The sequence below is a fragment of the Herpailurus yagouaroundi genome, unplaced genomic scaffold (genome assembly GCF_014898765.1).
Source record: "Herpailurus yagouaroundi ecotype Mexico unplaced genomic scaffold, PumYag 247, whole genome shotgun sequence".
In the NCBI taxonomy this organism is placed as follows: domain Eukaryota; kingdom Metazoa; phylum Chordata; class Mammalia; order Carnivora; family Felidae; genus Herpailurus; species Herpailurus yagouaroundi.
In genome coordinates, this window is record NW_024412464.1 from 1 (window position 1) to 58,635 (window position 58,635).

Below are 58,635 nucleotides of genomic sequence, written 5' to 3' on the forward strand. Positions count from 1 at the left end.
AGAGGACACATTCTGCACAAAGCCAGAACCCCTGAAAATAGTTGGGGGCGGTAGGTGAGAAGAGAGGTCAAATTCAGAATTCCAGGGCAACAAGATGGGGAATATGGGTCTGGGGCCCATCTCCTCATGTGGAGGATGGGCTCTACATCAGAAAAGCTTCTCCACCTCCCACCCTGGGGGGTTATTTGTACCAGCTCAGGTTATCACCATCTTTCTGCCCCATAATTCCAGGTAGTGGATTCCAGTCTAAGAATATCAAGCCAAAAGATTTTGGTGTTATAGCAGAAGCACTTGCAAGGATTGTTATAGCAGAGATGAAGTAACATTAAACCCCAAAGCAAGAACGTACTGCCCTTCAGAAATGAGAAAGCACAAAGGTGCAAATAGGGCGAGTGTGGAAAAATCCATGAAACGCGTTAACACAGGTGGGCGGGAAAGTGTGAGGGGTCATGGCCAAATAATCAACATGTGCTCCCCCACAGATACATACCCAGACTCTGCCCTCTCCCCTTCCCATGTCAGCTTTCCCTTGAGTCGCTAAATCAAACTAAGGTCATACCCTTTCCTTTACCTTCCTTCTCCCTTCTGAAGGGTGAGAGCCCTGGGAAAGGCAGGTGAACAATATCACGGTAGGGGGCGCCATGCTCTCCGGTACCCATGCAGCCAGCAACACCCTGGCTGCCTCGGATGTAGTAGAGCTTCTTTCCACTGTCACCCGCTTCCTTCTCCAAGCAGCCAAAGTTCTCCGAGCAGGTATCAACATGTATGCAAGCCTGCCTGTCAACTCGAATAATCAGTCCTAGTAACTCATTCAAAACCCGTTTACTAAGTATCTTCTCTGTAGATGACTGAGCCAAGTATGGAGATACAACGATAGATAAGACAGATGGTTCGTGTGTTCGTGGAGCACGTGATCTACTGAGGGAGATGGGTGATTAAAGAAGCAAGTTAATGGTGGGATGAAGGCCCATCTAAGGGAAACACAGCTGCTCTGGGACTCAAACAGGAGCACCCAACCGAATCAGAAGAAAGGATGATGGAGGAGGTCTGAGAAGGCTCACTAGGGGAAGTGATGTGTCCAAAGCAGAGGCACTCAAATATTGGGGCATCTCACAACTGCCAGGAGCACTATTCAAGAACACAGAGACTGGGGACACCTGGGTGGCTCAGTCGGTTAAGCGTCTGACTTTGGCTTAGGTCATGATCTCACAGTTCATGGGTTCGAGCCCTGCTTTGGGCTCAGAGACTGGAGCCTGCTTCGGATTCTGTGTCTCCCTCTCCCTCTGCCCCTCCCATCTTTCTCTCGACTCGTGCTCCATCTTTCTCTCAAAAAATGAATAAACATTTAAAAATGTAATAAAAAAATCAAATAAAAAGAACATAGTGGCTCATGGAAGCAGCATGGGGCTCAGGACTCTCGATTTTTTAACAAGGGGAACATAGAAAAGTTTGAGACCCACTTTCGTAAAGCAGGGGCCAGCAAGCTATTGTCTGGGAGCCAAATGTGGCTTGCCACCTGTCTTTCTAAATATACTTAGGCTTGTGCATTAAATATAGACTATGGCTGCCTTCCTGTTACAATGGCAGAGTAGTCATGGCAGAGACCACAAGGCCCACAAAGCCTAAAATATTTATTTTGAGAGAGATTGAAAGCATGAGTGGGTGAGGGGCAGAGAGAGAGAGAGAGAGAGAGAGAGAGAGAATCCCAAGCAGGCTCCACACTGTCAGTGCGGAGCACAATGTGGGGCTCAAACCGATGAACCGTGAGATCATGACCTGAGCTGAAATCAAGAGTCAGACACCTAACCAACTGAGCCACCCAGGTGCCGCCAAAGCCTAAAATATTTAACCCCTGGCCCTGAACAGAAAGTGTTTGCTGGACCCTGGTCTGAAGGAGGATTTGAAGGAATTTCTACAGCTGTAGGAATCAACTGACAAGCAACCAACTGACTTAGTCTCTGCCTTCAGACATTGTTCCTTCACTCATAGAAGCTCCTGTCTACCCCCGCCTTGGCACAGCCCTTGTCCCTCAGCAGTATCACTATCAATTTACATGTCCCTCTCCCCCTGGCCTGTGAGTGCCACATCTGCTTTATCTATTGTTATATTCCCAGCACCTAGTCTACTGCCTGATATACAATAAGTACTCGAAAATATTGTCTAGTGATTCATAGCTTCGTCTGTTGTGTAAGAGAAAGGAAGGAGACGGGGGTGGTAAGGGGAAGCGAGCTAATCTACTACGCTGGATGGCGACAAACCTGTGGTTGGTCTGTGTATGACGGATGAGCTCCTCCTGCTTCCAGAAGGCTGTGAGAGCAAGCACTATCTTTTCAGTGCTCAGAACACCTTGGGTTGGTGCCTCAAACCCAGTACTGTGTCTCATGGTGACCCTGGTAAGGTCAACACCTCAAAGCATCAGGCCTTCCTCTGAAGCAGCGAACAGGTTGCCCTTGGCAACCACCTGACCTTAAGTAGAGCAGATGCTGAAGTCCCAGACTTTAAATTCCTCACTTCTTAATACTGTCACCTCAAAAAAATGCCAGGATGTATTTTGTCCCTTGGTGGGATCCATATCTACCTTCTTCCTTTCCTTACCCACCTTCTTTTTCTGTCTCCTCAATTAGCAAGTCACTTTCTCACTAAGATTGGTATTTAAATATCTCCCACACCCAGATGACAGGCCCTAACTTACCACTTGTAAGGTAGTCTTAACTTGGCTGTTCTGTGTAAGAGGCGTAATGGGTGGAAATCGCTGCCTAACGTGGCTCTCCCTCTCCCTATAGGTGCAGCGTCAGGGGCCCTGGTGGTTCACGCACCTGGCTCCTCTACCACATAGAGAATGGACTTTCCACTGGAGTCTTCATAGTACTGGAATCTGACAACACAGTCATCTTCATTCTTGTACGTGCAGTTCACTGCATCCTTGCCAGTATCCTCTGAGGAAGGGGAAAATATGGGAGAGTGAAAAACAAGGCAATTCCTGGAAGACAGGGCCATCCCCAAACCCCAGTCATGGGACTTCTGAGAAAGTATGCAACAGGAAACCCTATGCCTGACATTAGGCAAGATGCCTAGATTTGAGATGGCTGTTGTGCCTGGCAATTGCCTCTAGATGACCCTCGCTGCTGAATTTTGTCCCTCCTGGACCCTTTTTGGTTCGTATTCCTTCCCTTGGAAGGGACATGACAGAACACATGATACAGTGTGATTCAAAGCCTGGCTCTACCACCTATCAGCTGCGTAATATTGGGGAAGTTACTTGACCTCACTGGCTCTTTCTTCATCTATGAAAGGAAAAGGATAGCCCACCTCACAACACTGGTAGAGAACTAAATGACGTCAAGTGAACAGTACCTAGTACAGAAGGGTGTTCCCTTCCCTCTCTTTCCTTTCCCTCCTGGCTCAACTATTCTCAATAGTTTGTTGGCAAAGCCCTTACATTTCTTCCGTTTCTGCCTCTGATCCAGTGTTCCTCTCCAGAGCCAGCCTCTCTTCTCTGACTCCCATCACTTTTTTGTAGGCTTCACCCCTTCTAATTCTGAAGCCTGTTATTCTGACAGGGAAACTATAGGTGCCCCTCTATCATTTGCACCACGTCCTATAGTGATGCAACCAGACAGGTAAAACTGACACACGATGACGTTAAGCAAATGCACCAAGGTCAACACAAGTACGTGATGGAACAGAACTAAAACAGGAGTCTCAGAGCACACCAGACTTGAACTCAATAAGCCTCCCGAAAACCAGTGGTATAAGAGTACAGTGGAAAGAGTAAGGATTTCCAGATTCAGTTCTAAGCTTAACTTGTTCGGGCAAGTTATGTAGCTTTCCTGAGATTCAGTTTCCTCATCTGCAAAATGAAGATAACAACAGTACCACAGTTCTACTCTACTAGGTGGCTGAGAAAAAGACAAGATCATGTGTATGAAAAGAGACTTGCCTAACTTTTATAAGTTACACAATTCCATACAAACAAGCATTTATCTTTATGATTATCATGGCACGGGGGTAGGGGGTAAGAGAAATACGTTCAACTAACCTGAGATTCCCCTCTGGTCTAGGTAATAAAAACATCTCACATCTCTCTCAGCAGTCTCGCCCACCTGAGCTAATCACAGCATACCGATTCTCCTCAGGAGGAAAAGCCGTCTCTTCAAACTCAATCCCCAAATCACGCCCCGCACCTCCCCCCCCCCCCCACCAGCCCCACTTCTGATATTAGCCAAAGGATCCAGAGAGCTGACCCTTTTCTGTAACACCCCCAGCCAGAAGCCGACTGACTGGCTGTGTCTCACTGTGGCTCTCACTGAAAACATGTTTCCTGCCTTCGTGAGAGACAGCTATCTCAGGAGAGATTGCCATCTCCCGAGACCAACCAATGCCTAGCTGACCCAGATAACCACATCAGATGTGCTGACAGCGACAAAGATTATCCCCTTTTCGGTCAAGGTGAAATTCAAACTAGAATGACTGCAGGCAAGAGTTTTGCTCACCATTATATTTTTATCTGCCTTATTCTAGGAAGGGCTCCAGAGAGCCGAAAAAGGCTACAGCATTGTGATTTTAGCGAAAATCCGTAAGGGTGAAGGTTTCCCTCCAAACCAGCAGAGCAGTATGCCTGGGCATTGCTTAACACTCTCAGTTAAGTAAACTCAGTAAATGGTTACTAGCCTCCTAAACTGACGTCACCTAGCCTAGGTTTCTTCATCCGTAAAATGGGATGCATTGTCTTCCTTTCCCTGGGGAGGTCAAGTTAGGGTTGATTTCTACATACTTTAAAAGTTGTCTGTAGGGTCTTGCTGAGTCTGTGGGTTCCAGGAAGCAGCAGAATGGGGAGGGACTGTGGAACAAATTAGCAGAGGGCACAAGAGGACTCAGGGAAGCTGGCCTTTATTAAGTGCCTCGTGTGCAGCAGGTCTGTACAACATGCCTTTGAGGCAGGGATTACTCTTCCATTTTACTGATGAGACATAGACACGTTCTGGGATCAACTGAAAACTTCAGCAGCCGCATATGTGCGCGATTCTAAGACATGCTGAACTTACTGAGCTCCTTCACAGACTGAATCTCATCACGACAGTAACGGCTGCAGGTATTTTCTTTACGTAGGTCTCCCCGGTCAAATTTCTTACACTCCACACACTCCCTAAAAGAGAGACGACACAGAGATTAAGACAAGGGAGGAGAGGGACGCCTGGGTGGCTCAGTCAGTTAAGCATCCGACTTCGGCTCAGGCCATGATCTCGCCGTCTTCGAGTTCGAGCCCCGCGAGTTCGAGCCCCGCGTCAGGCTCTGCGCTGACAGCTCGGAGTCTGTTTGAGATTCTATGTGTCCCTCTCTCTGCCCCTCCCCCAGTTGCACTCTGTCTCCCTCTCTCTCTCAAAAATAAATAAACAAAAAAGACGAGAGAGGAGCAAACCTACATGTGTGTCAGTCCAGCTCTGACCTCCACACACCAGAAAGCTGCCCCACCTCGGAAAACAAACACCGAAACAAAAACCCCTGTAAGGCAATTCTGGGGGACCCAGAGGGTCGGGTCTGGAGTTCAGGGGTGGGAGTTCCTCCTCACCCAGAGGCAGGGCCTGGCAGGCAGAAGGCCCCAGTCCCCTCATTAAACTTCTTCATGTCCCATCCGAGAGTGTGACAGGAGGTGAGGCATGTGCCACTTCCAGGAGCCTTAAAGGCAGAACCGGTCATGTAATCTGGGGACCCAGCACAAAAGAAGATGTCAGGTCCCTTGTTCAAAAATCCCTAAGCATTACAAGACAGTGCCGGCAGAGCGGTAAACCAAGCATGGGGCCCTTCTAAGCACAGGGCTCTGTACAAATGCACAGGTCGCATGCCTATGAGCCCAGCCCTGCTTAAAGTGGCAAGAGAAATGGCAGGAGCTTCCCCTGACCCCAGATGAGTGGAGTTTGTACTAGCGAACATCTCCTGTTTCACAGAATCCTTCATAACTCCAGCCCAACTCTCCCACAGGATCGGAACATGAGAACGTTCACCAGAAGTTCCCTGGTTTAGCCTTCCTCCCAACTCAGGGATTCAGGATGCCATCCCAGGAGAGGGGTTTCTCCAACTGGAGTCCAGCGGGTGCTACTTTGGCCCCTGCATGGTTGGCTCTACCTCCATCTTTGCCCAAACTTTTCCGTGGGAAGAGGAAAGCTAGCCTCTTAGCTGCAGCGGACGCCTCCTCCTGAAGCTTTGGTGAATAAGAACCTGGAGGGTTGGGGATTCTAGCCTGGGGGGCCCCCTCCCTCCTTCTAGCACCCGACTGGCTCCAACTCACTTCTCTGCCCACTCACTTCTTAAAGGTGCAGGCGTCAGGGCAGGTGGGGCACTTCTCACAGGTGTCCCCGTAGGAGCCGGGCTGGATGCACACGCAGCTGCCGCACTCACACTTGCCCCGGCCGCTGCACAGCAGCCCGTTGCTGGACATGCAGGTGTCGGTGCGCGTGGTGCAGTTGCAGTAGAAGCCGGTCCAGTCGGAGTCACACAGACAGTCCCCACAGCTGCACTGGCCGTGACCTGAAAGCACACAGCCCGAGGGGGCGGGCAGCAGGTGAGGGGCCCCAACCCGCGGCTCAGCCTGCTCTCCAGCTTTACCCTCATCCACCCTCCTCCCACGGCCACTCATTAACACCCCACGGAAGCGTCACCACCTTCTATCCTTCTAGCCTCATGCTGCTAGCTCTCTGCCTTGACGCCCTTTCGTCCTGTGATCGCTACCAAACTCCCACTTACCTTTCAAAGCTCAACTCAAAAGTTCCTTCCTCCCCATAACTTTTTCTGACCTCCCCAGAGCAAATTAACTGTCTACTACGTGTTCTCTCAGCACTTACATATACCTCTATCTTAACCCTCATGACCAGCCCATTTGCTTGCCTATCTGTTTCTCTTTCTAGATTTTGAGCTCCACAGTGAGAGAGGACATATCAATTTGTCCATCGGTAGGGATTAGCGTAACGCCTGAAATACAGTAGGCATGCAATTAATGTTTCTTTATCCATTTATGCAACAAATATTTATTGAGCTCACGCTGGGCACTGGAGATTTGGCAGTGAATGAGACAGGAAAGGTCCCTATTACCATGGAGCTTATGTCCTGGTTAAGTTCCTGGGTAGGGTGCCTGGTGGCTCAGTTGGTTAAGCATCTGACTCTTGATTTCAGCTCAGGTCATGATCTCACGGTTTGGTTAGTGAGGTCAAGCCCTGCGTCAGGCTCTGGGCTGACAGCCTGGAGCCTGCTTGGGATTCTCTCTCTCCCTCTCTCTCTCTCTCTCTCTCTCTCTCACAAAATAAGTAAATAAACATTAAAAAAGGAAAAAAAATCCTGGGAACCACATACACATTCACCAGCATGTGCCCTGTGTTGTATTATCACAGTACTGCAGAGAGCCATCAGCCCTAATAGGAAAGACCTACTCACTTTACTGCATGAATGTAGGAATGGGAAAGAGAGATTGGGGTGGGGGGTAGGTTGGTTAAATGCAGGTGTTAACTCTCAGTGCTACATCCCCCTAATCACTTAACAAGGCTTGAAAACTTGGCTCTCCCAAACTCAGAAGAAAAGGTGACTCATCCTCAAGGATGCCAAATCGGGAAGAAGTGGATGAATAATAAAAATCTGACTGTTAATCAGAGGAAAGGCAGGGAGCCAAGGGGAAGTAACCTCAACGGGTCTGAAAATCATGTCACTGTGTGAGCGGATGGGCCCCAAGATGGTGGAGAGCGAGGTGCATAGGCTCAAACAGACACTAGCTGGCATCTTCTGCTCCCCAGGGACCCCAGTGGGTCTGACTAGCGGCCCTTGGTCAATGAGTCTCTCTGCCAGTGATCCTAGCACCATCCTCTAGTAATACACTTGAATTGTACTTGAATTATACTTGAATACACTGGTATTCAAGACTCAGACACACCTTCGCTGCCTTGGAAAGAGATGTCTGCTTCTTTCTGGATGGTAAACATAAGGTCAGCTGCCCCAGCTCCAAATATCTGGAGAGTAGAGCCCGCTCCACCCGGAGGCAAAGGGAATGGTCTTGTGTAACCTTTGTCCACCAGTCATTGGCCAAGGTCTGAGGGCAAGACGGCTCCTGTCAGCTGAAGATAATTCCAAGCAAGGGGCAGCTGTGAGCCATTATCAGCAGCCCTAACAGCAGCTGGAGGGGCCCCACAGTGTCTACTACAAGCAGCTTTCAGTGGTGGCTCCCGAACAGGGCAAGGCAGACGCCACAGAGGTCTGGCTGCACCCGGAGGCCTCCGCCTCCTCAGAAACCCTTGTCCCATAGTGTTTCCTTTGTGAGGCCAAACAAAGTAACCTTTGAGAAGATGGTCTGCCAGGCCAGCCACGGAGCGAGGCTGGAAGTAGAGTGGCGGGCCGGAGCCGGCAGGCCGAGCCCCAGCCCTGGCAGGGTCAGCCCTCAGAAGGAAGCTACAGTGTAGTAATGTCACAGGACTGGCATCCCTCCAGCAAAAGGGTGGCTGAGCCTGGGTTCACAGCAAAGTCAGAGGAGGAGGGTGAGAAATGAAGAGAGAGTGTAAGAAAGAGGAGGGAAATAGAAAAGAAGGCAGCAGGGGAGGGGTGGAGATGAGGGAGGGGGAGGGGTAAGGGAGGAGCAAGTATTTTAGGTCAGAGGGAATGACCTCTCCCTATAGAGCGTGACCCCCAGGCAGATGCTCAGCCCCACTCCTCTCTGCCTTATGAGCCAACCCTTTATCTGACATCCTACTTCCTCCATGAAGCCACCCAGGCCTCCTCTGTCCACACTGAGTCTCTCTCCAGGAGACTCCTATAACATTCCCCAGGGACAACTCACTTCTTTTCTTTTTTTAATTTTTTTTTTAAATGTTTTATTTATTTTTGAGAGACAGAGAGACAGAGTGAGAGTGGGTGGAGAGGCAGAGAGAGGGGAAGACACAGAATCGGAAGCAGGCTCCAGGCTCTGAGCTGTCAACACAGAGCTCAATGCGGGGCTCAAACTCACAAACCACGAGATCATGACCTGAGCCGAAGTTGGACGCTTAACCAACTGAGCCACCAGGGCGCCCCAAGGACACCTCACTTCTAAGATCTGGCACGTTCTGCCTCATGTTGTGAATTATCCTCAGGTAAGTTAATTAAGGGCAAAACTGTCTTATTCATGCCTCCCTATCCCACAACACTACAGCACAGAACCTGGCTCAGGGGTGTCTGATCAATCTATGCTCATGGATGTGGTAGGCGGAAGAGTCCCTCGGGGAGAAGGATGCACTCCCTGATGTTTCCGACCAAGGTGCTGATAACAGATGACCACAAAAGACCATGCCTCCAGCGGGGAGGGGGAAGGCCAGAGGCTGAGGAAATGGCTAAGTCATAGCATGCCCCCCACGTGAGCCACTGCTTGCAGCAAAGAACAGACCAGGCCAGCAGCCCAGGGAAGAGACAATGGTGAACTGGTCTACAAACTGAGTGGTCAGGAATCACGCATGCCCCCTGTTCACCCGTGTGGACTGAGTGCCTGGCACAGAACAGGTGCTCAATAAGTGTGTGTCCCTGAGCATCCGTCACTGGGGAGTGTGACGGCGGCACCACAGGATCCAGACCTGCAGCCAGTAGGCACACAACACCCGGGCTGGCAGTGGGGGGAGGGAGGCCTCTGAGCGGCTACCTGGGGTTCCCTCGTGAACTGGGTGGAGCGCATTGCTGACGAGCTGTGCTTGCACCAGTGAGAGACAGGAAGCAGGCTGCTGAACCCGACGGCTTTGTTTCGCAGCATCGGTGGGGCCAGCAGCTGAAGGAAACACACTCTGCCCGCGGTCCCTCCCACCCAGCCTCATACCAGACCAGGAACCATGAGGCTTGGAGGAGAAGTGGCCCTCCCTCTGTCCCTGGTGCCCCCAAGGGACTATCTGTAGGCCTCACGTAGGACAACCCTCTTCCCCTCAGCCCCAGCCTACTCCCTGTGGTCTCCCACATCAAACTTACCATTCCTTTTGGTACTCTGAATATGATGTAAGTACTATTCACTAGTAGAATGAGCTGAAATTCCTCCCTCACCCTCTAATTCAAACTGCTGTGGGGGGTCCATGCCTGATCTCTTTCTCCCCTAATCTCCCTGCTACCATTTTTTTCCAATCTCTGTCAAATTTTGCTGACATGAATAAAGGAAACAATGTTGTAGATAATAAAAAGAAGTCTTTGGGGCGCCTGGGTGGCGCAGTCGGTTAAGCATCCGACTTCAGCCAGGTCACGATCTCGCGGTCCGGGAGGTCGAGCCCCGCGTCGGGCTCTGGGCTGATGGCTCAGAGCCTGGAGCCTGTTTCCAATTCTGTGTCTCCCTCTCTCTCTGCCCCTCGCCCGTTCATGCTGTCTCTCTCTGTCCCAAAAATAAAAATAAACGTTGAAAAAAAAAAATTTTTTTTTAAATAAATAAAAAGAAGTCTTTTTTATGTGACTTGGGCATGCTTTAGAATGACATAGATTTATGGGGCACCTGGGTGGCTCAGTCAGTTAAGCCTCCGACTTCAGCTCAGGTCATGATCTTATGGTTTGTGAGTTCGAGCCCCATGTCGGGCTCTGTGCTGACAGCTTAGAACCTGGAGCCCACTTCGGATTCTGTGTCTCCCTCTCTCTCTCTGTGCCCCTCCCTCACTCATGCTCTGTCTCTCTCTCTCTCTCTCTCTCAAGAATAAATAAACATTAAAAAAAATTTTTTTAAGTTTTTTTAGAATCAAATTGTTTTTTTAACATTTCTTATTGAGAGATAGAGACAGAGCATGGGCACAGGAGGAGCAGAGAGAGGGAGACACAGAATCTGAAGCAGGCTCCAGGCTCTGAGCAGTCAGCACAGAGCCCGACGCGGGGCTGAAACTCACAAACCGCAAGATCATGACCCGAGCTGAAGTAGGATGCTTAACCAACTGAGCCACCCAGGTGCCCCCTTTTTAATTTTTTTTAAAAGAATGACATAGATTTACCTTTCTAATCAAGCTTTCTTTTATATATATATATATATATATATATATATATTTTAAAGTTTATTTATTTGAGAGAGAGAGCGAGCTCAAGCAGGAGAGGGGCAGAGAGAAAGGGAGAGAGAATCCCAAGCAAGCTCCACAGTGTCACCGAGAAGCCCATCATGGGGCTTAAACTCACAAACCTTGAGATTGTGACCTGAGCCGAAATCAAGAGTCAGTTAACCATCTGAACCACACTGGCAGCCCTTTCTAATCAAGCTTTCTTAAAGACAGATGTTAAAGTGAACATCTGGTTGGATTAGTTCGGCTCCTTTAAGCCCCATTGCAAAGGAAGCCAATCTGCGCCATAGATTTGATCACCAAAGAAGCCAATTATAATCTGTGTTAATTCACCACACAATACACCCATAAACCAATCCTAAACAACTGGCAAATGTCTTTGATCCCTCTGTCACAAGAGGAATCAAGCCTCAGAGACCATAATCCAGCAAAAACCTATCCCCAGTGCCCCAGGAACTACTCAGGCTGCCTAGTTGCCTCTGCGAGTATTGTCAGCACATACAGACGACATTCACATTAGTTCCACTTGGTCTAGCTGGGGAAGTAGCCTAGGAGCAGTCTTTAGGGCAAGGAAAGACCAAGTTGAGATTTTCAGTGGGCCTCAAGACTTTACTGAATTTTGTAATGAGAAGGACAAAAAGTATCCTGCAGGTAGAAGGAGCCAAAATCGTAACCCCCAGTTTGCAGGCTGGGCCTCTCAATGGCAATCCTTTCCCGTGTCTGTGCTGTCCAGCATGCCAGCCACGAGCCACGTGGAGCTCCTGAGCAACAGAGGAAATGAATTTTTCATTTTTCATTTTTCACTTATTTTTTAAATTTTTTTAAGTTCATTTATTTTGAGAGAGAGGGAAAAAAAAAAAAACTCCAATGGGGGAGGGGCAGAGAGAGAGAGAATCCCAAGCAGGCTCTATGCAGTCAACACCCTGGCAGTGCAGTCAGAGCTTTAACCTACTGAGCCACCCAAGCGCCCCTCATTTTTCATTTAACTTAAATTTATTTAAGTTATAATTCAATGTGACTAATTTACAAATAAATAGCCACACGGGGCTACTATATCTGACAGCACAGATCTAGAATCCAAAACGTTATAGTGCCAATAGCGATAACAAAATAGTGCCAGCATGTAAAAAGAGCTTATGATTTTCCACTCATTGTTCCGAGTGTATTGGCTGTTAAACGTGCTCCATTGCCTTGCTTTTTTACTATTTTCCAAGTCTTGTCATGAAAAGACAAATTCATGTAAAATAATTACTACCAACTTTACTACGTATTCTGATACCATGCAGTTTCCAAATCTGTAACTACTAAAAATCTAATTACCAGCAGCCAGAGATTTTTTTTTTTTAACCTAAAAAGGGAGTTGTTCCGCATCCTTGAAATGATCAAGAGCCAGTGATTTAAAGTATTAGCAGAATGGCAGGTGGAAGAAAAGAAAATAAAGGTCTTCACCTTCAAGCTCCCCCGCTCATTCCCATGCTCCAGGAGAGCAGAGGCTCACTTCCGCTGTGTACCCCAGGAGCAAGGACGTGGGGAGCAGAGTGGAATTACAGAGAACCTCCTTCCTGTCTTCTGCCGTTGGAGTGGAAGGACCATCCACTCGGCTCTGCCTGCTGGGCCTTCCTGTGCCCACCTAAGCCCCGGCCTAAGTTTCCAGAGGCTGTGGATGTGCGAGCGAGCGTGCACGGGTACAGGGGCGGGAGGGTGTGCAGTTTCACTCACCTGAGCACATCTCCCCCTTATAGCGGACGCAGGAGAAGTCATCACACTCGCAGTACTTGCCCGTGATCTTGCCAAAGTCACTGCTGTGGCAGACGCACTGGCCACACAGGCACTCGCCCCGCTGGCTGCAGGCGGGCTGGCCCTCCCGGGGGCTGCACTCTTCCTGCTGCGAGGGGCGGTAGTCCTCTTCGGAGCACTCGCACTGGGACCCCAGCCACCCGGGCCCGCAGCGGCACACCCCACACTCAAAGGTCCCGTTGCCATTGTTGCAGCGGTGGCTGTGAGGCTCAGCATGGGCCTGGCACGCACAGTCACAGTCGAAGGTGACCTGAACGGTGAGGCTGTCTTTGAAGCCTACAGGCTTGATGGTGAAGGACTTCTCCCTCTCCTGCGGGCAGCCTCGCACCTTGGCCTCAATGCTGAAGCTCACCTGGGTGGAAAGGAAGACCGCATTCAAACACAGGCGCACCCTGTTATCACTCCAGCCCTGGAGGGAAAGAAGCCCTGCCCTGCCCCGCCCTGCCCTGCCTGGGGAATATCCAAACTGGGTGTCTCATCCCCCAGCAACCTGGAGTTCCTCAGCCTCCAAATGACCAAGGTCTGCAAAGCAAAAAGAAAAGCCTGTTGTCCAGTTATATCTGGTTGGGTGCACAGACATAATTTACAGTCAGGAGAGAGGTTGTTTTTTTTTTTTTTAATATATATTTATTTTTTGGGAGACTGCAAGTGGGGGAAGGGCAAAGAGAAGGACAGAGGATCTGAAGCAGGCTCTGCGCTGACAGACTGACAGCAGTGAGCCTGAGGTGGGGCTCGAACTCATGAACTACAAGATTATGACCTGAGCTGAAGTTGGATGCTCAACCAACCGAGCCACCCAGGTGCCCCTGGATGTGTGTGTGTGTGTGTGTGTGTGTGTGTGTGTGTGTGTGTGTGCGCTTTAATTCCACCTGTGAAATAAGCCAGCTCAAGCAGAACAGAACCTGTGATCTTATAAAAATTCTTCTCTGGCCAACGAAGCGAGCTGGACTGATTATACACAAGGTCAGTCAGCCAGACACACAAAGCACTATATGGCACCACACGATGCCACACAGTGACCAAAGGCTCAGGATCTACTGTTTAATTTCCATATAGTACATCATCACTTGTGCAGTCAAACACCTTTCCGGCCAATATTTCTTAGACAGGATATGTGCACATGTTCTAGAATATAGATAGGTGTACGGACAGATGGATGGACCTAGATATAGAGATGACAGAGATACAGATGATAGAGATACAGATGATACCGGTGATAGAGATATAGCTATCGCCCTTTCTGCTTCCCTCCCTCTTCACCAACCCCTCCCCCCATCAGCAGAAGCAGAAGAGAACCAGTAAGGAAAGAAAGCCATAGAGGCCACAGAGGGACCTGAGGGGCAAAATGAACATTTGCGTTCTGGAAGTCTATGACAGTGGGTATTTGGTATTTTTGCCTGTTCCATTTGCTGTTGAATCTCCAGCAGCGAATGATGCCTGGCACAAAGTTGGCGCTCAGCAACTATCTGTAGATGTGACTGCCATTTCACATTGTAGAGGAAAGACCGTAGGGGAGGCTGGAGACTGGGCCAAAGGTCAGAAATATTTTCATTTGCAATCAACTGTGCGTAAACAAACAGAGGTAAGCTAAACGCAAGTTTTTTAAAAATCTCCCCGTAGCGGAGAAGTTTAGACAACAGGAGTCTCAGAGGAAAAGGTTGGCAGCTCCATTATATCCAACTTGTAATGACCTTCGGGAAGAAGGTGCAGGGGATGAACGGAAGGGGTGCCCACAGACGCTCAGGGGCACAGGCCAGGGTCAGAGCTGAAGCTTCAGCCCCTGCCCAGCCCAGCCCACCTCACCGTGTCTCCAATCTTGAGTCCGACACAAGACTTGAGGCCAGGGATGACCTCGTTGTTGAGACAGGTGGCGTTGAAGGATAGAGACAGCTCCTCGGGGAGGTCCCGCACTTCCAGCTCTACTTTAGAGCGGATTTTCTGAGCAGAAAGGGGGCAAAAGAAGGTTAAGGAGATGAGCCGAGAGGAAGTAGATAGGAACCAATTCCACCCCAAGTAAAATATCAGGTGGCCATGGACTCACCGCGGCAGTGCTGGGTGCTGGGGTTTGCTTAGAAGCTGCCAGAGGAGAGCATCCTTAGGAGCCTATTTCTTACAATATTTCCTGCCCAAGGCCTGCTCCTCTCTCTCTCTGTCCCCCCTGGTGTCTAGTTGAATCTGGGTAAAATCTAAACCAGCCACACCCTCCTGCAAGCCTCAGAGACATGCAAAAAGGGAGGGCTAGCACTGGTCACCTTGGATAGTAGCTTTTTTTACCTAATTTTTAACCAACCTCATCTTCCCCTTGGCTCAGCTCCCTCTTCTCTCTATTGTTGGAGCCCTATCCCTCACCCTGTCCTTCCTCATCACCATCCCCAACCTCTCTTTCCTTTCCACCTTCTCTAAGCTCTTCCACCCACTGCTCCTGACACTCCCTGGCATTTCTTTCTGAGCCATTTCCCTCTCAGAATGCTGCATTCCTCCGAGTGCTGGCCATCAGCCAGCCTCTAGAAGAATAAGAGGAAGGCAGTGAAGGCTGCATAGTGAACTCACATCCAGGACTCTAAAGTCTGCGTTCCCTCCTGGGGAATGCCAAGTGAGGTGGATTCTTAGCAGACCCAACCCCAGTGCGAGACACTTACCCCATAAGCATCAACAATGAGCTGAAGGACGTTGCTGGAATTGGCAGACAGAACCCCCACTGTCGTCCCTGGGATGAGCTCGCTATAGTTCTAGAAGGTAAGACAGAGAGATGTGCAAGGCTGACTAAATGAAGAGGGTGATCTCAAAAGCCCTCCCTAAATCAGGATGAGGGTCTTGAAACGAAGATTGAGGGAAGGATGGGATATTTTACTTGTCACTTCCAGGAACAAATATAGCAGTTTTGCAGCCCTGAGAAAAATTATAAAGAACTTCTCACACCCCTCTCCCCCAATAAATTACTCCCCTCCAGCACCACAAACACCAACACACCCATCCCGTGAGGTTCAAGTTTGGAGGAGAGAGACCATAAAAAGGAACCATTTGCCCCTGGGAATAGGCTGGAGGAGGGGCTTTCCTGGTTGGGAAGCATGGCCCGTGCTAGTGTGCCTGGGTTCCCAGAGACAGCTCCACCCAATACAGACCCCACTCCCGAAATCCCTGAAGGCACAGTCACCTGGTAGAGACTGACTACATTTTCCGTTACAGCAAAGATCAAATTGATGTTTTTCTGGGATAGCTTCTCGGTCATCAGCCCCAGAGAGGGATAATCCTGTAAAATGGGAGGATGTGGAAGTCAGTTAAGAATTCACCGGAACCCTACACCTTAGAACTTGGCTGATTTGGGCTGTGGCCCAGACGGTGGTGGTGCTTAAACCTTTTCACGCCATGATCAATGTGAGGCAATGGACTAAGTGGCAACACAAACCCAGTTGTGAACTCCAGGGACAGATGAAGAGGCAAAGGCTGGTCAAAGCCAAGCATCTCAGGGCACCTGGCTGGCTCAGTTGGTTGAGTGTCCGACTCTTGATTTTGGCTTAGGTCATGATCTCACAGTTCATGAGACTGATCCCCGCATCAGGCTCTGCACTGACAGCGTGGAGCCTACTTGGGATTCTCGCTCCCTCCCTCCCTCTCTGCCCCTCCCTGCACACTGCGTGTGCTCTCTCTTTCTCTCAAAATAAATAAATAAACATTAAAGAGAACCCAGGTGGCTCAGTTGGTTGACGGGGTCATGATCTCACAGTTTGTGAGTTCAAGGCCCTCATCAGGCTTGCTGCTGTCTGCACAGAGCCCACTTCTGATCCTCTGTCTCCGTCTTTCTGCCCCTACCCCACACATGCATGCGCACGTGCGCGCTCTCTCTCTCTCTCAAAAATAAATAAAACATTTAAAATAAATAAGCATAGGGGTGCCTGGGTGGCTCAGTCGGTTGAGTGTCCGACTTCGGCTCAGGTCATGATCTCACGGACCGTGAGTTCGAGCCCCGCGTCGGGCTCTGTGCTGACAGCTCAGAGCCTGGAGCCTGCTTCCGATTCTGTCTCTCTCTCTCTCTCTGCTCCTCCCCCGCTCACACTGTCTCTCTCTCCTTCAAAAATAAATAAACATTAAAAAAATTTTTTTTAAATAAAATAAATAAGCATAGAAAGAAAGAAAGGAAGAAAGGAAACCAAGCATCTTTCTTCCTACTGGACTTTGATGCATTCATACCAGTTAGTTGTCAGGCCTCGTTTTTTACCCCCCCTACTAATTCGCTTAACAAACATTGAATGATACACATATTACAGTCTCTGCTGCCAAGGAGCTCAGAGTCTAGTGCCGAAGCCAGGTACATACGACACAAAGCGAAGTGCAGAGAGGGGCATCGCAAGGGAATGTTGGGGCTCCTAGGAGAGAGGGGCAGGTGACGAGCGGGAAGGAAAGAGGGAGCTGCAAGGCAGAACTCCGAGTCTCCCTACCCACTGCTCTCCATCCAGCATGTGTCAAGCCCCATTTTGAAGCTTCTTCTTGTTTTGCAACTACTGACAAACACCTCAGCCTGGCGTGCGTAATCCTCCCCAACGTGGTCTCAGCCTTCTGGTCCACACGGCATACACCTCTCTCCCTCTTCCACTGACCACTGAGCTGCCCCCCCCCTCCCCGCCATGGACTGGCCTTCTTTCTGGTAACCCTCCTCCTTCCTCAGGACCCAGCTCAGGTCCCACCTTCTCTGGGAGTCCTTCCTTGACTATCCCAGTTCATGATGAGCTTTCCCCCTTTGAATACCTAAAGCCCTTATTGAGCGTGCTACCCCACTGCACACTAATCAATCATGCATCTTGTATTATTGGTAGCACATCTCCTCAACTAAACCAAAAAGGGTAGGACCTTACGTAGTCCCTTTATCCCCCTCAGCCCCTGGTAAGGTGCCTTGCATACATTGGGTGTCAATGATTACTGACTCACCCAGTGCCCAGTCCTGCCCACTTGGACATGGCTGACACCAAAGAACCCAAGCCACAATGGGGATGCTGGTGAACTGCGAACATGTCCCTGGGATCCTAGACCTTGCAGAGAACTCATGAGATCATCCAGTTTGGGGGAGGGGGTGGGGGTGGGGCGGGGAACTCCCGCCTTTACACAGGTGTACCGTTAAGCCACCTAGACAAGGAGGGGCTATACTGTCTTTAAGAGACGTAGAGTTCACACCTCCCCCCAGATGCCCAGGTATCAGTATTCTGAGGGTCTTACATTTCTTCCTGGCTTACAGCCACTTAACTCCTCTCCTGTTACTTGACCTACTATGGCCATAGAAAACAACTTAGAAGAAGTCGTCTTCTGTATCAGCTACATCATCCTTTCACCTTCTTCCTTTTTGTCCCTTTAACCTTTCCTCACAGGAACAGATCGCCATTCTTCAGATGATCTTTGTCTCTTTTTCCTCTGTCTTCTTCCAATAATCACAAGTGAGCCCGGTATTCCAAGAAGAGGCTAATCTGTGCACAGTAGACAGGAAGGCCCGCTTCCCAGCTGGACCTGCAAAAGTCCTTTGGGTCCATTCTGGATGCCATGCTGCTGCCGCTGCTGTTGCTTCTGCTGCTGGAGGCAGGGGAGGTGGTGGCGACAATGCCACAGCCAGGACCACTTATAATGGCTGTGCAGGCCGTACCGGGGGTGAGGGTGTCCAGTTGGTATGGGGGGCAGCGGGAGGACAGGCTGAAACAAGCCTTGCACCCTGCCCAGGGGAAGTGCCGCCATTTCCACATTCACACAAAGACTCTGCCTGGGTTAGGGCAGCCTTGGCCAGAGTGAATTGGGACCATAGGTGGTACCAAGAATCTCACCATGGTAGTGGAGGCAGAGTAATGGTTGTCACTGCCAACGTGGCACTGCCCATCATTGGGCTGGACAATGCCTGCCAGCCTTCCATCCAGCGCAATATGGGTCTTGGCATCAGTGGTAAACACCAGCAAGTGGGAGGCATCATTCCTCCAGCCAATCTTCTCCTGTTAAAAAAAAAAAAAGCAAAAGAAAGAAAGCAACTTAAGCCACATCATTGGTAGAAAACAAAGATTCAAGGACTTCCACGCGTGAAGGGCTGAACAAGTCGTCTCGAAGAGGGGCCTCAGTCCCAGTCCTCAGAACACGAGCCAGAGCTTTTCCAAGTTGAAGGTTTCTGTCTCTTAGGAAAAGAGTCTCAGCTGATTAGTTCAGGCAGCTGAAAGACACCTACTTCAACTCTAAACATAACTTTTCCAGTGATAATCACATGGCCCATCTAGAAAGCCACCAGCAAGTACGAGCTGGGCTGGGCTAGAGAAATCCCAACTGAACACCTGCCCGCTTTGCTAAGGTTCAGCTAATCCAGCCTTGACTCTGACACCCTTCTAGAAAAGGTGGGAAGATGCTCTTCGCAGAAAACATCTGGGATCACTGAGGTTCAGAAAAACGTCTGCTCTGGCCAGGGAACGATCCAAACAAAGGCTGCATAACAGGAGAAATGTACTGCTCATACTATACAAAACTCTTTGTTCCTCTCTCTTATTTCACACAGAAACCCCCACAGTTGGACCACCTTCTTCCCCATTTTAATCTACGCCAACCACACCCGCCACGCCCTGCCGTCCAAACTCACATCACAGACTGTAGCCTGCATGATGGCATCAAAGCCACCCTCTGGGGCATCTCGGTTCCGCGACACACTCTGCTTCTTCACTTCCTCATTGAAGCGGGTCACCTGGTCAGTTAGTGTCAGCACATGTTTGTAGCCAAACATAGGCAAGCAGGTGTTCTTCATACTGGTGGAGGGAGGGAGATAATTGAAGCAGAAACCCTAACTGGAAAAGGCTGCATGAGGAGTAAGAGGGAGAAAGGGGGAGACAAGCATGGGTAGCACAAGGCCCAGGCCGATTCCATACAACCGCCGCTACCCAGACTGTTCAGACTCCAAACCCCTCTAATGACCCAAGTCATCATGGTGGCTTTGCCTCCAGCTGGCCTCCAAGATAAGATAGTGAGCTGTGGAACCAGTCTGCCTGGGTTCAAGTCCCAGCTCCTCCACTTACTAGCCATGAGACTGTCATATGATAGGTCAAAATGAGAGGGTCAAAATGATAGGTCATATCTCCTAAGAGTTATTGTGAGGCTTCCATGAGTTGACTCATGGAAAGCGCTTATATCAGAGTGAGGTTCCAGTTGTCACCGTCACCTTGGACTTAACACCTCTCCAAGGTAACACCGACAAAACAATAAAGCAAAAGCTCATCAACAACTTCATATCCATGAACCACCAACAAATTGATAGATCTGCACCAGACTAAACCAACCAACAGTTTAACTGATGGCTGACATCTTTACTGGGGAACTTAACAACCCAGACAGAAAGTCAAAAGGGTACCTCGTATAACTCTGAAAACGAAAAGGTAAATTCATCCATTGTCTGGCTCAGTAACCATCCTTTGAAATGATTACACTCCATGGATGTTCAGAGTCTTTACCAATTAAATAAGCCATTCAGTTATAAGCCAAAGTGTCAACAGAAACACACATATCAATTTTCAGACTATTAGAGAGTTCAGTAAATATCATTTCCACTCTTTTTATATTCCTCCAGGACTTAATCCTCCTTGCATTTTAACTCTGTAGTACTCATAACCTTGATGATGAGGAGACAATGGAATCAATCCTTCGAAAATTATAATTCCTCTATTTATTCATCCATAAATTTCTCTCTACTTTTTATCTCCTTTCCCTCCGTTTTCTCTTGTCTCCTACTTCTTTGTAACAAGACCAAGAAGCTGATGAGTTTTCTTTCTGGAAATTCTCCACCCTTTCTTTTTTTTTTTTTTTTTTAATTTTTTTTAATGTTTTATTTTTGAGAGAGAGAGACAGACAGACAGAATGCAAGCCGGGGAGGGGCAGAGAGAGAGGGAGACACAGAATCCATAGCAGGCTTCAGGCCCTGAGCTGTCAGCACAGAGCCCAATGCAGGGCTCGAACCCACGAACTGTGAGATCATGACCTGAGCCAAAGTCGGACACTCAACCGACTGAGCCACCCAGGCGCCCTAATTCTCCACCCTTTCTAAATGCCCATCTGTCTAATCCTCTTCCCAAGAGTCACAAAGATTTTGGCAGTTATTACACTCCAAACAGCCTTGGATTCTACTGCCACAATGCTCCAGATCAACAGGCCAGCTCACTTGCCAGACAGGAAGACCAAGGTAGAAAAGAGACAGGATTTGGCCAGACGGCAGCCAACGAATCTACCCCAGAGCTAGAAACAGGCAACAGGACTTGCACCTGCCTGAGACAAAGGCAAGTGATGCTGCCCTGGCTTTTCGAAGAGGGACTTACTCATAGCAGGGGTTTTTGAGGGCCTCTGGAGGGGAGATGTACATGTATGGTGACACAGGCTTGTCCACAAAAGCCCCAAAGCCAATCCGCAAGTTACTGGTGAGCTTGCGCATCTGGGAGGCCAGCTTGGTGCCCAGGTTCTGGATGCTCCACAGATCATCCTTCATGGAGTAAGACAGGTCCATCAAGTAGTAGATGTCCACAGGGTAATCCTCCACCTGCCGGACTCGGACGGAGAAAATCTTTGAATCATCTGGAAGGCAAGAGGATGTTTGTTTTTCTCCTTTTCCCCCTCCGAGACTTAATAAGTGGATTGGACACAGTTGGGATTGAGTAACTTCTTGATCAAACCAGACTGGAAAGCCCTGGTCCTTTCTCTTCTCCCCCTAATTCTATTCCTCTTACAATTCTTGATCCTTTTATTTTATTTATTTATTTATTTATTTATTTATTTATTTATTTAGAGAATGAGCAGGGGAGGGGCAGAGGGAGAGAGAAAGAGAGAGAGAGCAAGCGAGCGAGCGAGAGAGAGACCCAAGCAGGCTCCATGTTTCACGCTGAGCCAGACACGGGGCTTGATCCCACCACCATGAGATCATGAGCTGTGCCAAAATCAAGAGTGGGATCCTTAACCAACGGAGCCACCCAGGCACCCCAATCCTCTTATTTTAACCTCTTTTTTTTTTTTTCCACCTAAAATTCTCCACCCTTTCTAAATGCCCATCTGTCTAACCCTCTAGGTCCCAAGGGTCACAGAGGTTCTGGCAGTCACAACACTTCCAACTCTGTAAAAGGCCCAAACTATGTCCCACCCTCCTCCGAACCCCCTAGCACCTAACACATGCCTTGCATGAAGAGGGTACTTGGTAAAATTCTTCCTGATGTAATTGGAGAGTCTAAATCAATGCTTCAAAAAGCCTGTCTCAGCCTAATCCTTGTCCCCCGAAAGTCTCCTGGCCCTATTTTATCTGCTGCCATGCCTTTGCCCTAATCTTACCTGGAAAGGGGGCTTACAATTACAGATTACTTTCTCATTTTGTATCTCATCGGAGCCTCAACACAAAGCTGTAAGTTAGGTAAAACAAGCATTGGGAAAAGAAGAAATAAACATTGTTTCCAGTTCCTACTATCTTAGAAGAGTTAAGTAACTTGCACGAGGTCAGATAGCTAATATATGGGGCAGTCAAGATTCAAACTCAGATCTTTCTGATTTGAAGTCCCAATACCTTTCATTTTCTTCTGTTCTCCTGCCCATACCACCCCCAACATCCTTCTCTTCCCACGCCATTTCCATCATGAGCTACATCCCCAAGGTTCAGGCCTCCACCTTGTACCCTGTGCCCATCTGTCCGGGATCTCTCCCCAGAAAGAGCCCCATCCCTACCTGGCCGGAGCCGGAGCGCAATCCTCTGGGGGCTGACTTGAGTAATCTGGGAGCTGTCTCCAGAGCCCTTGTCGCTGAGGGGCCTGGCCTCTAAGATGCGGGCCTCACTGACGGGGAACTCGATGGACTCCAACGCACAGTTATCCTTCAGCAGATTCTCTTTCAGGTTACAGCGGGGCGAGCCCAGAGGGAGGGCCTGTAAGACAAGAGCCCAAGGTGAGGCCCTGTGGTCAGAGCCATGTGGCTCTCTGCGTCCTGCAGGCTTTGCCAACTTCCAACAGCCTAGAGTTTACCCAGCACTCCGGAGCTAAACCAGAGCTGAACTGAGGTGGTCTCTCCTAAGATAGCCCATTGTACAGAAGGGGGAAACTGAGGTACCGGAAATGCTGGGCGAGCGCCTGTTCATGGATTGGTAGCTAGGAAGAGGGCCAGTACAGTAGGATGCCTGTTAGACCAGCAGTTTTCAAACAGAAATGCAACCCGCACGTGAGTCCCAGAAATCAATGTAGAGGATCTCAACCATCAATGTATTAAATAAAGTACAGAGCACAGGAGTAGACTAGCAGAGACTCTTCAGCACTGCCTCTTACTAGCTGGCTCCGAGGGCAAGTCACGGAAGCTCTCCATGCCTCGATTCCTCAGCTGTCATGGGAAGATAATAATAGCCCCCCACACAGGGATGTTATGCAGGACTAAATAAGACAATGCACATGAAACACAGAGTATAGTGCCTGCCTGAGGATAAGTGCTCAATAAAAGGTAGCTATTGTTATGAGATGCTCTATAAATAGTTCCTGGATAAGTCGGTTATAAATAAACTCCACAAGCTGGGGCAAATCCCATGATGCCAGGCACTGACCAGAGCCTCCCCTATCACTTTAAGCTTCCTCCCTTACCCTGGACACAGGGCATTGAGCGCCCTTCCAAAAACCCTGGCGTATATCCCACGGCCCTCGGAAGCTCTGTGTGTGTCTACACTGGAGTACTGAGTGGGGGGCATGCTGCACTGGAAAGAAATCAGGAAACAGGCTCAATCCTAGGTCTACCACTAATGAGCACATGACCCCAGATAAGTCATTTCACGCCTTTGAGCCTCAGTTTCCTCACCTGTGGGACGAGGGGGTCAGGTGACATGGTGTTTTCAGTTCCTTCCTGCCCTGACGTCCAGCACATTTAGCCAGCACTGTGTGGGCCCAGATCCAGGAGGGCTCCTTGCCAGGTTGGGAGAACTGGCCGGAAAGCCGGAAAGCCCTTCCCTGGACCTATTTCACAATATTTAGGCCTTCAGGCCCTCAATCCTCACCCCCATCCCTACCCACTCCCTCTCACAACCATTTCCAGAAGTCAGCTGAACAGCCCGCACCAATATCCCAGAAAAACTGGTGTTAACATTTACTGAGAACTCATCGCATATCCCGCACAGCGACACGCACTTTATGTGGACACAGCTCTGGTTACGGTTCCCTCGTGCTGGAACTGTTGTTATTTTATAAGTGAAAAACCTGAGGCCCGGAGGCTTCACAAATGAGGAACCCGATCTTGCAGGAAAGACATCTAAGGCTTGGAGAAGTTAAGTAACTTGCCCAAAGTTACAGAGCTAAGAATGGCAGAAGAGAGGTCTAACTAGATTATCTGACTGTAATTATCCTCTTAAAGTGATAGTTTGTATTAAATTCTGTATAGTGAGGAACAAGGCAGAGAAACAGGAGTGTGGAAGTGACAGTCCTGGGAAGAGTCACACCTGAGAATGCCTGGGTAGGGAACAGAATGCAGGATGGGGATGTGGCTGGTGTGGGAAGGATAGATAATGTTCTGCCTCCTTAGCCCCTGCAGGTGACTAGTAGCCATATTGCCAAGGGAGGGATGCGGCCACAAGGAACCATCCATACTCAAAAAATCAGGACTCTGTAGCCTAAAACTCCTCCTGATGCTTGAAGTCTCTCTCCCTCTCATGCCCAGCCCTTGCCTGATAGACTGAAAGTCTTCCCCATGTGGAGGGAAACATGAAACCAATAGTGCTATAGACTGAATGTCTGTATCCCCCCCAGAACTCACATGTTAAACCCTAACCCCCAAGGTATTAGGAGGTTGGGCCTTGAGAGGTGATTAGGTCTTGAGGTGGAGCCCTCATGATGGGAGTAGTGCCCTTAAAAAAAGGCCCCATGGGGCACGTGGGTGGCTCTGTCAGTTAAGCATCTGACTTCGGCTCAGGTCCTGATCTCACGGTTCATGAGTTTGAGCCCGGTGTCAGGCTCTGTGCTGACAGCTCAGAGCCTAGAGCCTGCTTCAGATTATGTGTCTCCCTCTCTCTGTGCCCCACACACACACTCTCTCTCTCTCTCAAAAATAAATAAAACATTAAAAAAAAATTTTTTTTTAAGAAAAAGGGTCCCAGAGAGCTCCCTGGCCCCTTCTGCCATGTCATAGCAAAAAGACAGCCACTATGACACAAAATTTGCTGGTACCTTGATCTTGGACTTCTCAGCCTCCAGAATTATGGGAAATAAATGTTTGTTCTCAAGCCATCCAGCCTGTGGTATTTTAAGTTTATTTATTTATTTTGAGAGAGAAAGAAAGAGTTAGCATGGGGGGGGGGGGGAGGAGCAGAGAGAGAGAAAGAGAGAGAGAGAACCCTGATGCAGGGCTCGATCTCACAAACCGTGAGATCATGACCTGAGCCAAAACCAAGGGACGCTTAACCGACTGAGCCACCCAGGCCCCCCTATGGTATTTTTGTTATAGCTGCCTGAATAGACTAAGAGAAATGGAATGAGGACCATCCTGGCCCAGGCAAAAAGTGGAAAAAGCTTCTGGAAGTTGGCAGCTTCCTTCTTTCCCTCTCAGCTCCATGAGTATGAGGTGATTAAATGACATCAGCAGTGGGAAGCAGTGCAAAGGACTTAACCTTCTTGGCCCAGAAGATTCCAACGGGGACATCACAGATCCTCCAAATCTCTGGGATAGATGAAAATGTCCTCTCCGCTCCCAGCCCTGGCCAAGGACAGATGGCGGAGTGAACTTATGGGCACTTGGAGTTTTTGTGCCCAATCTTCTCTGGCTGCCCCTGCACATCTCTCCCAACCCCTCTCCCCCAGGAAACATCCTCCTGCTCACAGTGCTCCCTACCTTATCTCTGAGCCCAGCTACCCGCAAAGCCCCAGGGAGAAAACCTTCCAAAAAAGGCAATGACTGGAGAGACCAAGATGCATGGAGGAGCTGACCCTTTCCAGTACTAAGACATTTGCCAAAGGAGAGAGCAAAGGGGAGACCAGGGAACTGAAGGAGAGCAGCAAGGCCTTCGTGGGTCTTTAAGCTGCACCCTTGAAGGCGGGGTTTCTTGACTGCCCATTTCCCAATATGACAGTGCTTATTACGAGAAGGTTTGAAGTGCTAAGCCCTGCTGATGGTCCTTATGGTTTGTTATGAATTTCCTTAGAAATAGAAACACTGACAAACAAAAACTGTCTCCCTCCCTCCTTCTGCGGTCACTGACATCAGAGGTCAGGAACAGAACAGGCGGGCCCTTCAGCCACGCTCTCCCAGAGAGCCTCCTGTCCCGGGAGGATACCAAGGTGGTGACCTCAACACACTTGGGCAACATTCCCTTTCTTAATAACCCAGATTAGGAAGGTAGAAGGAATGCCTCTAGGTTACTCAGAGAAAAAAACTGAAAGGAGGGAGGACGAAGGTTAAAGTTCCAGTTCCTGGTGAAACCGGACGTGACACAAAAAGGGCAGAAATAACCAAGACCCAGGGGAAGATCCTGAGCACAGGGGTGGGAGGTTCCAGCCCACATGCTGTGTGAGCTGAATCCCCTCCCTCTCCTGGGAGACTGATGCATGCTATCAGTCCTATTCTTCATTCATCCTGATTTGGAAACTGGGAAAGTACAGCATGAATAACTCTCATTATCCTACCTCTCTCACAGGCTTGGTCAGGGGATAAAATAAGACTGTGAGCACGAAATGCTTTCAAAATATGAAAAATCTCAATAGAAGTCAAATATACTCAAATTCTTTTGATATGATATAAACCAATAAATGCAAATAGAAGGTGACTGTTTGGGGAGCACCTGGGCGGCTCAGTTGGCTAGGCATCCAACCCTTGGCTTTGGCTCAGATCCTGATCTCACAGTTTCATGAGTTCAAGCCCCACATCAGGCTCTGCGTTGGCAGAGCGGAGCTTGCTTGGGATTTTCTTGCTCCCCACCCCTCCCCTACGCACAATGTCTCTCTCACTCTCTTTCTCTCTCTCAAATAAAGTTAAAAAAAAAAAAAAAGAGGGTGACTCTTTTCTACCAAATGCCTCCAACCCAAATAAATTAACATTGTTTTCTTGATTGACATCCAGTGAGGACAAGAAATCGCTTGACCATCCAGTGACAAAAGTGTGGAAGGGACAGAAAGAAGGAGAGGAAAAGAAAAGCACTTTAGTTTATGGTTATTGGTATCCATACCCCATTGTTTATGGGAAGGGGAACACTTTCAATATTATACCTTTATTTTTACAATAACACATTTAGCAAAACTCTCAAGATGAACATTTACCCTCCATATTAAAAGAAAAATAGAAACAAAAAGCAGCAGAGAAGTGAGAACAAAAGTATAATGCGACTGAAAAAGAATCCAATAGTAGCCTCAAACCTTTCCCCGATAGATGCAGAGAAGAAAATAAGTCACCTCTACTGGAGTCTTCTACTTAGCTAAACCCAAACCCATTCCTCTTCTTTCATCCTCGGTTGTCAGGCTGAGTGTCAGCTGGTCCACCTTCTGATGCAAACTCAGAACTACAGAAGAATTTCTAGTACCTCCCCTCTACTTAGAGTTGCCAAATATAGCAAATATTTGGGACATACTTACATTAAAAATTATTTGTTATTTAATTCTAATTTTACTGGGTGTCTTGAATTTTAGCTGGCTGCCTTAACTCCACCTCCACCGACCATGACCCCAGTGATCAGCCCCTTTGATCAGGAGTATTTGCCAAACTTGCTACTATAAGAACCCATGCTGGTGCAAAAGGTCCGGGATCCATCCGGGGAACCTTTATATTTAAAAAGCACCCCAGGTGGTTCTTACAACGAGGTAAGTTTGGAAGGTTCTAGATTCCAACATGGCGCCACGGAGGCCGAGACCATGAGTTGAATCTCTGGGGAAGCTTGGCCTCTTTGTTACATTCACATCCCAGAGACAGTACACCGCCCCCACCCGTATCAGTATCCAATCCTCCAGGAACACACCCTCTGCAGATGGACCCAAAACTGCACTCATCCACTTTGGCTATGTTTTCCTATTACCCGGCCAAACACTTGCGATACACACCCAGAGCTGCTGTCCTCTAGGACCAAGGGAAAGCTGAGCCCAACCAGTTGTTTTTCCAGGCACTGCCAACCCTGCCTGCAATGGCTAAGGTAAGGGAGGCAGAGGCAGAGGGCCCTCTAGGGTCAATTATTCAACAAGTCATATACAAAATGGCCCAGATGGTTCACTTCTGGGTTTTTAAGCCGACAGCCAAGACACTTTCAGCAGTTAAACTTGGCCTGTGTAGGGGAAGCCTCGGGCAAAAAAAAAAAAAAAAAAAAAAAAACAACCACCACCAGCAGTCGTGTTCAGGTTACAGGCTGGGATTCCCACCCCCCACTCCTCCCTGGCTGACACACTTTGCCTCATACTGGGCTCCTCCGCTATCTCTCCTCCCCTCCTCTCCCTTTCTCAGAGATAGTTGTAGTCATTCTCTAACCCCTTGGCCTCCCCCACTTTCCTGTTTATATTCCATTCTCCCAGAGAATATCTTATTGGACCTTCTACTTCTACTCATTAGTTTTCTTTGGTCCTTGATACACTCATTTCCTCTCTGACTCACCCCATCCCCCCCCCACCACCACCACCATTCCTAGGCAGGTCCTACCTTACGCTTTGATCCTACCCTCACCTTCCCGCTCCCCCCCATCCTCCCCTAGTCTGCCCCAGGAGGCAAAATTCACCACGGTCATCCATAAATATTCTGCACTTGCATTTCCAAAATCTGGTCACATGACCTACGGGCTTTGTCCGGTTCGGCCTCAACATACCTCAGCTACAGGGCATGTCCTTATGCAGAGCAAAAGGGGTGATGACACTCCAAGAATATGTTTTCTTTTTCCCCAGATGCCTCTTGGCCACAGTTGCCTGCATTTTCTCTCACTTTGGGTTGAAAAGGAGGGAAAGGGGATGGGAGCATCCTTTGAGCGACACTAGGGCTTCTCCCCTGGCTACCCATCTGCTCCAGCCAGCTTCAGGCCATCCAATCCAAGAAGGAGGCATCCGCCCCATCCAGCTCTCCCTTCTTCTGGGATGCAGTTGCAGAATTCCAACCTCCTTACAAGAGCGGGTGAGTGATATTATGATGGCAACCAAGGGAAGGAGGATATGGCAGAGGACAAGGGAGGAGGCCCCATCACACTGGAGCAGCCAGCTCAGCCCAGAGGGGTGGAGAACCTATGGGGGTGGGGGGAGGGGGGATGGATTCACCCGCCCCCTCCCCACCTCTCCCTCCCAGCCCCAGGGAATGTTTCGTTTGCTAAATGAAGTCAATGTGGCCCAGATGTTGGGCAGCTGCCTCTGGAAGCAGTTCCTGTGCTGAACTGTACAGAGGCAAAGTAGTGTGTTGGGCTGGCCCCCGCAGCTCTGGCAGTCCTCCTGTCTAAGGATAAACACAGCCTCCCAGCTCCCACTCTCTCTCCCCACACCCCCACCAGCCTGCCAGGGAGGTTGCCTTTTTAGGAAACTCAGCACATCAGGAAGAGAAGCAAAGGGAGGAGGAGGCTGGGTTAGAGCAGTCAGAAAACTGCAGAGGGCAGAGAGGTGCTGTGGTGACAGAGAGGGCGCCTCAGGTAGTGGGGAAGCAGCCAGGCCAGGAGTTCAGGTAAACACCTGCCGGGGGCCAGGCCAATGACTCAGTCTCGGTCTGTAATCACTGGAATCCCTCCAGCCACACTCACCCCCCAGCTCAAACCAGCTCCAAATTCCCGTCCCAGCCACAAACATAGCCATTCCCTCAGACACACTCATTCCCTAGGGCCCCAGACACAACAAACCCTCTGCCTAGACACAGCTAACCCTTTCCTGTCACCCTTGTATCCTCACCAAATGGGCCCAGCGCCTTCTCTCGTTGACACCTAAGCGAGGGAAGGAAGGAGGAAAATAAGAGAGAGAGGAGCAGGTAAAGCTGCGCGGGGTCCAGACATCACAGAGGAAAAGGGAAGAGAAAAGATCTGACTGAACGTCCCCCACCGCTGTCACGTTAAGTGTAAGATTCTTCTTTTACCGCTCTTTTAAAAACTCTAGGATGTTTTTATGCCAGCATCCCCTCTATACCAATAACCCTCTGCTGCCTCTCTTTTTGATACCCTGCTTTCCCGGGGTGCTCCACCCCAACAAAAAAGCAATCAAAGTGTGGCAAAGGGAGACAATGGCTACAGTGACGCCAGGAGCCTGACCACATTGGCTCGTGCTGGGGGCCACACCGCAGAGTCTGGACGGCGTTCCCGGCAACAACCCCATGACAGCGCACGTTGACATCTACCAATTTGAAGGCTTCCTTCTAGTTCTGCTCAGAAGGGACACGGGGCTTGTGTATTTAGCAGGGAGGAGATAACCCTATGGGTCCATTCCTGCACAAAAGCAGCGAAGCCTGGGTTAAGAAGGAAGGTCAGATGTCCTCTCCTTACCTCATCTGAGCACCAGGCACACGCAGGACTCACAGCTAGACACTCCTGGCAGGAGTGGATGCCTCGTGTGGTACAGATGTTGGACACTGCAAAGGAGACAAAGGCGTTAGCAACAGACTTGGCCTGACAGGGTAACTGGCCTGTCCCATCATTCCCAACTTCCCCAAATGCTCAGATGTATAGCTCTCAGATGCACACAGCAGGTCTGACCATACCATAGACATTCACCAAACACAGGCTGTTTGGTAAGGAGGAAAGAGAAAGAGAAAGGTCAGGAGAAACTCCTCGCCACCCTCACTGATGAGGCCCCAGTGATGACAAGCTTTGGAGCAAGATGGACCCACAGTGTCAGATCACAACAGATGGAAAGGCTTTCATTAACAACTGGTTTGACACCCACATTGCGCACAGGAAAATCTGAGGCCCAGAGCAATGCAGTGTGCCCTCTCTCCAATTATTCGTGTGACGGATTCACAGCCACTACGTGGGGATCCCAGGCCCTGAGGCACTAACATTAACACACACCCTAAATATGGTGGGGGGCAGTGGTGGGGGTCACTGCCAGGCAGTGTTCCACTGGCCTTCCAGGACAAAGCAAATCTTCTGAAGCCCTCTCAAGACTCCCAATACATATATCAAGGTGTCAGGGTGTAGAATGGTCCAGGGAGAATGCCAGAAATGTCAGAAAAGGCTGAGTGAGATAAGCTGGAAGAGCAGGAATTGGAGTTGGAAGGCCTGTATTTGAATTATTTTTAATTTTTAAGTTTTCATATTCAGGGGCACCTGGGTGGCTCAGTCGGCTGAGCATCTGACTTCAGCTCAGGTCGTGATCTCCCACTCCGTGGGTTCGAGCCCTGCATCAGGCTCTGTGCTGACAGCTCAGAGCCTGGAGCCTGCTTTGGATTCTGTGTCTCCCTCTCTCTCCACCCCTCCCGCGCTTGTGCTCTGTCTCTTTCACTCTCCTTCAAAATAAAAATAAATAAATAAACAAACATATAAAAAAAGTTTTTATGTATTTATCTTGAAAGAGAGAGAGAGACAGACAGCAGGGGAGGGGCAAAGAGAAAGGGAGAGAGAGAATCCCAAGCAGGGAGAGCCCGATGTCAGAGCTGTCAGAGCAGAGCCCGATGTGGGGCTTGAACCCATGAACCACGAGATCATGACCTGAGCCGAAATCAAGAGTCGGACACTTAACCGACTGAGCAACCCAGGCACCCCTGTATTTGAATTTCGAATGCTCCTTTTACTAGCTGTACCAGGACTAACTGAGCTGCTCAGTTAACCTTTATGAAATGGTAACACCCACCTCACAGGATTTGTGCAAAGAATTTAGGGAGGTGAAGGAGAAGTACTCGGCATGTGACAAAATGCCATTTGCATGTGAACAGTTTTCACATTGTCATGGGACAGAGAAAAGCCTGGGGTGTGGGGTGGGAGGGGGAAGAGCAGAGACCACCACAGAGACCGAAATAATCCAGAGAAGCCTAGCCAGGAAGCAAACCCCAGGCATTGGCTTGGGGGGAGGCTCTCATCCTCCCTGCTTCCCCTAGTTCAGCCTTTCTGGGCTCAGCCAGGTAAACCTCCTCCCTTCCGCAGTGGTCCCCAGGAAGGCTTTTTCCAATGTAAGGAACATACTGAGGAAGATACGTTCCTCTCCATGACCCAGGTCCTTCATCCAATTTCCTAAAGTAGTCCCTTTGCTCCCAGCTGGTAAGACCAGCAAATCTATTTTTAGGGAAATCAGCCTGATCAAAAAAAGATTGTTTTCCCAGTGCCCCCAAAACTTCCTATCAAGCTGAATGTCTCAAGTCTATTTTATTATAACATGTCTGAACTCCCTTCCAACACCTAGACAAAACATACCCAGAAAATGTGTGTACACACACACACACACACACACACACAGAATATTGTCAAGAAAAATTATCCATTGTTATCTGTTGTATCCAGTGTTGACAGGTAGACCCACCATACTTAGGGATTATCTGATTTTCTAGGAGTGCATACCTTTGTCTGACTTCTATTGATTAGGACATTTTAGAACTCTATAAAAGTAGAGGTTAACTTGTAGAAAACCAGTAACAATAGAAATGATTCTTGGGGTGCCCGGGTAGCTCAGTCGGTTAAGTGTCTGACTCTCGATTTCAGCTCAGGTCATGATCTCATGGTTTGTGAGTTCAAGCCCCACACGGGGCACTGCGCTGACAGCATGGAACCTGCTTGGGATTCTGTCTCCTTCTCTTTCTGCCCCTCCCCTGCTTGCTCTCTGTATCTTTCCCAAAATAAATAAAAATAAACAAACAAAAAGAAATGATTCTTGATAATAACAGTGCACATGATTCTTATCCAACAGCAATGTAAATGATTTCTGTCTGGTTTTATTGCCTTTCACCAATTTCAAAAATATTAGGTAATTGATTTCAGCGTTCCTTTCAACTACCAACTATAAATCTCCCTTCCCTGAATTTTCTAAAGATTGTTTTAAACTATTTTTAATTAATCTCTCCACCCAACATGGGGTTTGAACTTACAACCCTGAGATCAAGAGTCGCATGTCCTTGCCCTGAGCCAGCCAGGCGCCCCTCCCTTCCCTGAATTTTCTTTTGAATTAACCTGACTCGCTCATTAATTAAGCTGAATAAAATCTTTGACACATGTTCGTGTTACACTTGTATGGTAACGTACTTTTACCTCTTTAAAAAATTACGTTTTGGGGCGCCTGGGTGGCGCAGTCGGTTAAACGTCCGACTTCAGCCAGGTCACGATCTCGCGGTCCGTGAGTTCGAGCCCCGCGTCGGGCTCTGGGCTGATGGCTCGGAGCCTGGAGCCTATTTCCGATTCTGTGTCTCCCTCTCTCTCTGCCCCTCCCCCGTTCATGCTCTGTCTCTCTCTGTCTCAAAAATAAAATAAACGTTAAAAAAAAAAATTAAAAAAAAAATCACGTTTTACCGATATCCATCTCAGGGCCTCACCAGGGGCTGGAGGGAGTTAACAGAACAGGGCAGCGTACAATCAGTAGACTGCGGTCCTCGTTGAGTCACCACTGCTAACGTGGCCTTGGGAGAGTATGCATCTCCTCTTAGCCTGTTTCTTCACTCGTAACTCCTAACGTTACAATTGTTCATCTATCTATCTTAACAACACTGCCACCCAATAGATTTTAATAAGCCTCTTGAGGCTTGCCCCGTCCAGCCCCATCCAGTCCCGTCCAGCCCCGTCCAGCCCCGTCCAGCCCCGATCCTTGCTCACAGGAGATGCTCCATAGATATACAGTGGAGCAAATTGAAAGGCACTGGCCTGGATCAGTTATATTTTGTGTTTTTAAGCAACCGAGCTCATGTCTCCAAATTATGCATTGAGTTCCATTATAAAACATGCAAATGCATTGAAACAGTGCCTGTGACAATTTAAACTTCCACTGTTCTCCTAAAAACACCAGCATCACATGTGGAATCCTGGAAGCCCCAGACTTCCTCAGAGCTCGAGTCTAACTTTCAAAGGCTTTTCCCAAATCCACAGTTCCCCAAGTGGGGTGCCGCTACCAGCCCATGAGGAACCTCTGGGCCCCAGGCTCTGACTTGACTGACACTCTCACTGAGCGAGCGCGAGGACCGTGTCGTGGGAATCACAGCAGTGGCTCCCGGCCTGGCCCTGAGCTACCAAGGCCACCTCTGAGTTGGGGCAGCCCTCAGCCACGCATTGTCTATAATGGAAGGAAGGTAGCCAGGAGCTGCTGGCCTCAGAAGACCTCACAGTTCAGAATCCACGAGGCAACCAGGAGGCCTCCCCTTGCGAGGACTGCCTGGCCATGTCTCAGCTCACGGTGGCTCGTTCCCTGGCCAGATGTGAGCACACACACCCCGCCCCCCCCCCCCCCCCCCACCTTTACTGCCTTACTGGAAGCATAGCTCAAAAGGTTTTCAGTCTCTGTCTCCCTTCTCAAAGTTTCCATGGGAATCAGCATCGAGGGGGGGTAACTCCAGACATAAATGCCATCGATTTTCACTGGGGTTGGGGGGGAAGAGGCAGGGGGAGACCTCGGGAAGAGTGAGACTAGAGAAGAGGACCATGGGAGGTGTGGGCACCTCCAATTATTTTTGAAAACTCTCCCCAGGCTATCCATTTTTCCACCCATTCACTCTCAAATTAGCATGTATTTGCCTAGGAGCCCTCGACTCAACTCGTAGCCACAATAGAAAGCCTTGCCAGATGGGAAATAAATAACAGCAGGCCCCCTCCCGGTGAATGGGCAGCCCAAGACCCCAGAGGATGAGACAAGCCCCTGGGATCTGTTCTTTAGGAAGTCATGCCCGGGGAGTCATGAGAGCCCGTTCCCCTTTCCTCTCTTAGTGAATCATAGGTTGATTTCATGAGAACCAGTGATTCCCCCCACAATACCCCCCACCAAGACCTACCACCAAAGGCAGGTTCCCCGGATCGCAGTGGCTAAAAGTGACTGACTCATCAGAAGTCTCTGCGCCTGGGCCACGCTGATTCAATGAGCTTCAGCTCTGAGACCACCCCTCCCTCCTGAACATGTGGAAGGAGTTTGGGCCTCTGTTTCCAGCCATTCATAAGGCCTGTGTTCTTGCTCAGCCTCAAGGGCCCAGACTCAGCCCTGCCAGAGAAGTGGCAATCTTCATCGGAACTTTGTCGCTGAAAACAATCAGCAACCCCACCACCCATTTCCTCTGATGGTTTAGCCAGAGCAAGCAAACAGGGCCCTGGTCCTCACAGGGTGGCTGTAAGGATTAGATGAAACAAGTCCCTGTCAAACTCTTGAGCACAAAGGGCTGGCACACAGGAAGCACTCCCTAAAGGCTGCTGCTGCTGCTACAGTGGCTGTGGTTTTTGTCCTTGCTGTTTTCATCCTGAGTCCCAAGCTGTCTGAGGCAGGTGAATGTTTTACTTTCTTCTTACTTTTTCCCTGAAGCCACTCTTCTACACGACACTAGACACACTGCTGAGCATGCCCTGAACAGGGGGGTGGTGGGAGCACAGAGCCAGAAAGCATCAGACTACAGTAAAACGATCAGTTGTCAGATCTAACTTCTAAATGGAGCCAGGAATATTAGTGCTCGAAAATCCAGTCCAGGAGGGATGGCCAAGAGGAGAAGGCCAAGTAGAAAACAGAGAGAGGGGCGCCTGGGTGGCTCAGCCGGTGAAGCGTCCAACTCTTGATTTCAGCTCAGGTCACGATCTCACCGTTCGTGAGATCGAGCCCCACGTCATGCTCTGTGCTGGTGGCTTGGAGCCTGCTTGGGATTCAATCTCTCTCTCTCTCTCTCTCTCTCTCTCTCTCTCTCTCTCTCTCTCAAAGTAAATAAATAAACATTAAAAAAGAAAGAAAGAAAATATAGACAAGACCGCCAAGAAGTTTGCCTGAAAAGCAGTGGAAGGAAAGGCTGTGGTTTGGCATGTCAGCCCAATTCACAAAACCAGAAGAGAGACAAAGGATGGGGAAAATGGGGGGAAAAAGAGGAACCAGGAAGGGAGTTGGAACAAGTGGAAGTCATAATGCGTCAATGAGAGCTATTTTGAGGACACACTGTCCAATGAGCCAGGATGCCAGAATGCAGGAATGGGCCACCCTAGTGAAGCCAGGGTGCTTCAGGAAAGGGCTAAGTCAAAAGGAGAGGTGTTTAGTGGGAAGGGAGGGTGATCCACACTGCGTACACTACGGACTGTCTTACTATCTGCCAGAAAGGAGGTCTGGCCTGGCTCTCCAGCCCTGCCACTGACCTTTGACTAGTCACTTCCCAATTAGGTCCACGGGGACACCGGCTGACTTGGCGGGGCCTGATCTTCCATTACAGTCACCTGGCTGAGTGAGTCATCCAAGAACAAAACATCTCATGCTAACTGCCATATGGATCCACAAGTTTCTCTAGAGCTTTCTTAGAGCAATCTGCTAAGAAAGTTTATTTTATTTTTGTTCCTTCATTACATGTAGCAGCAGCTCAGTAATCTAAGGAAGGGGAAGGGAAAGGGAAAAGTGAAGTTCAAGGTAACACGCACCTCTGAGCATAAAGCTCCAGGAAGCATCACCCAAAATGGCAGGAAATCCAAATTTCCACGTTTCACCATATCTAAGACTATGGATGTAGGATGTACCATAATTTCAGAGATTTAAAAAAGTGCACCACAGTTCGTTAAATATGGCATGTGACATCAGAAGGCATTTGTGTTTAATTTGCCTCTACCAATATTAAAATGTGTTATGGGTTGAATTCTGTGCCCCCAGAAAAATATGCTGACGTCCTAACCCCCAGTGCCTACCACTGTGACCTTATTTGGAAACAAGATCTTTGCAGATATAACCAAGATAAGGTCCTCAGGGGAGGTCTAACCCAGCCTGACTGATGTCCTTACAGGGGGAAGACACCATGTGAAGACAAACATACAGAGAAAATGCCATGTGATGACAGAGGCAGAGATCGGAGTGATCCAACTGGAAGCGAAGGAATGCCAGAGTACCAGCCACCAGGAGACAGGAAGTAGCAGGAAAGGATTCTATCCAGAGTCTCTGAGAAAGCAGGGACCTGCTGATACCTTGCCTCCAGTTTTCTAGGCTCCAGGGAGACTAGAATAAAGTTCATTGCATTAAGCCCCACAGTTGTAGCACCCCTAAGAAGATCATACAAAAAGGTTTTGCATTTCTATAGCATATATGACACGATTTTGAGAAACACTGCCCTTAAATACTTTACGTGATTGAGAAAAAAAAAAAAGCCATTCTGGAATGAAAATGTTGCTATGGTTAATCCATCTATAGATAATAGGAACATGGCCACTTCAGCTTTATACTTTTATATTAATATACATCAGTGGTGTTGGTGTTCATTCATTCATTTACTCAACAACTATTCATGAAGCACCTACCTGTGCCTGGCGCTCTCCTAGGCACTGGAGACATATTGTGGAACGAAACAAGCCCCCTAGTCTTGTGGAGCTCAAATTTTAGTGCAAAAACAAAAACAAAAACTTACAACAAAAATGGACAATTTCAACCAGTGGCAAATGCTTTAAAAAAAGGGGAGAATAAGAGAATAACATCAATGAGGGGAAGAAGTCTCTTCTAGAGAACATGGTCAAGAAAGGCTTCTCTGGACCTGAACAGACATTTTTCCAGAGACCTACAGATGGCCAACAGACACATGAAAAGATGCTCAACATCACTCATTATCAAGGAAATGCAAATCAAAACTACAATAAGATATCACCTCACACCTGTCAGAATGGCTAGAATCAAAAAGACAAGAAATAACACGTGTTGATGAGGATGTGGAGAAAAAGGAACCCTCGTGCACTGTTGGGAGGAATGTAAGTTGGTGCAGCCACTATGGAAAACAGTAGGGAGGTTCCTCAAAAATTAAGAACAGAAACATCATATGATCCAATAATTCCACTACTGCGTATTTACCCAAAGAAAACAAAAATACTAATTCAAAAAGATACATGCACCCCTATATTTACTGAAGCATTATCGACAATACCTAACTTTGGAAGCAACTTAAGTGTCCATCAATAGATAAGTGGATAAAGAAGATGTAATACACACACACACACACACACACACACACACACACACATACACACACACTAGAATATTGCACAGCCATAAAAAAGGATGAGATCTTGCCATTGGTGATAACATGGATGGACCCAGAGGGTATTATGCTAAGTGAAATAAGTCAGACTGAGAAAGACAAATACTATATGATTCACTTATATGTGGAATCTTGAAAACAAATTAATGAACAAACAAAAAGCAGAATCAGACCTATAAATACAGAGAACAAACAATGTTTGCCAGAGGGAAAAGGGGATAAGTGGATGGGCAAAATGGGTGAAGGGGACTGGGAGATAGAGGCTTCCAGCATTGGGATGAGTAAGTCATAGGAATAGGGAATACAGTCGATGGTATTACAATGGCGTCGCATGGGGACAATTGGCGGCTACACTCGTGAATGTATCATAATGTACAGAGATGTTGAATCACTACGTTGCACACCTGAAACTAATGTAACATGTATGTCAACTGTACTCAAATAAAAAAACAATTAAGAAAAGGGGGAAAAACGAAAAAAGAAAGGCCTCTCTGAGTTGACATTTCAAAATGATATGAGTGGGTCATGAGAAGATCTAGGGGACAAGCATTCCAGAAAGAATCCACAAGTGCGAGATGGACTTCAGTCTGTTAAAGAAGTAGCAGGAAGAGAGAGGGAGGAGGAAAGAGGCAGAGAAGTGGCTGGAGAAGCAGTCAGGGACCAAAACGCTAGAAAGCCACAACCATGGTAAGGAGCATGGCTTTCATTCTCCATATGATGGAAAGCCACTGGAGGAATTTGAGCAAACGTGAGTAGAGAAAAGGTCCTCCTGGCCACTGAAAGGAAGGCAGACCTAAGGGGAACAAGATGAAAAGAAACCAGTTAGGAAGCTATTACAATAATTCAGGCAACAGACGGCAGGGATTTGGATTGGGATGGTAATGGTGTTAACAGTGTGGTCAGACCCTAGACATGTTCCAAGGACTTACTGCCGGATGACATGTGGGGCACGGTAGAAAGACAGGTTTGCTCCCTAGCAAGTGGACCTGCCTGGACAAAGTTCGAATGTTTTCACCACCGGCCATACCCTTTCACTGACTCTTCAGCCAGTAGGCCCTGCCCTTGTAAGTAAAGCCAGATCATGCCTGGTTTGCATCTCCAACTGGGTTAATGAGGTAGCCGTGTGCAGAACACTGCAGAAGGCCCCTCCTCCGACCGAGTCCTACCTTCTGTATGGTTGTCATATAACATTAACACCCAGTCCCTGAGCAACACCATAGGGCAGCCGTGGTAAAATCAATGATCATTATTATTGTGTGACAGTGAACGTGATGGGGAAAACAAGCAGAACTATAGGCAGGGGATCTCAGGTCCAAAGCCACTTCTTTGCCATTCCGCTGGCTAGGTAGCCTCCAGCAGGCCCATTCGTCTCCCTGGGGCTCCGACACCAGTGACTCTTGTATTCTCTACTCAAGGACTCGTAATTGCTCATTGGTATTTAAAGGGCCTAATGTAGCCACATGGGCCAAACACGGGAGACCCCAAATGGCTGCTTCCTTTCCCCATGCTCCCAAATATGGACATAGTACTTATCTCAGGCGTTGTTAGGATTAAATGAGATAATTTATGTGGAAGAACCACCTGTGGTGGATGCTCAGTAAATGTTGGCTTCCTTCCTCCTCACCTTCCCTCGAACTGCTTCCTGCGTTAGGAATGCCATCCCCACTGCTGCCCCAGCCCTGCCCCAGGGTCAGACTCACAGGACCCTCTGCCTCTAAAAGGATATGCTGAAGAAATCACTGGCCAGGAGACAAGAGCCCCCAGGGCTAGAGCCTACCAATGCCACTAAATAAGCTGTATGACCTTGGAAGGGTCAGGGTCTCCCTTTCTCCTTCTCTGTAAAGCAAACAGTGTTGGGTTAGAAGATCTTCAAGGTTCCGCCAGTCCTGGACGTCTATATTCCAGCCAGAAAGCATCACGAGTGACCCCCAGTCTAGGAGGCCTAGCCTCCCTGGGCCCAAGACCACTCACACAATGCACAAACGCCCATTTCTTCTTAACAGCTTGACAGATACTTGATTCAAATGCTGCATCTCAAGCTCTGGAAAATGTTATCAGCACGGGCCCCACCTCCCAAGTGACACACTCAGCACAGAGAAGAAGCGAGCTGGTACCAAGCTCTGTTTGAGGCCCAGCCCAGCGGTGCCCTGTTGGTAACCTCCTTGGCATGCAGCTGTCCAGTTCTGCTACTCCTCCTCCTCCTCCAGCTCACGTCTGGTGGGTACGGACAGCAGGCAATGGTCCTCACAGTCCCCACCCCCACCCCTCCCCACCCCGTCTTGGTAGGAAGGCAAATTACTCCCACCGTTTTGGAAAACAACTCAGCAAAACCTATTACAATTTAGATGTAAAACATTCATGTCCTTTGACCCAGCAGCTTCGGTTCAAGAAATTGAACCTGTAGAAACACTTGAACAAAGGTGCAGACAATGAACAAGGAGACTCCCTGCCGCTTTATTTGTAGTAGCAAATACATGGGAATGATCCCAAAGTCCGCCAGCAGGGAATCCATTAAGTAAATTCTGCTACATCCATATAACAGTATGCCTTCTGGCAAGAATTATATCTCTTAGGATAAATAATGGAAAGATATAAACTGACATAAAACATGCTTAGAGGGGCGCCTGGGTGGCTCAGTCGGTTAAGCGTCTTGACTTCGGCTCATGTCATGATCTCATAGTTCACGAGTTCGAGCGCCGGGTCGGTCTCTGTGCCGACAGCTCAGAGCCTGGAGCCTGCTTCGGATTCTACGCCTCCCTCTCTCTCTGCCCCTGCACAGCTTGTACTGTCTCTCTCTCAAAACAGTTTTTAAAAATTTTAAAAAAGAAATAACAATAAGAATAAATAACTGCATATGGTGACACACATGGGGGAAAAAAACTGAAGTAACTATTAACAGCGGGTATCTTGAAGGACAAGACTACAAAGGACGTGGTACTTTGCATTATCCTACTTCTGCACTGCTTCAACTTTTTTTTTTTACAACAAGCGGAATTACTTTTATAAGCTAAAAAAAAAAAAAAAAATTTAAAGCTAATTCTGAATGTCCTCAGTCCTGTCTCATTTTCTACACTGGCATTCACCTACATGTAGGCTCCCCAGAGCATGCCAGGCTTCCTACAAGCCGGGACATCTGCAGCATCAGCACCCGTTAGCCTCTTTGAATCTGAAATCCAGTGGGGACTCAGGAATAGACTTTGGCCCACTCCCTTCAGGAACCGCCCGGGAGAGAGCAGGGTATGGTCTGTTCTCAATATGTAGCAGTCCCAGTTCGGAGACACCACGTTCCCCTCATCTCGGAGAGGTGGTCACACCCCCCCACCCCCCCGCAACGCAGCTCCAGCAAAGGTTTAACCTGGAGGAGCTTATCTCGTGTAGTGGCTAAAGCAAGGGTTTGAAACCACGGGTGGATCTCGACCCAGGAATCCCATTTAGCACAGAGATTTAGGTTAACTACAGGGACTTCTTAAAGTAGCTACTGAATGTGCCTTTTGCCAAACCTCTGGAGGTCTCTTCTGGTGCGAAATTTTTCAAGCCTGTTTTTAACTGTAGACCTCCCTCTTGGGCGGCCCCCCCGCCCAAGAAATCTTTACATGGAGTTCCATGATATGAATTAGTTAAAGGAAAAGCTTCTCCAGTTGAAGGTGAGGAGGGGCAGGTGTGAACCAAAGTCTCTCCCTCCATCTCCTTCCATTTTGCAGCCCCTGAGACACCAAGAGCCCGACCAGGCTCAGGGGGAAGATGGCTTGTGCAAAGTCACCCAGCAAACGGATGAAAAAGCTTGCACAGCTGGGAATCGAATATAGGTTTCTCAGTTTCCGACCCGCAGATCTTTTCACACTGACTTTTTTTTTTTTTTCTGTATGAAAGGAGGTGTTTTTTGTAAGTTTAAAAAAAGAAATAGCACAAGTTTAGGTAGAGGCATAGGGACACACATGAGAATTATTATATATACATGGAGGAAAATCTGAATCGAGCACACCACCTGGGGGCACTTGGGCGGCTCAGTCGGGTAAGCGTCTGACTCTTGATTTCTGCTCAGGTCATGATCTCACACAGTTCATGAGTTCGAGCCCTGCATTGGGGCTGTGTGCTGACCCTGCAGAGCCTGCCTGAGATTCTCTCTCTCCCTCTCTCTCTCTCTCTCCCTCTCTCTGTCCCTCCCCCCAGTTGTGGTCGAGCAGGCATGCTCTATCTCAAAATAAATAAATAAACATTAAAAAAAATAGAACACACCATCTAATTAATATTGAACGTTATGGGAGAACAGAATGAAAGGGAAACTAGCCATTTTACTCTCCAATGTTTGACTTTCTTAAAATGAGCGCATATCACCTCATTCTCTCCTTGAATGTCTGAATGTCTTCACCAATTGAGCTAAGAAATGCTGGGGGGGGGGGCGGGGAAGGAGACTAGTCTTTTTGTGGGAATATGACTAAAAACCAGAAGGAAGACTTATTATTTTCAGAGATGCTATCAAAAATTTTAATTAAACATTTTTTTTAATTTTTAATGTTTTTTAATTTATTTTTAAGAAAGAAAGACAAAGTGTGAATGGGGGAGGGGCAGAGAGAGAGAGGGAGACACAGAATCCGAAGCAGGTTCCAGGCTGTGAGCTGTCAGCACAGAGCCCAACGCAGGGCTCCAACCCACGAACCACAAGATCATGACCTGAGGTGAAGACCAACGCTTAACCAATTGAGCCACTCAGGTGCCCCCACCCCCACAAAAAAATTTTAAAAGGTAGAATAGCTCCAGGTTTACTTAACAAGGATTGTGATGTACCATATTTGGCCACAAAATACGCATTCCTTTCCAGACTAATAATAAAAGTGCTGGTTGCTGCAAAGTCCTCTCCAATATCCTGAAGAGATCACTACTTAGTTAGCACTGGGGAAATCAAATGGGTTATACATGGCTCAAAGGCATTGATCCCATTAGAAAATTTAGAAATGGAAAGTTGCATCTGGGTTTCATTCACATGGTCCCCTGCTTTCTTTTCTTTTTTAATTTTTTTAATGTTTTTATTTATTTTTGAGACAGAGACAGAGTCCGAAGCAGTCTCCAGGCTCTGAGCTGTCAGCACAGAGCCTGATGCAGGGCTCGAACTCATGGATTGTGAGATCATGACCTGAGCTGAAGTCGGACGCTTAACAGACTGAGCCACCCAGGAGCCCCATCAGGGTAACCGCCTCAGCACCTGAGGAAGATGAAGTAGACCTAGATAACCCCTGGGCTTTCTGGGGTTCTCCACAACATGGATGAATCTCAGATGTGTCACGCTACGTGAAAGAAGCCAGACTTAATGGGCTATGACCTCATTTATATGACGTTCCATTAAAGGTAGGACTGTAAGGACGGGAAACAGATCAGAGGTTGCCAGGAACTAAAGGTGGGGATAGGGTACTGATGACAAAGGAGTTCAAGGGAACCTTTTGGGATGATGGAAATATTCTGTATCTTGATTATGGTGATGGATGCTTGATTAAACATGTGTCACAATTCAAAAAACCATATACCTAAAAAGGGTGGATTTTATTGCATGTAAATTACCCTTCAGTAAACCTCACTTTATTTTTTTTTAATTTTTTTTTCAACGTTTTTATTTATTTATGGGACAGACAGAGACAGAGCATGTACGGGGGAGGGGCAGAGAGAGAGGGAGACACAGAATCGGAAACAGGCTCCAGGCTCCGAGCCATCAGCCCAGAGCCCGACGCGGGGCTCGAACTCACGGACCGTGAGATCGTGACCTGGCTGAAGTCGGACGCTTAACCGACTGCGCCACCCAGGAGCCCCAGTAAACCTCACTTTAAAAAGAGTGTTCCTAGAGGGGCATCAGGGTGGCTCAGTCAGTTAAGTGTCTGACTCTTAATATTGGCTCAGGTTACGATCCCAAGGTTATGGGATGGAGCCCCCAGCCAAGCCCCACATTGGGCTCTGTGCTGAGTGTGGAGCTTGCTTAAGATTTTCTCTCTCTCTCTCTCTCTCTCTCTCTCCCTCCCCCCCCCCCCCCCCCGCCCCCCCCCCCCGCTTGTATGTGCACACTCTCTCTCTAAAAAATAAATAAACAAATAATAAAAAGAGTGTTCCCGGAGACACTATGTACATGGGGAAAAAAGGCAGATTTTACACATTTCTTTTGCTGGATAGTTTCACGTTGCAATAAACAGCAGCAGCTTACACAGGAAGAATAGACAGTATCATTCTCCCACTCCCACCTGCATTGGCACGCAGGAACCGAGTTCCTTCAAACACAATGATCTTCCCATCTAGGAACGGGCAGAGCTCAGGGGCAAGGAGGCGAGGCGATGGGGTGAAGTAGCAGGCCAGCTCTGTGGGCAGCAGAGGGGGCTGGCTCAGGCCAAGTGGTTTATCCCTGAAGCTGCTCAGTCACTCCCCCAGTTAATTATCTGTCTGCTGATTCATGAGTTGTGGTTCCTGTGGGCATGCTTCTTGGCTATTTCTGCCAACAGAGGCAGAAGGATTCGCAGGGCTGGGAGGGGATGATAACCAGAGATCCTGAGTGTGGTGGGGAGTTATAGAGGAAGAATTTCTATTAGGAAATTCCAGAGTCATATCCATTTTCCCCCTCCTCACTGTCGCCTCCTTACCCCATCTTCTGCTGTCCCCAGGAGATCTCTACCACTCACACGGTTTTGAGGGAGGTAAAGGAGAAAGCTTCCCTCCTGAGTGTCTCCTCCCAGGAGAGAGGGGAAAAAAGCAGACAATCCACAGAGGGTCCCCTGAGAACAGAGGTCTAAGGCACCATAATGCAGAGATCCAAATGCCCAAAGAATTCATGGTCTCAGCTGTATTCTAAAAATCTCCAGAATGCTCAGATGGAACACTGGAGGATCCTCTGTGAATCATTGCAGATATTCAAATACTGGGTTTCTTGCAATGAGGCACATCACCTCCAGGTGCCTTTTGCTAGCCTTCCCTAGGTATTTATTTTGGCTGCCAGGGTGCCAGTCACTGGGCCTACAGCACTGAACAAAACAGACATGTCCTTCTCCTCACAGCACCTGAAATCTTGTGAATGTCTTTCACTTTCCTCTTTTCCCAGAGACAGAACTTAAGGTTTTCTAGTATATAAAGCAAATGATGGGCCTCTTTCCTCCTTGGTCTCTTCTGTGGCTTCTTGCTGGGTGAGAGTGGCTGAGATATGCCACCACCAATGGCAGAATGTCACAAGGGTATGGGATAAGGGACTCCATCGTCTCATTCTGGGAGCCTGGGTTGCATGCCTGCATGAAGCAGTAATAGCTCTTGTCTCCAACACATGGTAGGTACCATGGATAGGAATAATGGCAATAGTAAGCGCCATTTGGGGTGCCTGAGTGGCTCAGTCAGTTGCACATTTGACCCTTGATTCGGCTCAGGTCATAATCCCAGGGTCATGGGATCGAGCCCCACATCCAGACCCGTGTAGGGCTCTGTGCTGATTCTCTCTCTCCCTCTGCCCGATCCCCTACTCACGTTCTCTCTCTCTAAAATAATAACTGGTAATAATAATAAAATAGTAAATGCCATTTGTTGAATGCTTATTTTGTGCCTTTATCTCATTTAATTGGCATAATCATCGAAGTATTGTTTTCTCCACTTTACAGATGAGGAAACTGAGATTCCCAAGAGATGAAGTAACTTGCCCAAGGTCACACAGCCAATAAGAGGCAAAATCAAGAATTAAACACGCATCTGGCTGGTTTTAAACCATAGCTGTCCCTTTCCCCAGCCAACAAGCCTTCCTGCCATGTCTCTCCAGGCCCTGAAGGTTCCTGCAGAAGCTTCATCTGGAGAGTTTCCAGGATATAAACTCAGAAGGGAAATTAGCACTTCAACTCAGAACTAATCAACTTAGATGGTGACAGCAAACAAAACTAGTTATCCCTCAGGTCTCAGGTTAGAATAAAGACTTAAACTCGGGAAGCCACAAAACCCAATACCTCTTGGGTGAAGCCAGAAAGATCATCTTTGCATGTAAGTTCCAAATTTCAATTCTACCCTCAAACGACCTCGCTTCTCCCCATACCAGACTCTCCTATTCTGGGACAGCCTCTCTGTGCCACCACCCAGCTCTTTCTGTGTGTCCCTTCAACACTGTGTGGACCAACAGCCCTCTTCTGCTCTCATCCTAACCTCCTGCTTCCCCGGGAATCTGACAACACCTGCAACCCAGCAGCGGGGGATTCAACCCTGGGGTAGGGGATTTAAACATAATTGAAATTGCTTTTACCAGGAGTCTATTATTTTGGAGGTCTGACTCTAGAGAGCAAGCTCTTAAATACTTCTCCACCCTGGCTCTCAGAAGGAGTCTGGGGCTGGCTCAGCACAACCCATCACAACAGCTGGAATGATCCCAATCAACGACGAATCTGTGAACAGATCTCCCAAAGGATATTTAATGCAAACTTAAGTATGTCAATGCGGTGGTATCCTATATGGATCATTACAACTCTGTAAACCAGATCTACAAAAAAGACCAGGAGGGAGGGGTGGAGGAAGAGACACCAAAATGACAGGTACACTCCTCATCTTCACTAATACTGGCACCTGCACCATGCTAGGCTCTACCTTATGTTACTTCATTTCCTTCTAAGACTATAAGAATGTAATGATTAGACTCAGAAATCATTCAGAAATTCAGAAAGCTGTAGACGTAAAAAGAAAATGTTTTAAGTTCACGGAAGCAGGCGGCCCCACTGCCCTCATCGACACCAGGCAGCATCTGAACCGCGGCTCTAACACCTCCCAGGACACAAGGCTGGAGATGCGTATTTCTGTCCTATGGTCACCAGGCTGCTCACTGTAGGCTGAAGACATCGGTTGACATGGTTGAGCATCTATCGCATGGGAAGCTTCGGCAAAAACAGCTTAGTCCCCTATAAATGATCTGTAACTCCCCCATCACATCATTCATACAGATTGTGGGGATGGTTTCCTGGGTGTACATTTATCTACAAATTCATCAAGTCATATACATTAAATAAATACAGCTTTTTTATGTCAACCATACATTAAAGTGTTTTTTTAATATTGTTGCCTTGTCCTGTATAATCTCTTATACACACACACACACACACACACACACACACACACACACAAGATCTTGAAGGCAGTCATCAAAGTATTTCTGAAGAGCTATCTTTGATATGGACTTATCTCTTTTAAATACCTTCTGCAGGATTTAACTTGTCTTACAAGGAGTACTACTGGTTTCATTAAGAGTACATATATGTACACATGGGTGTCCTCTGCAGAGGAACGCCCTAGCGGACCAGGAGCCAGAGTTCTCCCTGGCAAGGTCACTAGGGCTCCGGAAGGACCACGGGCAGCATCCCTAGACTGTAATCTCTGCCCCTCCACCCGCTCCCCAGGTCCAATGAGGCCGAATCGAATGCTAACCGCCTTGGCATGGTGTGTGCAATAGCGGGAGAGACAAAGCCAGGGATCGAAGCCAGTAACAGGGACCCGTGGTGTGGCTCCTCGCATATACTGGAGGGCGATCCCGGAAGCGGAGGAACTGCTGTAACCCAGGACCCAGGAGGAGGGTGGGAGCCAGAGCCCTCACCCTCCTCCGAACCGCTCCTGCCGGGAGCCACCAAGGAAAAAGAAGAAAAGAAAAGAAAACTTGGGAGAAAGTGTAACCCAAGGAGAGAGAGGGATGTGCAGGAGCGGGCACACCCGCGCGCGCACACACTCTCATCCGAGCAGCTACAACCACATCCCTCGACAGCGCGCGGGAACAGCCCCGGGAAGCCGCAGCTCGCCGCGCCCGCCCGAGCCAGCCGGCCTCCGCACGCCCCAGACCACCTGCGATGCGCGCCGCCCCGAAGGTGCGCCCGCCACCCCCCGCGCGCGCGCGCGCGCGCCGAGGCTGCCGGGGGCAGGCGCCCGACTCCCCTAAGGGCTCCGGCGTCCTGGAGGACCCGCCCCTAGGTGGCCTCTGAGCCGTGCTACCGCGGGGTCGGGAAGCTCCCCGGCTGCGGGCTCCGGCGGCCCAGCCTGGCCCCGCGCACTCGGAGCGCAGACGCGTGGGGGCGGCCCGCGCGTCTCCCGGCTCCGAGTCCGCAGACTCCGCGGCGGCAGGATGCGCGGCGCGGATCTCCGGGGAGCCGCGTCCCCGCAGCGCGGGAGCCTCACCCACCTCCGACACCGACGCCCGCCAGCGCCCCCAGCACCAGCACGGCGGCCCAGAGCGGCCGCGCTCGCATCTCGTCCGCCGCCGCCGCCGTCGCGCCCGCCCCACAGAGAGTAGCGGCGCCCGCGGCCACTTTTCCCGCAGCGGGAGGGGAGGGGAGGGGAGGGGAGGGGAGCGGACGCGGTGGGTGGGACAAACGGGGCGGGCCGCCGACTGGCGCTTCCTCCCCTCCGGCGCTTTTCTGGACCCTGCGCCGGCAAGGGGGTGGTGGGAAACCTCGGCTCCTCTCCCCCCGCCTGGCCGGGACCCGCCTCGTGAGGCGAGGCTGGGACCGGAGCGGGGTCGTGGGCACGTTCTCCGCAGACATCCTGGTCCCGGGGTCCGCGTCCGGATCCCGGGTATGCTTAGAAAAGCCAGGAGCCTGTGGCCCGTCTCCTGACCCAGTCTCACCTCCTGAGGGCTTTCTCTTTCACCCGAACTCCCGGGCACTTTCCCTCTGTACCTTGAGTTTCATTCATGCACACTTTAATTTGTTTATTTGACAACTTTTTGAATGCTTACTCTATGCCAAGCACCGGTCTAGTCCTTCGTTATTCACTATTTTTCCCCCTTTGGGTTACTTTGGTTTTCCAGAAAGCCTCTTGACAAGACCGCATCTCAAGCTTGTGTAAGCAATGATGTCCATAAAGGGCCTGTCTCTACAAATACTTGGCTTGCTATGGAAAGTGATCAACGTTTCAGGACAGGGGCCAATACACTTCCTCCAAACGCAAACTCACAGGCTTTGCAGCTTTATCGTATTTTCCTCCAAGGTTTCCTTCCCACTCTCTGCCTGCCCCCCCTCCCTCCCCCCCCCCCCTCCCGCCAGTCCCTCCCCTGGGTCTCTGGGTCTTTCCCAAGACCAGAAACCAGCCGGCTCAGAGGGGCAAAACGCCGTGGATGTGAGCAGCAGACCGCCAGGGGCTGGTGCTGGTGCTGGTGCTCCTGACGCAATGGGTAGTTCTAATGACATAAAAACCAAACCTGATGCATCAAAGAGGATATGGAAGTCTCTCCAGCTCCTGGGCTCCCCTAAGGGCTTTCAACCTGCCCCTGGGCTTCCCTAAGCCCTCTCTTGAGACACGCAAGATACCTGAAACCTGGCCCTGACTCAGCTTTCCAGCCTCATCTCCCACCCTAGCCCAGGAAGTTAACTTGGCATTCTCAGACACTCCATGGCTTTCCATCTGACTGACCTTCCTAAATCTTCCACCTGGGAAATTACACTTCTCTTTCAAAATATCCCCGATGTAATCTCTTCCAGGTAGGCTTGTCTGGGCCCGTTCCTCCAGCCCCACCCTCTGCAGAGGTGGGCACTTCCTCCTCAGACCTCCTAAACATTAGGATACAGCAAAAGAGCAGCACCCATCAGCAGAAATGTCACTAGCAAGTTGAAGGGGACAGAGGAGGAGCCAGCCCACAAAGGGTAGCTGGGCTCCCTGACTCGGGGTTTGAGGCACCAGCTGCACATGCCTCTCTCCGCTGGGGAAGAGTCTCTAAACCATGTTCACAGTGCTGTCCTTGCCCTGGCACAAAATCCAGATCACACGGCCTGGTCACATGTCTGCCCACGTATTTACTTATTTGCTCAATTCCCACAATTATAACCAATCTCCCAATCACCCAGGTGTCTCCTCAGCCTAGCTCTGTTGGCACCAGAGGTTCAACAAACCTGCTGTCCCACTCCCCAGCCCCTTCAGCCTGAAAAACTTCCTTTAACAAACCTTGCAGTAAAGGTCTCCTGGCAACAAATATGCTCAATATTCATTTGTTTCCTGCTGGTTTGCAATATTTCTTAGATCTAGATTTCTATGTTGACAGCGGTAGGGGAGGTGGTTTTCTTGTACTTTAAAGATGCTGTTCCACTGTTTTCTGGCCTCCACTGTTTCTTATGAGCAGTCAGCCACCCCTACCATTGTGTTTCCCCTGTCTTTTCCCTCTGGTTTTGGTTTTTGTTTATTTGTTTTGAAATCATTTACAGAAAAATTACAAAATACTAAAGACTTCTCTCCAATCCTTCACCCGGTTTCCTCTAATGTCCACATCTTATTACCAAGTCATAATTATCAGACGCAGGAAATTAACATGGACACAATAGTATTAACGAATCGAGATACAATATTTGGATTTTGCCAATCTTCCCACTAAGGTCCTTTTTCCAGTCCAGGATCCAACGTGACATCTTCTCAGCCTATTTCTTTCCTCACCTTGACACTTTTGTGTCAATTGTTAGGCCAGTTATTTTACAGTATGTTTCCCGGTTTGGGTTGGTCTGATGTTTTCTCATGATTGTATTGAGGGATTCTAGACAGAATACCACAGTAATGATGTGCTCGTGGACACGTCATATCAGGTGGTACCTGATGACAGTATGTCTTGTTACTTACAATGTTAACCTCGGTCATTGGTTAACCTCGGTCAAAGTTAACCACAATGTTAACCTCGGTCACATGGTTCAGGTGGTGTGTGCCAGACTTCTTCACCATAAAGTTACTGCTTTCCTTTTTGTAATTAATAAATGTTTTATGGAAAGACACTTCAATTCTATACAAATATGTTTTTCTTCATACTTTCAATAATTTTAGCACCTGTTAATGGTTCTTGACTGCTATCGGTCCCATGGTGTTTGATTAAGAGTGATTTCTACTTCCTTTTTTTCCTTTCACTGCTAGCAGTTGGAGTTCCACAATAAGGAAGAGTTGCCCCTTTTCTCTTATTTTAAAATTTCAATTATTGGGACGCCTGGGTGCCTCAGTCAGTCAAACGACCAACTTCGGCTCAGGTCATGATCTCACAGTTTGTGAGTTCGAGCTCTGCATTGGGCTTTGTGCTGACAGCTCAGAGCCTGAAGCCTGCTTTGGATTCTGTGTCTCTGTCTCTCTCTGCCCCTCTCCCACTCATGCTCTCTCTCTCTCAAAAATAAAGAAACGTTAAAAACATTTTAATAAATAAAACAAAATTTTAATTATTTACTTATATCAGTATGAATTCGTGGATATTTATTTTATTCCACAAGTCATAATGCAGGGCCATCATTATTTTGTTGCTCAAACTGTCTCAGGATCGTCTCTAGTTGCTTTTAAGTTTTCTCTTTATCTTTGCTTTTTTTACCAGCTTGACTGTATGGCGAATAGGTGTTGTTTTCTTGGTATTTATCCTGCTTGGGGCTGATGAGTCTTTTGAATATGTAAGTGGCTTATTTTTCACCAAATATAGGAACTTAAAAAAAATTTTTTTTTTGTTTTGAGAGAGAGAGACACAGAGCGTGTGCATGGGGGAGAAGGGCGGAGGGAGAGGGAGAGAGAATCCTAAGCAGGCTCCACTCTGTCAGCGCAGAGCCCGATGCAGGGCTCAGTCTCACCAACCATGAGGTCATGACCTGAGCCAAAATCGAGAGTCTGATGCTTGACCAACTGAGCCACCCAGGCACTCCAATCACCAAATATAGGAACTTTTAAGCTATTATTTCTTCAAATATTTTTTCTGCTCATTCTCTCTCCTTACCTTCTGAAATTCCAATTACACATATTTTAGATGTCACCTAAATATTTATAATTATTTATATAATTATAAGTATTTAGATATTATCCCACAGACCACTGAGGCACTATTCTTTTTTTTTAATCCCTTTTTTCTTTTTGTTTTTCAGATTAGACTATTGATCTCTCTTTAAGTCTCTCAATTCTATATTTTGCAGTCTCTAATATGCCGCTAAGCCTATCCAGGGAATTTTTCAGACATTGTGTTTTTAAGTTCGAATAATTTCCCTTCACTTCTCTTTTATAGTTTCAGTTTCTCTGCTGGGATTCACCATATCTTCAGTTATTATATCTATGTTTCCTTTTATGTCCTTAAGCATGTTTATAATCCTTTAAAAATGCCTGTCTGCTCATTCTGACTCCTCTCAGGGACTGTTTTACTTGATTGCTTTTTTTTAAAACTGTGGGTCCCAATTTCCTGCTTCTTCAAATATATAGTAATATTAGACTGCATACTACACATTGTAGATGATTCATTTTAGAGTTTATGTGATCTTCCCTCGAAGAGCGTTGAGTGTCGTCCTATTAGGCATTTAAATTACTGGCAAATAATCTTGATGCAGTCAAGCTTGGTTTTATTCCTTTACAAGACTGGTCTTTTATGTATATTTTTTATTTTTAGTCGTTTCTATTTTTGACTATAGAACACGGTCCTTACTCCTAAAGCGCATAGACCTCCTGTATCATCTCGGGACCCAAGTTGTTCAGTGAGGTCTCTGCACTCCGACTGAGCTGCAACTCCAACGATGTGCAACTTCTAGGCGATGTGCAACTTCTGTTCAGCTCCCATCTGCCTTCTGCTAAGACTTCCAGAACCTCACCATGTACATGTGCTGCTTCTCCCTCATCCAAAGACCCCGGGGGACACCCATGCAGACTTCTGGGGGCGCCTCTCCAGTCAGCAACTTCCACTCTAAGAATCTTCCCCACAGAGGACAGCCCCCTCAGCAGCCTCCAGCTCTAAGCTGTGCTCTTGGGTGAGACCACCATGCCCTTCTTAGGTTCACTTCCTCGCCATGCCATCCAGACAGTCCCCCCCCAAGCAGAAAGTGGGGCAGCCGTAGGGCTCACCGCACATGATGGTTTTAGTTCGGCGTCCAAAGCAGCTCCTCAAACATTTTGTCTAAATGTATTGTTTACCATGGGAGAGAGGGCCCCACACCACTTTGTCAGAGTCAGAAGCAGAAGTTCTGTGATTATGAGTTTTTTCACACTCACCTCTCCACCGCTGCTGAACAACGAGCTCCTGGAGACCGGGAACTGTAGTTCGTTATCTTTACGTTGCCCAGTAGGACCTCAGCATGTAAAAGACTCTCTTCTATTTTTTTCTCTTACTTTCTTAGCAACTAATTTTAACTACTAATTACTTTCTACTAATTTCTTAACTAATTTTCATAAATTATTGGGGCGCCTGGGGGGCTCAGTCGGTTAGGCGCCCGACTTCGGCTCAGGTCATGATCTTGTGGTCCATGAGTTCCAGCCCCGCGTCGAGCTCTGTGCTGACAGCTCAGAACCTGGAGCCTGTTTCGGATTCTGTGTCCACCCACCCACCCCACCCCCACCCACCCCCCCCCCCCGCCTTCTCTCTCCACCCCTCCCCTGCTCGCGCTGTCTCTTAAAAATAAACAAATGTTAAAATTTTTAATTAAGTAAATAAATAATGAAATAAAATATTAATTGAGCAACAATGGTGGACACAGAGCGTCCATTCCGTGGTCTTCTTGAGAGTCTGCGGATGGAGGGGAGGGGTGTTGAAGGCATGACGTGTAGATCTTCTCCAAGACTTTTGCCCCTTTAAGAGGCAAAAATCATGTTATCTGGCCCCTTGCCTGACCATAGCTGAGCTGACACCAAACAAGGGATCCTTTATCTGTGCTCTCACCAGTTATCTGCCCCACTGGGGAAGCCCCACCCCTGTTCAGATCTTCATTGGAGGAACCAGGTTTTGGCCATTTCCTAGACCTCTTGCCTTAAAAGTCATGCTTGCCTTAAAAGTCATACTAGTTATGTGATCTTGAAAAAGTTCAAATCTTCTCTATAGTCATTTCCTGTATCTGTAAAAAATAACCCATCTTGTCCCTGCCCTTTTCCTCACCACCAATCCCACTCTAACTCTAACCCCCGCCCTTCAACACACACACATCGTTATGAGGTTCTATGAGACCATGGATATGAAAGCCCTTTGGACTCTGAAAAGCACGGAGGAATATGTAATTATTATTGTTACTATTTGTGGAAAGACTAGATCTCTCAATGCAAATCCATTCCTGTAGTTAAGTAGACTAAGTGTGGAGTCGCATATTGGCTCAGAATCTTCTCCTCCTACACATTTGGCAGAGGTCCTTCTGTCCATTGAGAAAAGGCTGACCTAGCTGTTCCTTTGGTTTGAAGGAAAATGGGCTTTTTAGAGTCCACAATGACTAAAACTGGTATAGCTTGGAATGTCTAGACTCCGGGGAGCTCTCTGAGAAAGTACTCCTAGATTTTATCAGGGTAGTTGGGGAGAGAGGAGCTCAGCCTTGGCATTTTACATTCAATCACTAGCACATATCAAGTACCTGCTATGTTCCAGGTCCTTCTCAAGATACAGTAGCAAAGAACACCAAGGCCCCGCCCTCCTGGGGCTTGAGCCCAGTTGGGCCCAAGACAATCAACTTCTGTCTTGGGGTGCATCCTCTCATGAACCAGAACTATCTCTGCTGAGAAAAAAAAAAAAGTGAGAGCCAAGGACTTTGCATCCCAGCTCAGCATACAAGGTACCACCTGGCCAAGACTCAAGGATTCAGGCTCTATGCCCATAGAAGGCATCGTGTAACTGCTTACACTCCATCTGAAACCAATTCAGGCCCTTTCCCCAACCAACCCTGAAGCCAGGGTAACACCATGTTCTGATAACAGAGCTGCTGCTTGGCTTCTGACACCCAATTCCAGTTTTGTATCTTTCTAAATCCCCAGTCATTGAGTCTCTGCTCCAGTGAATATAAGCTTGCAGCTGGGCTCCAGACACATGTCTTAGCCCTTTCAGGCTCTCCTTACTCCCCCTCTTAAGAGAGAGTAATGTCAGGATTGAACTCACCATAGTCCGGTGGCCAGGATTCAAAAACTAGCTCTGCCATTTGTTAGTAACCTGGGGCAAGTTACTTAACTTCACTCGGCCTCGGTTTCCTCATCTGCAAGATGGGAGTTAGATGGGAAAAAAATTAACGTAAGACAGTTAGCACAGTCGCTGGCATGTAGTAAGTAGTCAATAAATGTGAGTTAGCTTTTCCACCTTAGGATCAACTCATCTCTGCTGTATTCCTAGTCAAAATCCCCAGATTCTGCCTACAAGTCAAGACACCCATCTGCTTCTTCATTGCTCCTATCGCTAGACCCCTGGGCAATGTTGGCCCAGTTAAGGTGGGAGGACATTATAGGCTATGGGTGAGGCTGTTGCTGGTCAAACTGAGCATCCTCTGACAGCTCCTAGGTCAGATTCCCTGCCCCTGTACCGATCCATGGGTGATCTTTGGCACATATACAATAGTACATTGCATATATACCCTCCTCTTTTTATATACCTCCTTCTTTACAAATATTGATCATCTTCCTTAATCCTCATAATAACCGCATAATAACTTTTAACAGAGGCAGAAAGTAAGGCTTGGAGGGATAAAGAGGCAATTAGTAGCAGTAGTAGTCAAGGCACCCAGGTGGAAGGTAGTAAAGCTAGAACGAAGAACAGGTTGATCTGGGGTGCCTGGGTGGCTCAGTCGGTTGAGTATCTGACTTTGGCTCAGGTCATGATCTCACAGTTTGTGAGTTTGAGCCCCGCACTGGGTTCTGTGCTGACAGCTCAGAGCCTGGAGCCTGCTTTGAATCCTGTGTCTCTCTCTCTCTTTCTGTCCCTCTCCCACTCATGCTCTGTCATCTCTCTCTCTCTCTCTCTTTCTCAAAAATAAATGAACATTACAAAAAAAAAAAAAAACACACCAGTTGACCTGATTCTACAACCCATTGTCTCCCACACATTAAGTGTGGGTACAGGATGGCAGACACCCCCAAATGTTTTAGGTGGGCATTGCCATGTTAATGGGAGAAATTCCTATTGGAATACAACATTCTCACGCTGCCCATTTCTGAGATAAAATTGGGAAGTCTACAAAGAAACAGTTACCCGTAGGGTCCCTGCAGTCCAGGTCAAGCCCAGGAAGTCTACGCGAGGGAATTATGGCCCATGGAGGCACCCAAGGCCTTTTTCCACCAGAAAAGCCTTCTCCCTACCCTCCCACCCCCTAGGACTGCTCTATTTCCAGGTCCTGACCACTTCCTGTCTTGACTATTATAAGAAGTTCTCAGCCATGCCCGGCTGACTTCTGAGATACGGCAGCCACACCGGAAAAACCTGGGCACTAGACCAAGGTCTGGGCCGAACAGAGGGCCCCTGGGATTCAGCTTTTCCCTGAAAGAATGACAAAGAGTGGGATGACGGTGAGCTGGGAGTGTGATCAGCAGTATGGCTCACTTCCCCATGGCTCTGGCTGTTTCCAACCCAGTAAGACCTGCGGTCCTAGGCCCTGACTTGGAAGCCACGAGGCCTGAGGAACTGAGGAAGGTGTGGAAGGGGAGAGTCATGCCTCCTTCACCCTCACCAGGACCCCTGGCAGGAGAACACCTCCACTTCTCTGGCCCTCCCTCCCCCCACTCTTCTCTCCATCCCTCTTGCTCCATTCTCCTCCCCTCAGGGGCTCACATTTGTGACCACCCCAAGGGCCTTATTCCCCATCCCTTGCTAGTTTCTCCCAACCACCTTTCATCTGTCCTCCTGATCCTGTTTCTTTGGTCCTTCCCTAGGGGCTTGCACCCTCACCCCCAACCCTTAAATGCTCAGCAGAACTTGTACGTGATCAAATCTTCAACTGAAACCATCCTACTTTAATGAATGCCCTGTTCTTTCTGGAGCTTTCCTTTGCCCGGATCACAAAATGTGATGTTTCCTCTTGCCTCAGAACTGTTACTGGGCAATCCACTGAATAAGGCAAGATGACAGAGTGGTAACAACTTCATAGCCAACAGTTATTAAGGGTTTATTTTGTTGTTGTTTTTCAATGCTTATTTATTTTTGAGATAGAGAGAGACAGAGCACGAGCAGGGGTGGAGCAGAGAGAGGGAGACATAGAATCCAAAGGAGGTTCCAGGCTCCAAGCTGTCAGCACAGAGCCCGATGTGGCGCTCGAACCCACGAATCGTGAGATCATGACCCGAGCCGAAGTCGGACGCTTAACCAGCTGAGCCACCCAGGCGCCCCAATTGAGGGCTTATTATGTCACAGCCACTGTGCTAAATGCTTCATACATGTTACCTTGTAAAATCCTCACAGAACCCCTCAACAAGATGAGTATTGTTTTTATCCCCGTTTCTCAGATGAGGACAATAAAGTACAGAAAGGAACAGTCCACTCGCCCAAGCTCATTCATTGATAAACCATAGTCCTCAGCTCCAAACCCTGGCATTCCAACTCCCAAGCCCAAACATTCAATTAACAAGCTACACCCAGGACCCTTCAATGCCTACGCCCGCTAAAAGTGGTTGATAATGGACATTTGGGACACTCTGGCAGGGACCATGGGTGCCCTTTGAGGCAGGGGGACAGAACTTTCAAAGTCCCTCAAAAACTAATTGGAGCGTAGCAACACATGGAGGACAAGCACATGATAAACTCGCTGAAGATTCAAGAAATGAGCTACGCGGCTCTAAGCCATAAGTCCCAGCCCTATCTATCTGCAGCAATTTTTAATTGTATTTCTTATCAAGATAGGAAAAAAAAAGGCAAATAAATGCTGGAGTGATTGTGTATCAGGACTACTCCTAACAAGTCCAAACCTGTAGGAAAAAAGAAATTTAGTAACCTATCCACCCAAGCGGCAGATCTTATCACACCAGTGACTCACTGCCTCTCCGACTCTGCCCTGGAATACTCTCTTCCTGTCCCATCTCCCCCACCCCGCAACCCTCAAATTCAGCTCAACCAGACGCCTCAGATGCTACAAAGAAAGGGACAGGGTCACCGGGGAGGCGTCCCCTCCTCTCACTTTCTCAACTGGAGCCCGGAGTAGCATTCCCCGGTTCCTTTGAGGTCTGCTCCCTGGGAAGGGTCTCTGGTCACTTCCTTACTCCAAATCACCTTGGTATTTTGGAGTTTGTAGCCGCGGTTGGTTGGTTTGTTTGTTTGTTTGTTTGTTTGTTTGTTTGTTTTAACCTGCTGGCAGGTTTGTATATGCAAAACTGTGGGGTGAGGGACTCAGGGGTGGGGAAGGGGGATCCAAGGAAGGCAAGGGGACTATAGCTAGAAACTCAACCCAGGCTTAGGCAGTAAATGGATGCGGGTCTGATTCCTGAAGTTTCTGCTCGCTCTCTAAGTGCTCTTGTGATACTTAGTCTCTATCAGCCTCAGTTTCCTCATTTGTAGAATGGGGATAATCATGCCTGCCCCAGGAAGAGTACTGGAAAGAAGAAATGGGGTGCCTGGGTGGCTCAGTCGGTTAAGCGTCTGACTCTTGATTTTGGCTCAGGTCAGGAGCTCATGGTTTGTGAGATCGAGCCCTGCATCAGGGTCTGTGCAGACAGCACAGAGCCTCCTTGGGATTCTCTCTCTCTCTCTTTCTCTCTGTCTCTCTCTGTCTGACAGCTCACAGCCTGGAGCCTGCTTCAGATTCTGTGTCTCTGTCTCTCTCTGCCTCTCCTCCACGTGCACTCTGTCTCTCTCTCTCTAAAATAATTAAACTTTTTTAAAAAAATCTTAATTAAAAAAACAGTAAATGAACATTGCATGGAAAGCACAGAAGAGCATTAGCACAGGATAGGTATGCAGTAAAGGCAATTGTATTCTAATGAACATTATTTCTTCTCCATTTGTTTGCAAGGTATTTTTATTATTTTGGTATATTTATTACTTTTATCATTATTTTATTATTCCCAAAAGAATAGTAGCTCTTGAGTGCACTTGCCATGGTGAGCACTGGGTGATATATGGAATTGTTGAATCAGTATCTTGTACACCTGAAACCAATATAACACCATATGATAACTACACTGGAATTAATTTTTTTTT

General features: G+C 48.3%; 1 protein-coding gene across 1 annotated transcript; it reads right to left on the reverse strand.

The window, feature by feature from the left end:
• Window positions 1-2,760: 2,760 nt before the first annotated feature.
• On the reverse strand, window positions 2,761-48,102 carry ITGB3 (integrin subunit beta 3). Its single transcript, XM_040460040.1, has 13 exons — window positions 47,974-48,102; window positions 30,214-30,299; window positions 22,506-22,701; window positions 21,122-21,374; window positions 19,402-19,564; window positions 18,611-18,772; window positions 15,964-16,059; window positions 15,449-15,538; window positions 14,613-14,747; window positions 12,732-13,161; window positions 6,303-6,525; window positions 5,046-5,146; window positions 2,761-2,936 (listed from the first exon to the last, which is right to left on the reverse strand). The coding sequence occupies exons 1-13, from the start codon at window positions 48,038-48,040 to the stop codon at window positions 2,809-2,811; spliced, it is 2,130 nt and encodes a 709-aa protein (XP_040315974.1). The 5' UTR covers window positions 48,041-48,102; the 3' UTR covers window positions 2,761-2,808.
• Window positions 48,103-58,635: the final 10,533 nt, after the last annotated feature.

Excerpts from the sequence above, each read along its gene's own strand:
- ITGB3 (XM_040460040.1), bottom strand. The coding sequence starts at position 48,040 with ATGCGAGCGCGGCCGCTCTGGGCCGCCGTGCTGGTGCTGGGGGCGCTG. Across the intron at positions 15,539-15,963 it reads ATGTAGTCAGTCTCTACCAG|AACTATAGCGAGCTCATCCC; the intron begins GTGACTGTGCCT and ends CTTACCTTCTAG. Across the intron at positions 2,937-5,045 it reads TCAGTCTGTGAAGGAGCTCA|AGGATACTGGCAAGGATGCA; the intron begins GTAAGTTCAGCA and ends CCCCTTCCTCAG.